Source organism: Saccostrea echinata, unplaced genomic scaffold (genome assembly GCF_033153115.1).
Source record: "Saccostrea echinata isolate AGI-Se365-2 ecotype Australia unplaced genomic scaffold, CSIRO_AGI_Sech_v1 ptg000041l, whole genome shotgun sequence".
Classification (NCBI taxonomy): domain Eukaryota; kingdom Metazoa; phylum Mollusca; class Bivalvia; order Ostreida; family Ostreidae; genus Saccostrea; species Saccostrea echinata.
This window is the reverse complement of record NW_026889790.1, coordinates 3,663,325-3,735,413: the sequence shown is the minus strand read 5'-3', so window position 1 is coordinate 3,735,413 and position 72,089 is coordinate 3,663,325. Positions and strand designations below refer to the sequence as shown.

At 33.5% G+C, this 72,089-nt stretch overlaps 3 protein-coding genes across 4 annotated transcripts; 2 read left to right on the top strand and 1 right to left on the bottom strand.

The window, feature by feature from the left end:
* Positions 1-12,629: 12,629 nt before the first annotated feature.
* On the bottom strand, positions 12,630-26,750 carry LOC133200943 (peptidyl-prolyl cis-trans isomerase E-like). Its single transcript, XM_061336758.1, has 12 exons — positions 26,701-26,750; positions 21,547-21,645; positions 21,196-21,239; positions 21,005-21,031; positions 18,439-18,520; positions 18,149-18,243; positions 17,753-17,882; positions 17,393-17,472; positions 16,455-16,560; positions 16,140-16,215; positions 14,883-14,949; positions 12,630-12,772 (listed from the first exon to the last, which is right to left on the bottom strand). The coding sequence occupies exons 1-12, from the start codon at positions 26,732-26,734 to the stop codon at positions 12,704-12,706; spliced, it is 909 nt and encodes a 302-aa protein (XP_061192742.1). The 5' UTR covers positions 26,735-26,750; the 3' UTR covers positions 12,630-12,703.
* Positions 26,751-29,265: 2,515 nt separating this feature from the next.
* LOC133200784 (structural maintenance of chromosomes protein 6-like) lies at positions 29,266-59,706 on the top strand. Of its 2 annotated transcripts, none has more exons than XM_061336581.1 (24): positions 29,266-29,424; positions 30,155-30,269; positions 30,416-30,664; positions 32,864-33,000; positions 34,309-34,410; positions 34,948-35,085; positions 36,149-36,229; positions 36,506-36,741; positions 38,266-38,430; positions 38,692-38,870; positions 39,812-39,987; positions 40,777-40,803; positions 41,460-41,543; positions 41,976-42,071; positions 43,691-43,960; positions 44,706-44,762; positions 45,152-45,322; positions 46,855-46,992; positions 48,022-48,140; positions 49,382-49,481; positions 51,085-51,243; positions 53,840-53,992; positions 55,214-55,311; positions 58,740-59,706. In XM_061336581.1, exons 1-24 carry the CDS (start codon positions 29,281-29,283, stop codon positions 58,858-58,860), a joined length of 3,315 nt encoding a protein of 1,104 aa, XP_061192565.1. In that variant the 5' UTR covers positions 29,266-29,280; the 3' UTR covers positions 58,861-59,706. The 2 variants fall into 2 exon arrangements, with proteins under 2 accessions (XP_061192565.1, XP_061192564.1); XM_061336580.1 differs by lacking the exon at positions 51,085-51,243 and adding an exon at positions 50,625-50,789.
* A 1,391-nt stretch (positions 59,707-61,097) lies between these two features.
* Positions 61,098-70,899, top strand: LOC133200942 (uncharacterized). Its single transcript, XM_061336757.1, has 4 exons — positions 61,098-62,415; positions 65,163-65,397; positions 68,368-68,538; positions 69,712-70,899. The coding sequence occupies exons 1-4, from the start codon at positions 61,315-61,317 to the stop codon at positions 70,233-70,235; spliced, it is 2,031 nt and encodes a 676-aa protein (XP_061192741.1). The 5' UTR covers positions 61,098-61,314; the 3' UTR covers positions 70,236-70,899.
* The last annotated feature ends 1,190 nt before the right edge of the window (positions 70,900-72,089 follow it).

The following is a 72,089-nucleotide window of genomic DNA, read 5'->3' as shown; positions in this document are numbered from 1 at the left end:
TCCTTGGAGTTTTAAGTATCCACATCTGATTTACACCACTTCTCGAATATACTGTTGTACAGTACTCCTTAAGTTTCTCCTTCACTGCTGTTCATATCTTAGTGAGGAGTAAAGAAAGAGACTTGGTGGAATATTTACTGGAACCCGATATGTATTTTTGATTGTAAGGATTTTTATGAAGTTTAGGAATCCAGTATAGGTATGATAATTCAAATTTCTTTTGATTGTTGGGAATATTAAAAATGATTAAAACTGACATATGATTTTGAAGAATTTCCTCCTTAGAAAGGGGGCTATGGGAATGAGATGGAATATCACTTGCAGAATTAAATCCTAGTTCCTCTAAAATACATTTAAAATAATGAGCATTATAAACAAAGACAATGTTACCTGCTTTTGTCAGCTGAGATCAGTACAAATTGATCGTATAATCTATCTATTTTTTTTTTTACTTCTTGAATTATTGAACACAGAAGGATAAATGGTTTTCAAATTGCCACTGAATCGCTTTATGCGAGATTTCAACATCTCCATCTAATACATATAATCCATTCTGACAAAGTGTCAATGTCTTTTTCATGTTTGACCCATCGCTTGGCGAAATCTTCCGCAGAATACATAATATTTATGAAATTATGACACCAGTTGAAAGTGAGGGGTTCCCTGAATTTTGTCACTTTTAAAATAAGTGATTTAATGTCCTCATTATTAACTGTATTATTAACTGTATTTACGCCCCCAGTAATGACGTGCCCTGCAGGACTGTAGTTGTGAAGAACATGAACACTTTGGACGATTATGTTTCAGATGTTCGATATCAAGACCCTGTAGAGTTTTCTTGTAATTAAAAAGTTTGGAAACAATTGTCAATGTATATTTATAAGAAATACAAGAAGTGGACTTCAGCTCGAAATATGGTGGAATACAAGACTGGATCCTTTTGTGATTAAGAATATTACTTATATTAACGGCATAAATTCCTTTGTTGGCATATTGAAATTTAAGGAAAAACGGGTTGTTTTAGCAGTATTTTCTACCGTAAAAGTGGTGGTTTAAAAAGCCTATGATTTACAATATCCATAATCACAGATATCCGAGATTGTATTCTGGTGTCGAAGAATCCAAATATGGACTTTCCTTGACTTTTTCAAATAGACTATTTAAAAGTTTCAAAGGGACAGGGTAAAGTTTGGTGCAAATGTGATGAAGACCTAACTGTTTATTTACATAAGGTAGTAGTGAATCAAAGGAGACTTCGTTTATAATAGTTTTATTGCAAGGCCGTTGTCCATAACTACGCTTACGTCTCTGTGTACTGTTAAAAAGTCCCATCACATTCACTTTTCTAAACTGTGGACTGAAAAGATTCCCAACACTATCAACATTGTCATTTCATCCATATGGAAAGGACGTGTCTAGTTTTCTAATCCAGTATTCTTCTCGCTGTCTACGGAAAGGTGTACTCAGTAATGGCCTGATGGGCTATTAGTATGATGCTAAATCTTTTCTAGAATTCTAATTTTCATTGATAAAATAGAATGATGAGGTAAATTGAAGTGTTGTATAAAAGCTGCTGTTAATTTGAAATCTATGACTTTTATGAATTCTATCATTATATGGGACAAATATTGTAAATATACTGTGAAAGTCCAGGAAAAAATAGAGGCAATTTTAACTTAAAATTAATACTTTTGTAGTAATATCTAAAAATTTACATCATAGACCCACACTTTTGGTTTTCTTTTCTGAATATATAAGATAACTTTGATCAATCTGCTTCAAATCAGCAAAAGTTTAAGACTTTAAAATATATTTTTTTTTTTTGCTTGTTAAAATTTTAATGCCAGAAAAATGATATTTTATAAGAACAGAAAGGTCAAACTATTGATTATGCTAAGTAATTTGAAACTTTTTCTTTGTCACAATTTTAATGTGTCTTTTTAAAGATAGAATAATAGTATATTTTGTCCAGTGATTTATTTGGATAAAAAAATATTTGAGGAAAAACTTCGATAATTCGGTAATTATTTTAAACGTGTAAATAAACTGTAAATCAAGGTATAGCTTAATAAGGTTAAATTGTGTAATAAATATTTTCCATTACTTTATGACTTAAAAATGCACGCACTAACGAATGAATGCATACATAATATTTCTCTTTCCCCGATTTTTTCTTTTTCAGATTTGCCTCATAGAGCTTTAATTCGCTTTATCCATCTCATGCTTGTCGTGTATATTTGAGGTCTTAAATATATAAAAGCAGCTAAAATGCCTGCATGCACTACAGAAGAATTGACACCCTTAATACAAATACAGCACCTCCTGAAGTGCGTGGCATTTCATTTACCAGTGCATGATGGGAGTCTTAATTCCATCTTAAATGCCATTTAGCCTAAGAGATTTCAACTAAAAATTGTCTATATCCTGATTAGTCACCTTACGATGAAATATAGGGAGAAATTGAACAGTATTCGAGCTCAAAAGTCCATCAAAACATTACAAAATAGGAGCAGAGCAAACACGGACCTCTAAGATATCAGAGATGGGATCAGGTGCCATGGAGGAGTGAGCATCCCCTGCCGACCAGTCACACAAGCCGTGTGCATTAAGCTTAATTTAAGTAGGTTGCAGAGAGACTGAATTCGCGGATTTCTGTTGATGATTGACCTTTGGCAGACAAATACCTCTATAGAATTGCTTTAAGTCTTACTTAGATAAATACGCTGTTCTTCTCACCGTCTCTCAAACCCTTCTAAATGTTCAATCGAGACCTGGTCATGATACCAAGAATAAACAAGAGGCCCATGGGCCACAACGCTCACCTGAGTCAATATGGCCCTGCTGTTCTTCGTCAGCAGATTTCTTCTATATATTCATATGTAAAGCTTTGATCGCCTGTTCTAGGCATACCCTACCCCCAGGTGCCATGATTTGAATGAAATTGAATCTAAACTTTCTGAGGATGCTTCTATATTCATATAACTAATCATGGCTTTGCTGTTCTTGAAAACAGAATTTTAAAGATGTCGGCCACCCTATCCAGGGGGGGGGGGGGGGGGTCATGATTTGAACAAACTTGAATCTACACTACCTGAGGGTGCTTCCATATCAATATGACTAATCATGGCTTTGTTGTTCTTGAGAAGAATATTATTTAAGATATTTCCTATATATATGTGTTCTTTTGTGAAACTTTGATCCCCCATTATGGCCCCACCCTACTACTGGAGGATGCCTGGAACAAACTTGAATCTACAATACTTGAGGATGCAATAAGACTAACCATGGCTTTGTTGTTCTTGAAAAGATTTTTAAAAAGATTTTTCCTATATATTCCTATGTAAAACTTTGAAAACCCATTGTGGCCGCACCCTACCCCCGGGGGTCATGATTTGAACAAACTTGAATCTACACTACCTGAGGATGATTCCATATCAAAATGACTAATAATGTCTTTGTTGTTCTTGATAATAAGATTTTTAAGATTTTTTCCTATATATTCCTATGTAAAACTTTGATAACCCATTGTGCCCCACCCCACCCCCTGAGGTCATGATTTGAACAAACTTGAATCTACACTACCTGAAGATGATTCCATATCAATATGACTAATTGTGGCATTGTTGCTCTTGAGGAGATTTTTAAAGATTTTTTTTCTATATATTTCTATGTAAAACTTTGATCCCCCATTGTGGCCCCACCCTACCCCCGGGTGTCATGATTTGTACAAACTTGAATCTACACTACCTGAGGATGATTCCACATCAATAAGACTAATTGTTGTTCTTGAGAAGAAGATTTTTAAAGATTTTTCCTATATATTAATATGTAAAACTTTGATCCCCCATTGTGGCCCCATCCTACCTCCGGAGGTCATGATTCGAACAAACTTCAATCTACACTACCTCAGGATGATTCCATATCAATATGATTAGTCATGACTTTGTTGTTCTTGAGAAGAAGATTTTTTCCCTATATATTCCTATGTTTCTTTGATCCCCCATTGTGGCTCCACCCTACCCTAAGGGGTCATGATTTGAACAAACTTGAATCTACACTATGTAATGAAGGTTTCACGAAGTTTCAACTTTTTCAGCCCAGTGGTTCTTGAGAAGAAGATTTTTAAAAGTTACCAACAAATTTTTACTAATTCTTAATTATCTCCCCTTGAAAGAGGGTGTGCACCTTCATTTGAATAAACTTGAATCCTCTTAACCCAAGGATGCTTTGCGGCAAGTTTGGTTGAAATTGGTCAAGTTGAAAATGTGAAAAGTTTACAGACGGACGGACAGACAGACAGACGGATGACGGACAAAATGTGATCAGAAAAGCTCTCTTGAGCTTTCAGCTCAGGTGAGCTAAAAACTAAATATCATCACCTGTAACAGACATTCAATATTGTTATACAGAATGGCCATTAAGATATGATAGATATTCTGTTTTGTATATATATATTTAACAACATACCGTCATTTATATATATATATATATATATATATATAAAACCATCCTTGGGTGCAAATGTTATGTTTGTTAATGTACTTCGCATCTTAAATCTTACATTCTACAACGAAGTCTAATGTGACTGAGGATCCCGTCTTATTTCGAGCAGCAAATAATGTTTTATCTGACTTTTTTCCTTACAATTTTGCTTTTTCTTATGCATTCTTTTATAATATTTTACCGAATCTGTGCAAAAACTTTGCATGAACGTTTTCTTTTTTTTAAATACAAACGTACATGTTGTATCTAAATCAATCCTAAATGACTATTTAAACATTCCTGAAACTCCAGTGTATTTAAGTCAACTAATTCAAAATGCCAGCTGCCCTTAACTGGTCCATTAGTAAAAATATAGATGCTGTTAAAGATCCATTAACTGAGATTAACTATGTAACTCTGGTAGTGTGGGGCATCCTTTACCGATACGTGAAAAAAACACACGAGAGGAAATAATAAATAATAACGGCTGCCATTCGTCCCGCTAGGTATCTCATAATACATATATTGTCATAGAGCAAATAGGTGATAATAGTGTTTTATGTGCTTCTATTTTAAAGCATTCGTATACATATAGCAGTCTTCTTCGGACTTTTTTCTTTATTGTCGATCCTCGGGGAATGCGAGCATTCCGATGATAAATGTACATCAGTTTTCCATGATTCAGCTACTAGATTTCTAAGATTGGACATGTCCAATATCTTTGCTGTTTCGTTATACAACGTTTTGACATTGTCTGAGACCTCCATTAGCAGAATGACCAGCAAACTTTCAAATAGTTTTAGTTTAGTAATTTTGAATGGATTAATTAAGAAAGCTAAGTTCATACTTGATTAAGGATGTTGCCCAGCATAGGCTCTTTAATAAGAAATAATAATAATCCCGTCGGTTCCTTAATCTGAAATTTGCCAACAAAGGAATAGATGCCGTGAACATTAGTAACATTCTTAATCATAAAAAAGTTAAGTCTTACATTCTATCTTATTTCAAGTTGAAGTCTACACCCTGCATTTCCTACAGATATTTCCAAACTGTTGCTTCCAAACTTTTCAATTATAAACAAATATTACAGTGTCTAGATATTGAACATCTAAAACATTAAGTGTCCGTGTTCTACCTTTTCTTTTTTTCTCTAAACTCGTGATTACCGGTGTTGTTAATATTGGGTAGTTTAAAATAACGACCTGAAAGCAATCATTTTAAAGAGTCCTTATGCAGGGATATCGATCTTTCAAATTGCGACAGAACTTCATTTCTATCATGAATTTCATCTAGAATTATGCCAGACGGTGGGCGAAATATGAAGAGAAACTTTGTCAGAATATATTAAGTGTTTCAGAAGTATATAAAAGATTCGTGTTAGAAAGTTAAAAGGCCAAATGCAAATCATCTGTTGTTCCATTTTCACTAAATCGGGAGTGATAAAAGAATTAGAAAGACTAAATGAACAATATGTTCTGGTTCCAGCTGACAAGGCTTGTAACAATATCGTCCTTGTTTGGAAAGCTCATTATTTCAACCGTACATTAGAGGAACTTGGTTTTAATTCTATTTCTGAAAATTCTGTTTATACTCCCAACTTCTCTTTGTAGGAATGAAATCCTTCAAAATCGTGTTTCAGTCTTTAATACTTTTAACATTCCTCTCAACAAACGTGAATTCGATTTACTCTATGTATACTGGATGTTTGAAATCGCGCATTAAGCGATTAAGGGGCAATATGATTGATTAATTGTTGTTTTACGTCCTATTCGAGAATTTTTCACTCACAGAGAGACGTCACCATATAGCGGTGGAGGCTTCAAATTTTGACTTTACTCGGCACTCAGGGCCATTGAGCAGCTAGGGATCTTTATCGTGCTAACGTCTGCCATGACATGGGACCTCCGTTTTTAAGGTCTCATCCGAAGGACCCGCAACTTTCACTTCAAATTGCCGAGCGCATGGCGAAGGAACAGTTGCTACCCATTTTTTATCGACTTAGGTCAGTCGCGGCCGAGATTCGAACTCACGACCTCCCGATCACGGAGCGAGCACTCTACCGACTAAGCTACCGTGAACGGTAAGGGGCAATATGAAAACAATTTATCCATCTGTCTTCGACAATGCAAAAGTGAAGCAAGAACTCTTAAATTACATGATCAGTATGTACTGGTCCCCGCTGACAAAGCAAGTAACAACATTGCCTTTGTTTGTAAGGCTCATTATTTTAATTGTATTTAAGAGGACCTAGGATTTAATTCTACTAGTGGTAATCCAACTTGTACCCATAGCTCCCTTTCTAAGGAGGAAATTCTTTAAAATCATATGTCAGTTTTAGATATTTTAATATTCCCAACAATCAAAATGAATTTGACTTAACATACCTATACTGGATTCCGAAACTTCATAAAAGTCCTTACAAACAAATATACATAGCGGGTTCCAATAAATGTTCTATCAAACTCTGTCTTTACTCCTCACTAAAATATTAACAGCAGTGAAGGAGAAACTTCAGGAGTACTGTACAACAGTATATTTGAGGAGTGGTGTAAATCAGATGTGGATACTGAAAAATTCCAAGGAACTTATATATAGAAAATTTGAAATCACAAAATTTTACCAAAATCAATAACATCAAAAAGTACGACTTTTCAACACTTTATACAACCATTCCCCACAATAAATTAAAATTCAGGCTTTTTGACATCATAGACAGCTGCTTTTTAAATGAAAATGGAACTCGTTAATATACTTATCTTGTCACTGGTCATTTGCAACATTACGTTGTTTAAAAAAAAAATTCTAATTGTACACACAAGTACTCTGAAGTTGATATTAAAAAGTTTCTGACTGACAATATCTATGTAGTTTTTTGGAGATCAGGTCTTCCAACAATCTGTTGGAATTTTCATGGGTACCCTTATTAGCAGATATTTTTGTATTTATGTGAATTTAGAATTTATTCAAAAATTCTACATGAGAACAAAAAAACACTTGCTGTGGCCTTCAACTTCAACATTTAGATATATCGACGACATTATCAATTTGCAATAGTTACTTCCATTCATATGTCGACTTAATATATCCCAGTGAGCTTGAAATAAAAGATACCATAGAGTCTGACACATCTGTTTCATATTTGGATATTTTACTAGAAAAAGACATTAATGGTAGCCTTTCAACAAAGCTTTATGATAAACGTGATGACTTCAACTTTTCAATCGTCAATCTCCCTTCCTTATGTAGCAATATACCCTTATCACTTGCATATGGGGGTTTTGTCTCCCAGTTGATTCGATACGCAAGAGCATGCTCTAAGTACCAACAATTTGTAAAACGAAGCAAGCTATTGACAAACTAGTTGATGAAACATGGATATCAACAGTTTCGTTTGAAGTTATTATTTCGCAAGTTTTATGGTCGATATACTGACCTTGTCAGCAAATACAACCTATCATTTAGCCAATGACTGACATTTTTCATACTAATTGTTAGGCCACTATTTACACACTGAATTGTCTACGGACTTTTCCGGGTTTTTTTTTTGTTTTTGGCGATCATGACAAGGAGCACACGACGGGTGTTACCGGTCGGCAGGGGATGCTCACTCCTCCGTGGCACCTGATCCCACTTCTGATGTTTTTGGAGGTCTGTGTTTGCTCTGCTCCTGATTTGTATTGTTTTAATGGACTTTGAGCTTGAATACTGTTCGTTATCTCCATATGTCTTACAACCATTCCTCACGATAAATTAAAAATTATGTTTTTTTTTTTGTTTTTTTTGTTTTTTTTTTTGTTTTTTTTTATATCATAGACAATTGCTTCTTCAATAAAAATGGAACTCGGAAATTTTTATATCTTGTGATTGGTCACCTACAAAATTACTTCGTTAAAAATCATTCTGATTCTACACACAAATACTCTGAGGTTGATATTAAAAAGATGCTTGAATTCCTCATTGACAATATCTATGTAGTCTTCGGAGACCAGGTCTTTCAACAATCTTTTCGAATCCTGTGTGGCATTAATTAGGCTCCTTATTATTATTAGCCGACCTGTCTTTTTTAAATATTCCTATGAAGCAGAATTTATTCAAAAACTGCTACATGAAAAGATAACAAATTCTTGCTGTGGCCTTCAACTCGGCATTTCGATACATCAACGACGTTTTATCAATTAATAATCGTTACTTTCATTCGTACTTTCAGGTGTCATCCTACCCTGGGGGTCTTGATTTGAACAAATTTGAATCCACACTACTTGAGGATGTTTTCATATAAATATAGCTAATCATGATTTTGCCGTTTTTGAGAAGAAGAATTTTAAAGATTTTCCCTGTGAATTCCTACATAAAACTTTGATCGTCTGTACTGGCCCCACCTTATCCCCGGGGGACATGATTTGAATAAACTTGAATCTATACTAGCGAAGAACGCTTTTACATGAATTTTATCTTTTCTGGCCCAGTAGTTCTTCAGAAGAAGGTTTTTCAAATTACCCCCACCCAATTTTTAATACTTCCTAATTATATCCCCTTAAAAAAGAGTGTAGCCCTTCATTTGAAGAAATTGAATCCCCTTTACCCAAAGATACCCTGTGCCAAGTTTGGTTGAAATTGACCCTGTGGTTCTGGAGGAGGAGATGAAAATGTGAAAAGTTGCGACAACGACGACAGATAACGGACACATACTCAGTATACGATCAGAGAAAAGCTCACTTGAGACTTTGGTTCAGGTGAGCTATAAAGTAACACTCAATCTTTCTCCAACTTGCTACAGAAATGCATGGATATCGTGAGAAGAAGTTATTGATTCCAAAGTCAAATAGACAAAAGGTCAGCATGTGATCATTCAACATTACAGTCTCAAACTTGCTACAGAGCTGTATGGAAGCCGACGGTAGGGGAAATTGAATACCGCGGAAATAAAAGTCAAGGACAGTGACAGGTATTACCTGAATTACGGACACCATTTAGCGTACCAATGAGCCTTTCTGTCTCAAGCATCCTACAGAGATGCAAGAATAGGTCAAAGGTCATGGAAAGTATTGGGAATTTACAATGTTGCGAATACTGTGCCAATTCAATGGCTTAATCTGTCTTATAAGAACCAAAGAAACTTTATTCGTTATAATTACAAATTGATGCAGATTTGGTTATCCAATATATCAAGTATTTATAGAGATCTTACCTAAACGATTAAGAACTAATTAACAGGATGATGTGAAACTGTTAACAGACAGAACTAAGGATGACGTGAAACTGTTAACAGACAGAACTAGCAGGATGACGTGAAACTGTTAACAGACAGAACTAAGGATGACGTGAAACTGTTAACAGACAGAACTAACAGGATGACGTGAAACTGTTAACAGACAGAACTAACAGGATGACGTGAAACTGTTAACAGACAGAATTAGCGTGCACTTTATCACGCTCGGATCATAGACTGTTTCAGGAACTAAGTAGATATAGGCCTAAAACTAAAAAATCCAGTTTCTGATAATAAGATTCAGATTCAGACATTTCTTGATTTCAAAAAACCATTGAGATTTGTGACTGTAAAGCATTGATTATGAAAATAATGATAAATGGGATATTACAGGGAATCAGATATTGATTTTTCAGATATAATTAAAAAAAAATATATAAAACTCTATCATCTACTAGGTGGCATTTTAGTAATTTTAGGATATTTTCTGATTTCAACAAGAATATTTTAAATCAAACTTTTATGTCGTTTCCGACGGAGAAAGAGATTGATAATATGAAATTTAAAAAAAAAAATCATCTGATGTCAAAAAATTAAGTATATGATATTAGAAAATAAATTTTGATGTAGCAACCAATGGAGGTTGACATCAAATGTTAAAGATGCATGGGATTATCTGATATCAAAATTTGAATTCTTGATGTCAAAAAAATCGATTTTCTCATATTAGAAAAGATTCAGCCTGAAACAGATGACACAATATTATTGCTGATGGCTGTTATATCAGTTTTTAAATAACTTCAAAAGGCCTTAGGATGATTCATTTGTAGTAACGTTGTACCCGTATGTCATTCTATTTCCTCTTCAGTCTGAGAATGCCGATCCCTGACTCTCAGATTTCTAATACAAGCTATAAAATATGTATTTTTTTTAAAATACAAAAAAAAAGTATTTTCATTGTTTAATACCTAACCGAGGTTGTGTAACTTCTATAACGTTTTTTTTTTTTTTTGCTTACTGTGTATTAGTGACGAGATTTGACAGATGTCATCAGATATTTTTTGCATCTCTAATTACCACTACATACGCCCTGAAACAAATCAATGCACGACGAGACTTCCTCATCAAGATCTTCAAAATACCAACTTATATAACAAATCTCTATTGTCCTGTATTGTTTAATCATCACACGATAAGAATCTTACTGAAGAGGCGTGTTAATTATAGTGCGGGACCATTCCTTGTCCGTCACCCTAGAAACTGACATTCATCAGGTGAATGACATGTAATCTAGTTCCCGATTCCAGTAAAAACATACTTTAATGTTTAAAAAAATTAATTGTCAGAACATGAAGTTAAGTGCATCACTGATAATTTGAAGAAGTTGGGGCTTTTGAACTGAATTTCATATATTCCTAAAACTTTGATTGCTACTTGGGTCCCACCCTATCCCCCAAGGTCATGATATGAACAAACTTAAATCTACATCACCTGAGATTGCTTTCAAAAAATATGACTAATTATGGCTTTGCCGTTCCTCACAAGAAGATTTTTCTATTTATTTTTTTGTAAAAACTCAGTGGGTTTTGCGACTCTGCCCTAACCCAACCCCCCCCCCCGGGGGGGGGGGGTTAATGATTTGAACAAACTTGAATCTACTCTATCTGAGGATGCTTCCATATAAATATGACCAATCATGGCTTTGATGTTCTTTATCAGGAGATATTTAAAGATTCTTACATATTACTAAAAAAAAAAAAACTCTGATTGCCCATTGTGGCCCCACCCTATCCCCGGGGGTAAGGATTTGAAAATAATTGAATCTACACTACCCGAGAATGCTTCCATATAAATATTATTCATAGTTTTGCTGTTCTTAAAGATATTTAAAAAAATCTTCCTATATATTACAATGTAAAACTTTGCACATTGTGGCCCTGCTCTAACCCCAAGGGTCATGATTTGTACAAATTTGAATCTACAATACCTGAGGATGGTTTCATATAAATATGACTAATCATAGCTTTGCTGTTCCTTACTAGCAGGTGTTTAAGACTCTTCCTATATATTCCAATGTAAAACTTGGATTGCCATTTCATAGCATTCATTATGTCTTTAACTACAGGTCATATCTATTGGTTTTGGTTTAATTTGTCTGTATGTACGTCTAGTACATGTCTCTGTATGTTACTGTCAATAAACCAAGGGTGCTCCACAGTACTGACAGGATTGGGGGGGGGGGGGTGTTACATCAACTCTAACAAATTTCAGTCTCAGAAATTTTTGGACAAGCAAAAAAAAACAAAAAACAAAAAAAAAAAAAAAAACAACCAAAAAAAAAAAACAAAAAACAAAAACAAACAAAGCCAAATTATAAACAACTTCCCTAAAGCTGAAAATCATATTTTCTGGGGGGTAGGGTGGGATGGTGTCAATTTTCTTCAGAAAAATTACTTACCGTTTTAAGAGGGGTTCATGTTTCCTAAATGGGGAAAAGTAAGTTTTTCCTTACCCTTACACAGAAATTTAATAACTGAAAATTCGAAGGGGGGGGGGGGGGGGGTGACCACCACACACACCCTCTAGATTAGCTGCAGAACTGAAGCGTTATGGTTTTATATAATAGTCTTTGACCATAATGCTACAGGTTCCGTAATGCAAATAAGGTTCAATTTACACCACAAGATTGTCTGCGCTTTTTGGGAGAATTTCTCCACTTTCCTCCATTGCTTTCACTCCCTAATTCTAGACAAGTTTTTTAATCAACCTGTATATTTTATCCACCTTCTAACCCTTTATAGTCGTCTCTGCAGACCAATAAACTCGCTTGTTTTGAATTTTTTGTCACCTGGAATGATAAGAGCAGCCTTTCATCTTCTGATGTACTTCACACATATACATGGTTGTTAAATACTTTTTATTTGCTATACAAGTTCACCACAATTTGTGATGGTGATTTTATCTTTTGATGAACTTCACACGTACCCATGGTTTTCTTATATTTTTTATTTGCTATACAAGTTCTCCACAATTTGTGATGGTGATTTTCTGTGTAGGTTTTCCTGATTTTGTTCCACATGCCTGAAATAGAACCATAAAAGTGTATTTCACTTCAAGAAGCATAAAAACTTGTGTTTTCTCCTAAATTTGTGATAACCTATCGGTGCAATGTCATTTGTTACTTGATTTTGTTAACATCAGCCACAACTATGTCTTCTTCAGTAAATTACATTATTTTGAAAGCATGTATTTTTCCTATGCTTTTATCTAGTTTCATCTGAATTTACATACAATATTAACACCATAAAAGTACCTCTATGAATAAACTTTTTTTTTCTTTTTTTTTTAACTAAAAAAAAATGCTAAAATGGTCGAAGATCATGCCAGATTGCTATTTCTCCTAGAACACAATTTTTCTATTTTCACATTTGTAATAACATACTTTAGATATTTGTAAAGTTTTATATTTCTTGCTGAATAACACAGCATCTTACAGCAGCAGTGGTAACAGTGTCTTATTTTAAGTTCATATCCTTATTTCCATGGTATATTGTTTGTCTGGAAATCTGTGCATAGATATTAAGTTTACAGGAACTTAAAGTGTGTACTCTTCTTTTGCCATTCCTTAGCAAATACTGTGGAATCATTGAAAATTTGTGGGGGATAATTTTTGTGGATTGCTTTAATTTTACATGTTCGGGGGGATGTAATTCTGTGCATTCTCTTATACCTACAAAAGGATATATGACTTTGTAACCATAGTTTATTAATTCCTGGAGAAGAGATACCCACAAATTCCAAGAAAATTGAGCCACCACGAAATCTAATGATTCCACAGTAGGATATCAATGCAAACCATCTATTTGAATATAGATAAGGTGAAACCTCCAGGAAACAATCATTCCTTTTTATTCATTTCAAAATTTTCCATGAATATTCTAATATTTTGATCATTCAAACCCTTATTATACAAGCCCATATTAAATGGGAAGCATCTTGAGGACCCAAATATACTACATCAAAAATGTTGATTTATGTTGAAAATTTTGGGGAAAAAAATTCCCTACTTTCCTTCCCAATTTTTTTATCCTGATCAAGGACAGGGCAAGCAAACATTCTTTTTAAAGATAGCCTTGCTGATTCCATCATGTACCAGCCCACATCTATATCCCAACAGATGTTTATACATTAAAACACAGATATAACGAAGTGCCAGCGACGAATGATATTGCTTCGTTATAAGCATAATTCGTTATATCTGTTAAGTTTACAATATATATTTTAAAGTCTTGGGGAATGCAAATCACTTTGCTGTAAGTGTCAATTCTTTATAAGTGTGTTCACTGTAAGCATGTTTTACTGTAAATGATATTTTACTACTTATTTTATGGTTATGTGACTGTATCTAATCATTGATGCATTTATATACCCATTCCTAAAATAGTGTTATACAAGTATAAGTGAAAACAATTGTAAATATTTTTAATAGGTATGGTAGATTCTGGTGTATTAGGTCATCTTTAAAAATTTGTTTGTTTGCCCTCTCCTGACCGACTGGCTAAAAATGGCCTGACTTAAAAAACTTTTTTAGCCTCCAGGACGCAATTATTTTTTTAAAGTATTCTGGAAAGTAGATTTTAAAAATTTAGCATTGAAATTATATGTTCATAAAAGTGCAGTATCGATGATATGATCCTTTTAAAAAGGTTTAATATTTAGGATTTTCAAATTCCAAACTGTTATTCAGACTATGTTATGAACTGACATAAAAGAAATGGATCCTGAACAAGTGTGCTTTTTTCTTATTTCAATTAACCATGGCTGTATTATATGGAAAATTAAAAAAAAAAAAAGAAAAGAAAAACATTAAAAAAAAAACTTTGAAAAATGCTAAAATTTTCCGAGAAAAAATTTCTCACCTACCTACCAACCCAATTTTTCCATCCTGAGTTGGGTGAGGGCAAACAAACATCACTTTAAAGTTAGTCTTATCTACCGGTATTTGATAGATTGCAGCATTTCAGTTTTAAATATGCCACCTAGGAGTTTTATTGTTTCAAAAAGTACACATACTGAAAAAAAAATCAAATCTTGTAATATTTTCTGATAGATAAGTCGGTTAACCAATTAATCACTGCTACTCCTAATTATTAATTAAGTTAAATCTTTAGGAATTGTAGACAATACAAACCTCCATTTTCCTGACCATGTCCATTCCATCTATCACTTTCCCAAAAACAACATGTTTATTGTCCAACCTGAGTGAAAGAAAGAAAAAACACCGATTAAAAACTTCATAACAACAGATTATCAGCTAATTTATTTTGGTTGTTAATAGAGTTTATTTCCAAAAAAAGCTGGATTCTGTAAGTCCTAATGAACATCTTCTACAATAAATCATACTGATTGCAGAGATGGCTAGATAGTTAAATTGCCTATACAAACTTATAAATTAGATAATCAATTGACGAGATATAGTGAGAAAGTCAGTTTATAATTTCAGATGTATACCACATTTTTACTTTAATATATTTGTACATTACATGAAAAGGACATACACATCTCTAACAGGAAGTGAATGAGTGACAGGCATGAGAATGCATACATGGTAAACTGAACAAGAACAAAGACAGGGTATGGTAACCACCAAACTTAGCTTCTCATCTAAGACAAAGGACATGGTACAATATTGATTGACTGATTGTATGTTGTTTTACGTCCCATTCGAGAATTTTTCACTCATATAGAGACGTCACCATATACCTGTGAAGGGCTTCAAATTTTGACCTTTACTCGGCACTCAGGGCCATTGAGCAGTGAGGGATCTTTATCGTGCCAAAGCCTGCCGTGACACGGGGCCTCAGTTTTTAAGGTCTCATCCAAAGGACCCGCAACTTTCACTTCAAAGTGCCGAGCGCATGGCGAAGGAACAGTTGCTACCCATTTTTTATCGACTTAGGTCTGTCGCGGCCGAGATTCAAACTCACAACCTCCCGATCACAGAGCGAGTGCTCTACCAACTGAGCTACCGTGAACGGTCTACAGGGTACAATAATGACCAAACTTAGCCCCTCATCTAAGATAAAGGACAGGGTATGGTAATGACCAAACTTAGCCCCTTATCTATTGAATATATGAGTGTAATAAATACTGCAAGATTTGAAAGCGAACATCAAACAACTATGAAATATGGGGCAAAAACTGTCAGTAGGTATTGTGTGTAATACTGGAGAAAGATGCGACCAAAACAAGTTTCAGAGAGAAGGACAGCATATAGTGCCCTCATTAGTGCATGTATTTGTGTGTGTTGTGGGAAAGGGGGGGGGGGGGGTAGTGATTAAGTAAAGTGTTAGCTTCAATTATTTAAATGAAAGTTTAATAATAAATGTAATGCTTGATTTTTGGACGAAATGATTAAAAAAACCTTAATTTCTATAAAGGATCTTACCAGTCTGTTTTTTCTGTGCAGATAAAAAACTGTGAACCATTTGTGTTAGAACCTGAATTGGCCATGGATAAGATACCTGTTACAAAAACAAGGATGATATTGTATCATTGTCATAAAAATCTTTTTTTTGACCAAAAACAAGCAGTTTCCATTTTGTATGTATTCTCTATAGGTAGTAACAGTAATATTGATCATAATGAAGTTAATGTAAAGTAATTCACACAAATTCTCAGATCTGACATATTCATTCAGCAATATGTATTAATTTGAACTGAGCTAGAGAAACAAGTTTTCTCAACTTTATCGAACACAGACCTGGTCCTGTGTGTTTTAATGTGAAGTTTTCATCCTCAAATTTACGTCCATAAATAGATTTCCCTCCCGTCCCATTGTGGTTGGTAAAGTCACCTCCCTGACACATCTTAAAATCTTAAGGAAACTTATATTACATGCTTCAATGTATCATTATGTTTGAATAAATCTGTCAATATACTGAAATTTACTGTGCAGCAAACAAGGTGACAGCAAAGTCTCCATATTTCAAAATTGTCCAATTTCTGTTCATCTCATCATGCAGTTTTGCACATTAAATAGATTTATGAGCACAGTGCCCACTAAATTTTTTTTTAATTGAATAAATTCAAAAAAAGTATGTATTTATCTGTTTTATTTTCAAGTTAGAAAACCATTTTAAGATGCATCATCTGTTGCTTCAGATAGACTTATATATATACTGTACACATAATAACTTGAGAATAGACTTGCTCCTAAAACTTATCCAGGTACCCATACTTAAAAATTGACACTTTCACCTGTTCATAGCTTAAAAATGATATTTTTTTAACAAGAAAGACTACTTAACCTCACAGACAAGACATGTGACAGTTGTACTAGTTACTGATTTGTGAATTGTACAAGGTATTGATTTGTAACAACTGTACAAGTTATTGATTTGTGACAACTGAAAAAGTTATCGATTTGTGACAACTGTACAACTTATCAATTTGTGACAATTGTACAAGTTATTGATTTGTGACAGTTGTACAAGTTATTGATTTGTGACAATTGTACAAGTTATTGATTTGTAACAACTGTACAAGTTATTAATTTGTAACAACTGTACAAGTTATCAATTTGTAACAATTGTACAAGTTATTGATTTGTGACAACTGTACAAGTTATTGATTTTTGACAATTGTACAAGTTTTCAGTTTTTAAAAATTGGAAGCTATAAGACTTGTAGTGAAGGATACAAATTGTGGTATCACTCTGTGAAATGTGCTTCCTTTGTAACCATAGCCCTTCTCATGGGTACACAAGCACCGGAAATTTTCTGGAAAAAAAGTCATTCATCAAGCATTATTACTAATAAGGTAGTAACAGTAATAAATGACCTTATCATTGAACTAACTCTATTGAAAAATCTCAATAAATTTAAAGTAACCATTACAACAAGAATCAAGAAATGCTAGTGTACAGATACATTTGAAGCTTACACCCAATCACTACATTTCAAACTTCTGTTAACTTCTTGATAAAAGACCATATCAAAAAAAGAAACATTGATATACGTGGAGGAAAATGAGGGAAGAGTTTTCTCTTTAATCCTTTACCTGCAGTTTTTGGTACAACATCAGCCCTGAGTTCTATAACTATCCTCCCTGTACTATTGCCCACCTTGATATCCAGGTACACCTGTGGATTACCTGTCCTCTGTTTTTTGGCGGGTGGGGCATCAGACTCCTAAGAAATATTTTAGAGAGTATGAAACAGATAAAATTATAAATGTACCAGATATTGATGTAATTCCCTTAGATGGTACTAGATTACATCACATAGATATTTATTTCACTATAAACTATTGCTGTGAAATACTTAAATATCTAAATTCTTTATTGGTTAGTAAATCCAATTAAATTATTTGCTAAAAGTTGTCAGTTTATTTAGTTTCTTTTGCTTTTTAACTCTGGTTTAACGTACATGATTTTATTTTGTGGTGTAATACTCACCTCAGATTTGTCTGTTTCCCCCTGCGGAGCCTCACTGGATTTTTTATCTGTTGTTTTCCCAGCATACTCTTGGAGCCAAGTATCCTCAGACCACACTAAAATTAAGCACAATATCTAGGTGATACTAATCAAATGAAAACGAATCAAAATTCAAATTATTCAAGTTCCATAACAAATTCTCTATATATTCTATCTCTGCTGTCAGTTTATATGGTGAGAGAGGTTTGTTTATACATATTAACAGATTTCTTCTTCCTGAGAGTTAGTCAACATGACGTATAAAGCGATACCTGCTCTGGAGCTGCCTTCCTTGATCCTCATTGGTTTGGCCATGTTTACTCTTAATGTGCGACCAAACATTTCTGAATCATTCTGAAACAAAACTTCATAAATTACTAATTTTTCTTTAATCAAGGATTTAGATGATATTTACTGTATAAAGGTGGAAAGGTTTCATGACTTTGCTATATTTACATGTATGTTTTACCATGCAGTCTCAGACCCACATGTAACATGTACAGAATTACAACACTTGTTTACCATGCTATTTTAGATATTTATCAGTCATACAGAGAGAGTTTACAATGTTATTTTAGTTACTGTAAACCAACTATTATTCGTGTCAACTTTTATTCGCGATTTGTCACTTTGAAATCAATCCGCGACGATTAATTTTCACGACTGAGGAAACATTGTCCACAATTACAAAGCAAAATAAATGGTTTGCGGCGATTAATATTCGCGAGTTAAAGTAGGTCGCGAAACTCGCGAATATTTCTCGCACGCGAATAAAAGTTGGTTTACAGTATTTATCAGTCATACAGACAGAGTTTACCATGCTATTTTAGTTATTTATCAGTCATATAGAGAGAGTTTACCATGTTATTTTAGTTATTTATCAGTCATACAGAGAGAGTTTATCATGTTATTTTAGATATTTATCAGTCATACAGACAGAGTTTACCATGCTATTTTAGTTATTTGTCAGTCATATAGAGAGAGTTTACCATGTTATTTTAGTTATTTATCAGTCATACAGAGAGAGTTTACCATGCTATTTTAGATATTTATCAGTCATACAGAGAGAGTTTACCATGCTATTTTAGATATTTATCAGTCATACAGAGAGAGTTTACCATATTATTTTAGAAATTTTTCAGTCATTCAGAGAGAGTTTACCATGTTATTTTAGTTATTTATCAGAAATACAGAGAGAGTTTACCATGCTCTTTTAGTTATTTATCAGTCATACAGAGAGTTTACCATGTTATTTTAGTTATTTATCAGCCATATAGAGAGAGTTTACCATGTTATTTTAGTTATTTATCAGTCATACAGAGAGAGTTTACCATGCTTTTTTAGTAATTTATCAGTCATACAGAGAGAGTTTACCATGCTATTTTATTTATTTATCAGCCATATAGAGAGAGTTTACCATGTTATTTTAGTAATTTATCAGTCAGACAGAGAGAGTTTACCATGCTATTTTAGATATTTATCAGTCATACAGAGAGAGTTTACCATGCTATTTTAGTTATTTATCAGTCATACAGACAGACTTCACCATGCTATTTTAGATATTTTTCAGCCATATAGAGAGAGTTTTCTATGTTATTTTTAAATTAGTTATTTATCAGTCAGACAGAGAGTTTACCATGCTATTTTAGATATTTATCAGTCATACAGAGAGAGTTTATCATGCTATTTTAGTTATTTATCAGTCATACAGAGAGGGTTTACCATATTATTTTAGAAATTTTTCAGTCATACAGAGAAAGTTTACCATGTTATTTTAGTTATTAATCAGTCATACATAGAGAGTTTTCCATGTTATTTTAGTTATTTATCAGTCATACAGAGAGAGTTTACAATGCTATTTTAAATATCTATCAGTCATACAGAGAGAGTTTACCATGTTATTTTAGTTATCTATCAGTCATACAGAGAGAGTTTTCGATGTTATTTTAGTTATTTATCAGTCATACAGAGAGAGAGTTTACAATGCTATTTTAAATATCTATCAGTCATACAGAGAGAGTTTACCATGTTATTTTAGTTATTTATCAGTCATACAGAGAGAGTTTATCAAGTTATTTTAGTTATTTATCAGTCATACAAAGAGAGTTTTCCTTGTTATTTTAGTTATTCATCAGTCATACAGAGAGAGTTTTCCATGTTATTTTAGTTATTCATCAGTCATACAGAGAGAGTTTACCATGTTATTTTAGTTATTTATCAGTCATACAGAGAGAGTTTACCATGCTGTTTTCAAAGATTTATCAGTCATACAGAGAGAGTTTACCATGTTATTTTAGTTATTTATCAGTCATACAGAGAGAGTTTACCATGCTATTTTACTTATTTATCAGTCATACAGAGAGAGTTTACCATGCTATTTTACTTATTTATCAGTCATACAGAGAGAGTTTACCATGCTATTTTAGTTATTTATCAGTCATACAGAGAGAGTTTACCATGTTATTTTAGTTATTTATCAGTCATACAGAGAGAGTTTATCAAGTTATTTTAGTTATTTATCAGTCATACAGAGAGAGTTTTCCATGTTATTTTAGTTATTCATCAGTCATACAGAGAGAGTTTTCCATGTTATTTTAGTTATTCATCAGTCATACAGAGAGAGTTTACCATGTTATTTTAGTTATTTATCAATCATACAGAGAGAGTTTACCATGCTGTTTTCAAAGATTTATCAGTCATACAGAGAGAGTTTACCATGTTATTTTAGTTATTTATCAGTCATACAGAGAGAGTTTACCATGCTATTTTACTTATTTATCAGTCATACAGAGAGAGTTTACCATGTTATTTTAGTTATTTCATACAGAGAGAGTTTACCATGTTATCTATGGCTGCAGCAGCATCCTACAAAACACAAAACATTGCCTTTAATCGCAGAAAAAAACTAGGTAGTATTTTAAAAAACCCACTGAATTATATACCGGTATTAGAAAACACATACTACATGTAATATAATGCACTTTAATTTCTAAATTTAAATTTACCCAGTAGATTGAAGGAAAATTTACCTCAGCTAATTCAAACTCAACAAAGGCAAACCCTCTGTGTTTCTCTAAGAAAAAAGAAAACATTCCATGCTAAAGATGGCATTTTTTCCATTTATATAAAGATGTATTCTTATCATGGACTGTGAGCCATGTTATATAAATATAATTCAATAGCAGTCTCTCAGTCTAAAGGAATGTCAATCTTTAAGATTTCATAACCTAACCATTTATCTTTATCAATGGAATCATAATCTTGTTAATTATACCTGTCTTGTCCTTCATGCATGTCTTAAAATGTTATCAAGCTAACATTTTAATTAATCAAATCCACACTTTAAGGGAAACATTAATGCCTAAGATGTCTACACTTACCTGTCTCATAGTCAAGGGGAATGTTTATGTCTAAAATGTCACCAAATGGAATAAAAGCTGCATGTAATGTCTTCTCATCTACCTCCTCTGCTAATCCTCCTACAAAATAAATCAGCTGTTTCTGAGTTTCCAGGGGGTAAAATCCTCAGGAATAGAACAGTAGTGGACAGAGGAAAACATAACACTTATTCAAATTATTGTCAGAAGAAAGTCATTTTTAATAGTAAATGCAGCAAGATTTAAGGACAAGATGCAGGAAAAGAGGAAATTTGGGTTGAAATCTACATATTGTTCAAAGAAAATATTATGAGTCCATGTGAAAAAATTCTAAAACTCCCAATCCTCTTTGTAGGCAGAGCAACATGGTGGCTAAAGCATAGCAACAACTTCCTTAAAAAGATGTACAAATTCTTATGGAATTTCTCCAGTAACAAACAGATGCATCCTCAAAAAACATGACTTTGTATGATTTGTATATGACATTTTTTCATCATAAAACATCCTCTATTTTCCCAATTCTGTGCAAGAAATTTGGAATCTCTATGCAAAGGTATGTGATGCCATGTTTAAAAAAATTGTCACTATAAAATATTTTATTAGTTATAAAAATCTTGTGATAAAAAAAATAATGTTTCCAGATGCAGTGAAGGCAGACTACATGTGTTTACTGAAAAATCATGGTATCATTTGCAGTATGCAAATGGAAATAGCAGATTCATCATTTGAGACATATAAAATTCAATAACTAGTATCGCGATTACCTCTCCGTTATCTAACTTAATGACACTCTTTTGCAATCTACATCTCACATCATTTTCAGGGCATAGCACATTGTTACGCTAGTGATAATTAAATTATTCGAACAAAGAGTATGCTGAATGTACAATGTATTGCCAATGGTGGCACTTCAGAAAGGAAGTAATCTTATTGGGAAAGTTTAGACTTCCAAAAGTAATGTTTATCAGAATGAAATAATTGAATTTATTATTAAAAGAGTCTGCATTGCTGATAAATCTACAAATAAAAATCTACAGTGATCTATTTTGTAGTGTATTCAACAGCACATTGCCCCCGGCTAATTTCATGTTTCCTACCTCCACCGCAAAAGAGTTCCATTAAGTTAAGTAATCGTGATATCAAGTATTATTATGTATCTCTCTGGTTGAGAAAATTCAGACAGACAAACTTGAGAGCTACAGATACAAACAAAACATTTTGAAAGGTTAACACTTGGTTCAGAAGCTTGTTGATTATGAGACACTGTTAATGCACTGGTTCTAATTTTTTGTAAATCTTTTGCTACATAGCAAACACATTAGAATTCTCCAAAATTACATGTAGTATACAGAAAAAATAATTCTCGTGTGGAGATATCTACTCAAATTGATCATCAGCTAATTAACTCTTGTCACGCTTCATGGCAATTTGCAAATCAACTATTGTGTTTATTTAGGACAATCTTTCTCTCTCTCAAGAGCAAGGTGCAAACCACACAAGCATACACGTAATTAACTACTTAAGTCATTAGAAAGTAGGTGTGAATACTGAAATGTAATAAAAATTTAATGATGGCTGTCACACATTTTTACCATGGCACAGCTCGTTTAACCATAGCAACATAAAGTAAACCATGGTGGACTGCCATGGCAAAACAAACCCCTTGTGGAGAACCCGGAAAATACAAGGCTGGACTGGGAATCGAACCCAGGACCCCTGTATCACCAGTCAGGTGCTTTAACCACTGAGCTATCCAGACCGATGTCCACGGCCCAAACTATTACAGCTCTGATATGTTGATGGTGCGACTGTTAGGGTGAGCGCAGATACCTATTCAGATTTAATTAAGTTCCATCTCTTCAAACCTCACATGACATTTGGTACGTCTAAACTCTGATGTCACATGATGTCATATGTAGGTTGCATTACCAAACAAAAGCCTGAACAGTGCTAATTTTCATGAAGAATGTTTAATCTACTGTTTTTCTGCAAAATCCATTAAATCAATGTGATTTTATTTTTTGTTGACTTATGTTGCTACAGCAAGAACGTAGTTTGTTGCGAGATGCAATTCACAAAGCATTATGGGACCACAGGAAATTCATTTGGATCAATGTGCAAAGTCTGAATTTTCTCTTTGCCCAAGCATTGCTTTAAGAGCTCCCAGTGACAAGCAGCACTTTGGGCCATCAAAACTCTGCTCACCAAGTGGCAAAGCTGAATTACACCATGAAATGGTATGTGCTAGGGCTGTCACGAGTACCCGAAATAACCGAGAACCGCGGTCCAAGTTCTTCGTTTCGGTTCCGGTTCCATTTTTCCGGATTTCGGTTCGGGTCTGGTTTATATATTAGAGTCTGTTCAATACAAAAATGGTGTCGAAATCAAAGGAATGATGACGATAACAGTGAAATAAACGTCACGACTGAAATTTACTTCATTCCATGACAAAACACTTGTCACGGAAGTGTTAGATAATTATCAAAACGAGCAGGAATGGTCAGGTTGTGACTAATAGTAGGCCAAGTCACGATGTCTAGACGTTTTCAATGTAAATTTAATGTAACAAATAAAGATTTTTCCAATTAAATTCATGAAATTAAGGTTTAAAATAGATGTAAATACCCGACCCGAAAAACCCGAAACCGAACCGAAAATTTACAGACCCGACCCGACCCGAAAAATTTTGGAATCGTGACAGCCCTAGTATGTGCTATTCCCAGGCAGAGAGCAAAATTTAAAAAATGAGTGGGTTTAAAAATTCAATTCCAGTCTTTAAATATTGCAGTGAATAAATAAATTTTTTTATGTCTCATTTTCCATAAAAACACTTGGATATTTTTTCCAATTGTCACAGGTGGTGAAAAATCAAGTCTCAACCGGGACTCGAACCCAGGACCTCTGGCGTACCGTGCCAGCGCTCTAACCACTGAGCTACTGAGACCCGATATATTGACTGACTTTCACGCACCTGTGAACCCAGTGACATATTCCCCCTCTTTGTAGAAATTCGTCCTCGAATTCTAGGAGTTAAGGAAATGCTGTAAGGCATGTTCCAAGGGAATAGTGGGTATTTGTATGTTGGGTGCCAAATGTCACAGGTGGTGAAAAATCAAGTCTCAACTGGGACTCAAACCCAGGGCCTCTGGCATACCGTGCCAGCGCTCTAACCACTAAGCTACTTAGACCCGATATATTGACTGACTTTCACGCACCTGTGAACCCAGTGACATAATGTAATTTTAGAAACAGATTTTTAGCCAATCAGAATCTCTTCCCAGGATTAGCAAATACCATTTCATGGTGTAATTCGACTTTACCACTCAGAGAATTTTGACACTGTTTAAGAAGAGAAAAGAAAATAAAGACAAGCATGCCATATATGGTTGTGTAGATAAATTATCATAAAAGACAATGGTGTTAGCGAGTGCAGCGAGCGCCACAAAGTGCCGCTCATCACTGCGAGCTCTTAAAGCAAAGCCTGGGCGAAGAGAAAATTCTGACTTTGCAAATTGATCCAACTGAATTTTTTTGGCAGTAACCAGTGGTCAAATAATGCTTTGCAAATTGCATCCCGCCACAAACAATGTTGTCACAGTAACAAGAAATTCTAAGAAATAAAAACTCAACTCGATTTGATGGATATATAGCAAATAAATGGTAGATTTAAACCTTCTTTATTAAAATTAGCAATGTTCAGACTTCGTTTTGGTAATGCAACTTACAAGCGACGTCATGTGACGCCAGAGTCTAGACGTACTAAATGTCACGTGCGATTTGAAGAGCCCGATCTCAATTAAAACTGATCTGCGCTCGCCCCAACGGTCATGCCAGTGCATTTCCTCTGAAAGTGTAAATGAGTGCGATTCTGGGGAAGGGGGTACTCTATGGTATTCGGAGCTACATTAAACTATTTTGAATAGCTAAATCAAAGCTACATAGTTTAGATATGGCAAGAAATTAGTGCTGACTTTCACCTATGTTCAATTGTAACCCTGTTACAAGACTATTTAATCCAGTAACAAAGGTTACATATATCTCTCAATTAAAGGATGGTGGTCATTTAAATCCAAAAGGGGTCTCAAAATTTTTAGGTTACACTGGTTACAACTATATTCCTTTGGTGACAATCAGTTACAATGGTTACAGATCATCTGAAACTGAAAGGGGTCTTTATTTTTAGGTTACACTGGTTACAACTATATTCCTTTGGTGACAATCGGTTACAATGGTTACAGATCATCTGAAACTGAAAGGGGTCTTTATTTTTAGGTTACACTGGTTACAACTATTTTCTTTTGGTGACAAATCATCTTAAACACAATTGGGAATTTGTATATACAGATGTAACCATTGTAACCAGTGTAACCAATTAATAACTGAATAAATGAAAAATGCTGACCTGTTCATCAGAAGCTGTGTTACTGGTTACAAATGAAGATAAGAACTAATCACTTTGTAACAAGTGTAACCACTCACTGTAACCTTTGTAACCAGTGTAACCAATGAAAAACTGAATAAATGAAAAAATGCTCCCCAGTGAAAAGGCTATGTAACCTGTGTTACCGGTTACAATTTAGATAGAACGTTCTATCGTTAAAATGATATTGTCCTACGGACCCGGTTTAACGATAGAATTCGTTCCGTGTATTGGCAATGTAGCAAAATAAACACGGGCGATAACTCGTACTCTGTGCATCTTCTATAAACAATCTAGAGAGTTCCGAATGTCAATATGGCGTTAAATTTGAAGTGAGGAAAAAACGTTGAGAAAATGAGTTGATTTTTTCGTATTTATATGGATTATTTTTTAGGTTAAAAGACATATACCATCTCAAAAAGGTTTGTTATGATTAATTTGGTAGTTATTTTCAGTGCAACTCCTTTTGAATTCTTCAAAATCATTTCGGAGTGGATCCACTCCGATTTGCTACATTGCAAGTATATGGGACGTATTCTAACTGTGGTGAGGGCTTGTCCCGAGACACAGTTAGATTATTCTAACTAGTTACAATTGAGCATAGGTGAAAGTCAGCACTAAATTCTTGCCATATATGACATAGTTAAATCAAGAGATTGCACTGGACCTGGTGTCTCCTAGATTTAAATAACAATTTTTGTCTCTGGTTTTGCACCTGAATAAAAAAAAACTCTCACCAACATATACAATACGTTTGTTTTGGGCCGCCATGCTGAAAAATTATCAACGTGAATAAAATGCATGGTACACTACCATTAAGACCCATTTGAATTAAGCGTTTAAATGATTAAAATTTGTTAGAGGCTTCTTGGCAATTTGTACATGTTTTACCGTACGTTCTTCTTACTAAAAATAATTATTTCCTTAAACTTTTATAATTACACTGCATGTGCTGAATCATTTTGTTACACATTGACATAAAATGCCATATATATGTTTCAAATAACACTTTTCAACTATGAAGTGAAAACCCAACGAATTGTTCAACGAACGACTGAAGAGTTATTTTTCGGGTTTTCGTGGATTGAGTCTGAGAATTTGGCCCAAGAAGTCCATGGTAAATTTGTTTATATGTGTTTTAATCCAGACGACTTTTAACAGGAAAAGCCTTATTCTTTAAACTTTTGATCCATCTTCAAATTCTCCACAGCACATCCTTTGCTAAAATTCTACCTAATACTTAGCATTTAATGTTAAATTTTGGCGGTTTTTTCCTAATCAATTTTGTACTAATTAGAATTACAAATGTATATATGTATATTGCTTTATGATTAAAACATTCTTATCCCATTGATTAGAATAAAAGTTCTAGATAGTTAGTACAATCACTAAATTTACTTACATGTATGGCTAGAATTAGTTATTAGGTTGAGTACAATCAGTACATTAGCTATGTAGGTTGAGTTACCTACGTAGCTTCCTTATTTAGCTTCTCAAAGTAGCTTTATTTAGCTACTAAATCGTACTTATTTTTTAAGTGATCTTTTTTTTCAGCATATGCAAAGAATCGCACTTTGATGCAGTGATAGTTTTCAACTTTGAACTGATGTGAAAACAATTCATGAAAAAAAACACTTTTCAAGATGTGTGAACTTCAGCGCAATTGCAATTAAAGTTCTTAAAGTTTTGGGGCTATATACAACAGTTAATTTGTGACCAAACAGTTACTTCTTGAATGAAATAACAAAGAAGACCAGTACTGTTTAACATAATTATTGATTGGTAATTTACTTAATAAAAGTGAAAGTGTTAAAAACAGGAATAAATGACAGAAAGGTTTAAACTATCTTTGCTCTGGGTTGCTTTTTACAATTCCCTAGTATAAATTTTAGTAGTCACATACTTGTTATTTTTCATTTAAATTGCAAAACTGTGAAATTTTGCATTGAAATAGCTAAATAAAACTATGTCAAGTAGCTAGTAACCCAAATTAAAGATAATTCAAACATTGCTGCTTTTGAACACTTTTTTTTTGTTTTAGCAAAACATATATTTCTATTGTTTGACTAAGTAACTGAAACTGTGCACCACCTTGCGTGCAATGAGGCATGAACTTTTACTTACATTGTGCTTACTGTATATACTCGCGTATAAGTCGGTTTTTTGGGGAGTAAAATTTTGGTCCAAAACTCTATGTCTGACTCCTAAAAAATTGGAATTTTTATGGACTGCAAAATGTAGTATTTTATAAACATTTCTGATGATTATCGTTTAACAAAATCTGGATATATTATATCATTGTGTATTCTAACATACATAAAGTACAAGTATTTAATAATTTATTTTTATCTTTAGTGTGTTTTACTAATTTGTTTAATGATTAAAATTAAATGTCGTCATAATTTTTAAAAATATGAATTGAAACCAGCTTTAAACATCTGAGCTTTGATTTGAAATTGTCAACTGATTCTGGCAAAAAGTTGTACCGACTTAAAGGTGGGTCAATGGCAAATCCATCCAAAATAACCTCAAAAAAAATACAACCGACTTATAGGCGCACCGACCTATAGGGGAGTATATACAGTAATTATTATCAATCAACGTTTACCAAAATTTTCCTTCTTATAATTTCAGTCAACAATTAACCCATTGGTCATAAATCAAATGTTTTATACATCCCCAAAACTAAGAAATTTGATTGCAAATAATTTGAAGGATACTCGTCTTGAAAAGCTATTTTTTCAAGCATTGCATTCAAAACACTTTAAAGTTGAAAACTATTACTGCACCAAAGTCACTCTCTACCATTGGCTCATACATTCACCTCTGTCCTTGGCTCGCGTATATCACAGTGATAAGCACGAGAAATAGTGCATTTGTTTTAATTCATTATAATTAAATTCCTGCAGTAATGTTTGTCTTTTAAGGTAGATATTTACTAAGTAGATCTAAAAATATTAGTTTTAATTTGAAATGATTATAGGAACATAATGTTTTTAACCTTGTGTCAAAAATCTTGACGCTAGCCCATTGCAGAGGTGTCTGAGAGAGGACAAACGACAACTCTGCATAGGAGATTGCACCAAAGTCAGACTTCTTTTGCATGCTGAAAAAATGCTCAATTAAAAAAAAGTATTATGAAATAGCTAAATCAAGCTACTTTGCTATGTAACGAAGTAAATCTACATAGGTAAATCAAGCTATGTAGCTAAAGTGATTTTAGCAGGACTGATTAATTGTCACATTATATCATTGGTTACCCTTGCAGAAGTACAGATCAGTAATGACTCAGAGTTAACCATGTCCAAGAGTTGACCATGTCCAAGCGCAAAGGAAGTGAGTTAGCTGGACCAAGTCGTAAGAAACCCTCTAGCCATGCTGACACCAGCAGCAGGGCATCTGAAGATGAGGGAGAGGAACAAATGGACCTCACCCAGAGGCAGAACTACGATGTCAACACGGTAAGACTGATAATCTTTACACAGCTTACAATCAATAATCTTGTAATTGATAGTGAAAGGATGGTAGTGCTTTCTGATGAGTTTGGAAAAACTATGAAAACTATTTCAGTATTACTGTATTTGGTGGAATGTCATTAGTAGTCCAGTGTGACTACAGTCTGTCCCACATGAGGGCTTCCACCACATTTTTAATGATATCAAATAAACTTTGACTTGTTTTAAAAGAAAATATCTTTAAACATTTTTAAAAGTTTATTCATTTCCAAACCAGTTTCAGCCAGATTGAGTACTTCAACTTGAAACAAACATCCCACCCACTTTTTCTCTATTTTAATCTCATAATCATTGGATATCACAAAGTTTGTTCTTGGTCCCATTGAATACTAGAGAACCAGGTTTGCCTGTATATCTTTCAAACTAATGTTGGAAAATAATTTCTACAAATTAGCATTCTGCTGTATTACAGCACCTATAGCATCTATAGACATATTCTATTTTAATAATAGGGAGGGCCTATTCTGAGACACATTTAGTTTATTCTAACTGGGGAAATAAGAAGGGATACATGTATTATAATTTATTCAAGTGGGGGATGACCGCTGGGGATGAGTAGTGGTGGGCGGTGATGACGTGATTTTGCTAGTGTGACCCATAAATTGGGGGTTAATTGGCAGGTATGTATATAAATGAACAGAGAATAATCTTACAATTATTTTATTTTTCATTTCAGAGAGAAGCAGATATTGGCATTGTGGAAAAAATATCTCTAAAAAATTTCATGTGTCACAGCCGTCTTGATGTATCATTGGGGCCACATGTCAACTTTATTGTTGGAAGAAATGGAAGTAAGTCATCAAAATAAAGTTTTGCTTTCCATGGAGTGCTCTCTGAAAGAAATGAGATATTAATGAAGTTTTGTTTTTAATTGACAAGTGCTAAGGGTGCCTTGGTAACAGTTTGGTGCTAATGAATTTTTGTTTTTGATTGACAGGTGGTAAGAGTGCCGTGGTAACAGCGTTGGTGGTGGGGCTGGGAGGAAAAGCGTCAGTAACCAGTAGAGGAAGCACTATTAAAAGTTTTATCAAGTCTGGCAAAAACACGGCAGAGACGGAAATCCATCTCCGAAACAGAGGGCCCGATGCGTACAAATCTCAAATTTATGGAGATAAGATCATTGTTGAGAGGAAATTCACATGCGACGGATCATCATCTTATAAAATCAAATCCAAAGAAGGCAAGTGTCTGTGGTTTAAGTAGGGTATATATATGTATTGGAAAAAAATCTTGTAGGAGAGATTATGCATTTTCAGAATTAAACTTGATATAGATGTTTCAAACAGATTGAAATTTATTAGCCTTGCAGATATCAAGAAAATATATTGTGTGGATTAGTTCTATCTTCTTCTTTTTGAGAATTTTTCTTCTTTGTTTATGCAGTGATAAGGATGCTCTTCAATAAAATGCAAACTAAGTAATATTTGTAAGAACTTTCCCTAAATTTTGATGTGTCAATTCCTCACTTCCTTAAACTGATTAATATTTGTAAGAACTTTTCCTAAATTTTGATGTGTCAATTCCTCACTTCCTTAAACTGTAGGAGTGAAACGGTTCACCGCGGTATCGATGCACCGCGGTATTTTTTCTCGGTTTGATACGCGGTGCAAAATCTCTAATTTTCGGTTCGGTTCATTTTTCGGTCGGGATCGTTATACGGTTGGGTTTGGCATAAGGTATAATACGTTACTCAGTATAAATAAGTATAGAAAACGTAAATTTTTGATGACTGATAGCTTGTAAAATAATTTTTGACAGTCAAATAATTTTAATCAATTTCTTCTAGTCAATTTGCAAATAAAATTCGTAAAATATATGACTAGATTTAGAAAAAGAAAGCATAAAACAACGTAGAATTTGTTTCCTTCTATCAAAATGTATCGTATCGAAAATAACCGAACCGAGACAAAATTATACAATACGTATCGAACCGTGAAGGAGGTGTATCGTTTCACCCCTATTAAACTGATTAATATTTGTAAGAACTTTCCCTGAATTTTGATGTGTCAATTCCTCACTTCCTTAAACTGATTAATATTTGTAAGAACTCCCCCAGAATTTTGATGTGTCAATTCCTCACTTCCTTAAACTGATTAATATTTGTAAGAACTTTCCCTGAATTTTGATGTGTCAATTCCTCACTTCCTTAAACTGATTAATATTTGTAAGAACTTTTCCTAAATTTTGATGTGTCAATTCCTCACTTCCTTAAACTGATTAATATTTGTAAGAACTTTCCCAGAATTTTGATGTGTCAATTCCTCACTTCCTTAAACTGATTAATATTTGTAAGAACTTTCCCTGAATTTTGATGTGTCAATTCCTCACTTCCTTAAACTGATTAATATTTGTAAGAACTTTTCCTAAATTTTGATGTGTCAATTCCTCACTTCCTTAAACTGATTAATATTTGTAAGAACTTTCCCAGAATTTTGATGTGTCAATTCCTCACTTCCTTAAACTGATTAATATTTGTAAGAACTTTCCCTAAATTTTGATGTGTCAATTCCTCACTTCCTTAAACTGATTAATATTTGTAAGAACTTTCCCTAAATTTTGATGTGTCAATTCCTCAGTAAGATCAACACCTAACATTTGTTGATGTTCCTTACCCTCTTTTTTTTTAACACTGTGGAGGATACCTTTAAACATACATTTATAAGCACCTCTTGATAAGAACACATTACACATGCCAATATTTTCTGATCTGGATACTTTTTCACAACTTCAAATTTTTTTGTTTGGTATTATACCAAAGACAGTTTTCTCAAACATTTTAAACATGTTTAATCATTTTAATCATGAGTGAAGGCATCAGGGAACAAGAAAAGGGCACATTAAGATGAAAATTGCATCCATGATTCTATTTCTTGAAATTTCTTTAAAAAATTGCACACTGGAGTGATTGCTATATACCAAGACCTGTTTACTCTTACGATTTCGCCGTATTTTGTACGGATTTTGAGTCCAAAATACGTCTCACATTTTGCTATTATGAAAATACAGAAATTGGAAATCCATTCGTTTGGATTTTAACAGTTAGTTTTCGTTATGATCTCTCTCAGTTTGACGCTTTTTAATCGCTAAAAAAGTGAAAAATTTCAAAAACTTTGGTAATGTCGGGTTGCTAAAACGCGGTGGTTTAAAAAATGACCAAAACCCTCGAAAGAAAGCATGATGTTTTTCTTTGTTATTAAACCATGTTTTGATAATCGGAAATGTAGTTGTTATCTAGTAAAATCGATGGAAAGTGAAATCTTACGGGCAAATGCCAAATCTCACTGACAAATGTAATAAAAAATACTGAGAGACAACAATATGGGTAAACAGGTCTGTATACCCTGCCAAAGCTTTATGTGAAATGTAGAACATTTTACAGGTAAAGTGATTTCTATGAAGCGAGAGGAATTAACGGCTATCCTGGACCAATTCAACATCCAAGTGGACAACCCGGTGGCGATTTTGAACCAGGATACCAGCCGGAACTTCCTCAACTCAAAATCACCGCAAGATAGATACAAGGTAACATACACAGACAACTCAAAATCACCACAAGATAGATACAAGGTGACATAGACAACTCAAAATCACACCAAGATAGATACAAGGTAATACCTGAACATACACAAACAACTCAAAATCACCACAAGATAGATACAAGGTAATATACACAGACAACTCAAAATCACCGCAAGATAGATACAAGTAACATACACAGACAACTCAAAATCACCACAAGATAGATACAAGGTAACATACACAGACAACTCAAAATCATCACAAGATAGATACAAGGTAACATACACAGACAACTCAAAATCACCACAAGATAGATACAAAGTAAAATACACAGACAACTCAAAATCACCACAAGATAGATACAAGGTAACATACACAGACAACTCAAAATCACCACAAGATAGATACAAGGTAACATACACAGACAACTCAAAATCACAACAAGATAGATACAAGGTAACATACACAGACAACTCAGAATCACCACAAGATAGATACAAGGTAACATACACAGACAACTCAAAATCACCACAAGATAGATACAAGGTAACATACACAGACAACTCAAAATCACCACAAGATAGATACAAGGTAACATACACAGACAACTCAAAATCACAACAAGATAGATACAAGGTAACATACACAGACAACTCAGAATCACCACAAGATAGATACAAGGTAACATACACAGACAACTCAAAATCACCACAAGATAGATACAAGGTAATACCTGAACACAGACAAAGTTTACCAAGTTATTGAACTGGAACTGTATTTCTAACATCAAATACATGTACAAAATAAGCTGTTATATATGAGATGCAAGGTTACATCATAATGTAACATGGGTTTTAATTTAACAATGTAACATTGTGTTATTTCATATAATGTAAATTCTTACTGTAACTTTCCCTGGAGATATATTCAAAGTAACCTCTAAATGTTACAGATTTGATTATATGGGTAGCAGAGACAAGATACCATCTTATGTAACTTCAGCATGTAACATGAGATGTAAGATTAATTTTTCGTCTTGTCAGACACAAAGTAAACTCAAATGTTTTATGCCAGCTACACCAGATACAAGCTACCCTCTGAATTACAATTATTAGACAAGTACCGTACCTTCTTATATCGCATCAAAATATGTAGCTTCAGGTATACTCGTAACATCAAATGTTGTCATTGTGACATCAGGTCTGTTGGTCATAGAGGTTATAAGGAAATGAGGGAGGTTACCTTTCTGAGTGTGAGAGTATAACCAGAAATTGTCTTCTACTTATTACATCCCTGATTCCTTTCTTACAGTTCTTCCTGAAAGCGACCCAGTTAGAACAGATGATGCTGGATTACACTAGAGCCAATGAACAAAGGGAAATAACCAAGGAAATCATAGAGAAAAAACAACAGGTTCTAATTATTCAATCTTACTGTATTCCATGTAAATAGGCCCTGCCTGGTTCCATTATTTCAATGTTACTGTTTTATATCTAAATATAAACAGGCACTGACTGAAGTTAAACAGTAGCATTTCAGTATTATTCCAAAGTAAAATGATTGTCATTTCAGGAGTATCCATAGTCAGTGATCGAAATTCAACTGTATATAGGTCACTGCATGTCACAACATAGTGATATGGTGGGCCGTTCATGTAATACATGTATTTTTATTCGAATATATATCTCAAATATAAGTAATAAATAACAAGGTTAAAATGTTGGAAAATAAACTTCGTTGGTATGTGATCAAATCTGAGAAGCCCTTTGGGCTTCACTGGATTTGATTATATGACCAACCAATTCATTTCCCAGAGAAATTGTAAACTTTTTAACTATGTTATTTATTTTTAAATTGAATTATCTGAGTCATTACATTCTATCATATGCTCCACTATAAGTCAGTGATTCACTTTTCATTTGGCTATAATTGCTGTTTCTTTTTATGTAGACTTTACCAACCTTAGAGAAAGAGGTTTTAGAGTGGGAGCAGAAATTTAAATCTCTGACAGCCCTCGATGAACTGAAATCCAAAATGAAGAAACGAAAGCAAGAATTAGCATGGGCATTTGTCATCTCCAGAGAAAGGGTAGGAAATTCTGCCTACTTAGATGTTGAAAAAGCAGATATTTGGGATGGGAGGGGGGATTCTGTGGCAAATTCTGAAAAGATCTCTGATGATGTTCTAATAATGAATGCAGTTAAGGGGAATCTCAGGGCAATCATGGAACATTTAAGCTAATTAGTTGAAAAATAATGAAGATTTTCAAATAAATATTGGTATGCAGTCTTTGTGGGATGAATTTTGCTTTGATTTAATCATGTGTTTATTTTATGTGGATATATTATGAACGTATTTTTTAATGTTAATTTACCTAAAAAGAATAACCTTGTTAATTATTAATTCATGTAGTTCTTAGTTCTTGGCCATATATGAAGAGGCAGTATTTGTTTAGGATTAACAGCTAAGAATATAAGGGGAATTTTTTTTTTAGAATTTACAAATGTACAAAAGTATATATATATTTGCATGTGATTTAAGGCTGACTGTATTGAAAGTAACTGTTTTTATTTAGGATTTACAGTTGACCTTATATTATGGAACTGTTTTTGATTAGAATTTACAGCTGACTATTTAAGGGAAGTGTTTTTGTTTAGGATTTACAGCTGACTGTTTTTAAGGGAACCGTTTTTTAAGGATTTACAGCTGACTTTTTAAGGGAACTGTTTTTGTTTAGGATTTACAGCTGACTGTTTTTAAGGGAACTGTTTTGTTTAGGATTTACAGCTGACTGTTTTCAAGGGAACTGGGGGTTTTTTTTATTTACAGCTGTTTTTAAGGGAACTGCTTTTGTTTAGGATTTACAGTTGACTGTTTTTTTAGGGAACTGCTTTTGTTTAGGATTTACAGCTGACTGTTTTTAAGGGAACTGCTTTTGTTTAGGATTTACAGCTGACTGTTTTTTAGGGAACTGTTTTTGTTTAGGATTTACAGCTGACTGTTTTTAAGGGAACTCTTTTTGTTTAGGATTTACAGCTGACTTTTTAAGGGAACTCTTTTTGTTTAGGATTTACAGCTGACTGTTTTTAAGGGAACTCTTTTTGTTTAGGATTTACAGCTGACTGTTTTTAAGGGAACTCTTTTTGTTTAGGATTTACAGCAAATGCAAAAGAATCTCCAGCAGGAGGAATCTAGGATTCCAAAGTTTAAACAGAAAGTAGAGGAAGCCAAGGTATGAAACAGACACAAACTGTTCATTATCTGTCAATTTCTACCTTTTTGAGAATCATCTACATTTTTAAAGGAATCTTCCACAATTCATTTTGAGAATGTAACTTCAAAAAATAAAAACATTTTGCATAGTTAATGTGTCACAAGACAAATGTATTGTAGAGAGTGTATAATATATATTGAATAAACATGATAAATAAGAACTGTCTCTGATTAATGTATTACACATGTAGCAAATGAATGATCACAGTCTTGACCTGTTAACATTTATAAGTAGGTCAAAGTAGAGAGCTGTATTAAGAAACACAATGATCTGAAGGAGCTCCTGAAATCAACCAATGATGAGGTCAAACAGCTCCGCCCTCAGTTTGATGCTGCGAAAGAAACATTGAAGGAGGCTAAGGCAGTCCTCCGCACGCAGCAGAATGAATTCCGCAAAAAAGAGTCGGAACTTCGTAAACTGGGAAGAGAAAGAGAGGATATTAATGCTCGCATAAAGGAATTACAAAGGAGGTACACATGCTATTCTATATTTTTGCAGATCTCTCAACTTTGGGATAAGGATTTCTTCAGTTTTCTGATTTTAGTATCATACTTTAATTTTAGGATTTCCTTTCCATATAAAATAAGCATGTACATCTCTGATTAATCTTGTATATTGGAGAGAGACCTACATACAATGTTAATGTTTATAAAGATTTAAATACCCTGTATCTTGCAGGGAAAAGTTTATTTTTAGCTTTATTGGTCAAAGACCAGAAAAAACATGCACTGTTGTCCATCTGTTTGTCTGGAAACAATGGTGTTTGATTCCGATAGACTTATACAGTGTTGTCCATCTGTCTTTCTGATTGTCTGTAAACAACAATTTTTGATCTGTTGAACATTATTGCCAGGCCAATGAAAACTAAAATTTCTGGGAAATTCTTTTAGAACATTATTTTTCCTACAGTTTTGGTTCTACTTCAATAAATCTTCCAATGGCAGGCTTGTAGACTACACAAGGATGCACAATTCTGTATAATGGTTGACACGTCGCAGTGTGCCAAAGTTATTAAAAACTACTCCTCTTAAACTCTTAAGATATCAGTAAAAATTGGTACTAGTATACTACAAAATACACAATTCTGTATACAGTTAAACATTGTTGTCTTGAGCTCGACAGAACCAAGATTAACTTTCAAGATATCTGAGGATTCAAGATAATGAATCTGTCCACACAATTGTGTTGGGATCATAACTTGTAATATTTACATTTGCAAATTTTCCCCTTATATAACAATATGTGTGCAAGGTGTATTTAATTTTGTGTATAAACAGGTTCTTCACCTGACCATAAATTTATTGTTTAGTCATAAACAATCGACATAATTTCAAAGTGAAGTCATAAGTGGTCGACATGTTCAACACATTCATGGCGACTAAATTAGTTGCTAATTAGAGCCCTGTGAGGGTGTTATTATCTTGACCAAAGGTCATTTTAGAAACTTCAAGGTCATTGGGAGAAAAAAATGTTTAAAAAAAAAAATCCAGTTCATAAATTTGTAATAAACATTAGAAGTTCCAACTTCACGCAAATATTACTAATGACCTAAATATGTGTCATTACTTTGTTTGAAGGTCATTTTGACAAGTACAAGGTCATTAGCAAATGTTCATAATTCTGTAAATTACATGTATGTGTCTGTACAAAAAGTTCATATGCAATTTTTTCCTTCCATTATTAATAACAAATCAGCAGAGTCTCATCAGAGATTTTAGATTACTATTAAGATTCATGTTTTACAATAGATGTATACAAAGACATGTACATGTATATGAGAATAAAATTCTACAAAAATGTACATGTAATACAGTATTTGTATACATGTATAGTGGGAGAGGTTTATATGTATGTGTACTGTACTGTATAGATTTACAGTAGAGGTCTGTAAATTTTAGTGCCGAACATGATTACGAAGCAGAGATTATGGTAGAGGTTTATATATACATGTATGTGTACAGTATAGATATACAGTAGAGGTCTGTAAATTGTAGTGCCAAACATGATTACGAAGCAGAGAGGAGGAAAAGAGAGGAGAAGATAGCAAACCTGGAGGAGCAGATGAAGGCCCTCAAAGCTCAGCAAACAACAACGGAACACGACCGAGAAAACTTCCGAGGGGCTGTCAACAAACTTGTAGGAGAAGAGAGGCAGATGCAGTAAGCAAATGAAGCAAAGCTTGTATTATACATTAATGGAAACTACAGATAAAGTTTGTCAAAAAGTTGACCAGAACCTTTTGTGTGTTTGTATTGTTTGGAGGGAGGATAAAGTTTCATATTGAGGTTTAATTGTAGAACTTGAGGGGAGCAACCAAATTAAATGGTGAAAAAATAAGCAAATATATGTATTTGGATAAATTATTGAATTCATTCTTCTGCATTTCATGGTAATTGGCATAAAATTTTCGTACTTTTCAGGGCAGATGTCAACGGTATGAAAGCACATGAAGACAAGAAAAAGAAAAGGCTAAATGACCTGCTGGGTGCTAAAAATGATCGACTGGCAAGATTTGGTCCATACATGCCAACATTACTACAGCACATAGAGGAAAGATACAGACGCAAGGAATTTCATCAAAAACCAAGGGGACCTCTAGGTAAAACAAATAATTGCATAAATCAGTATCTTTTATATCCTTTATTTGCCACAATAATTGTCATACCCCTGTAAGCCCTGGCCCTACTACAGTTTGAGGTCATCTCTACTCTGGGACATTGTTGTGATGTTGATGCGTTCTCCACTTTTTTGAACATTGTATATGCAGTGGATATAATACCGTGATGGACAATAGGGGAGAGAGATTTTCAAATCTTTAGAATTTGTTTTGTTAGAGAGTGTTGGTAATGTGAATAGAATGATACCAAAAGAAATTTAATTTTATTTCTTTTTCACAATGAAATTTGGAAATTACAAATTTTGTTATTAAAACAATACAGTCAAACCTCAAACTTGATAGGACCAAGAAAAAACTTCCAGATATCCAAGGATTCAAGATATCGAGGGTAAAATACTTAAAAAATAAGTAGTTGGGACTTCCAAATCACTTTGACATATCCATGATATTCGAGTTACAGTGTTCGAGATCCCAAAGTTCAACTGTATGTAGAAATACATGAATAAACAATCGCTCATATACAAAAAGATATTTTGCTCTGAACATCAGACTATATTTCAATATCTGCAACCCAAAGATTCTTTTACAGTTCAAGACAGATTTAATGATTTTGAAAATTTTAGTAACCAGATAGTGCTGGGTTATGGAATTAGATATTTCCCCACGTTGTCATCGTCAATTCTCAAAGGAATATTGTAAACAAAGATAAACTGTATCATTGTTTAATGCATGTACAATAAAACTTGTGTAGTATGAACACAAATAATGCAAATGCATGGACGAAGTTTTTGCGGAACTCCAGCTATATACATATTATGAATGCCTTATAAGGATATAATGAATTACAGATGTAGCGAAGTACATGTAACTTCACAGATCTCAGTGACTTCATTATAACCAAGTTTTATTGTATTTTAATTTAGGAGCTTGTTTCAAACTTCGGGACCCTAAATGGGCTCTGGCAGTGGAGCGGTGTCTTAGCGGTTTGTTACATTCCTTCTGTTGCCACGACCACCACGATGAGAAGGTTTTGGAGAGTATATTTGACCGTGTGTGTAACGACAGACAGAGGCCTTCCATTATTGTGGCAGCCTTCAAGGTCAGGGTTTAACAAAACTGGGTTAAAAGTTAAGGCCTGATGATACACTTTTAACTATACATATATTTTTTCCCAAGATTTGTGATTAAAGTATTGGTACTTTAACAAGTTTCCTCACAAATAATTGAGATACATTACCAGGCATTTGTTCAAGATGATAGTAGAAGCGGTTTATAAAAAAGCATAAACTGTTCCAACCCAGGTTATATCATATAACTGGGTAGCTATTAAATTCATTCCTTATAATTTAATTTTCTATCATTAAGTGTAGGGAAAAAAAGACAATTTCACCTCAAATGTGACATTAAATTGTACAAAATTTAAATGTAACGTCAAGCAGATTGATATGTTTTTGACACAAGTCAGTGTGACGAAGGCAACCCAGGTTATACTGTATAAGCTAATTTTTCAGCCAATCAAAAAGTGTGGTACAACCAGAATTAAATTTTATAATAATACATGTAATTTTGGTAAATTACTTGGAGATACAAAAAATTGTTAGAAGAGGAATGTGTCATCAGATCTTAAGAATTATTTAAACCTCAGAAAGTAACTGTCAGCCTTTATGGACAGTATGTTATAGATTATCTTCCATAGATTTAAATAAAACACTGAACTTTGGCAACTTTATTGCTTCAGGATATATTTTGGTTTACATGCACTTGATTATTACAGTGTGAGACTGTTTTACACATCCTTTACATTGTAATCATCCATGCGTATGATAATGTTTATAATGTTTTGTCATGTACTAGTATGCTGAAAGCACTGTTAAACTTTCTTTTTCAGAATGCTGTTTACAATGTTTCGGCCTTTGTGAGTAAAATTTTATATTATTTAAAGTTGATTAATTAAAAAATAAATTTTGTGACAGAGAAAAAAGACAAAATGCACATGAATTTCCACACTTATTGTCAGTATGATAAGCAGAGATCTAAATAGGGGTGTAATGATACAACTAGAGATTATTGTGAAGTATCATGATACACTGGGACTGTATCATGATACTTAGCACAATATTTCCCCTTTCATACATGTAGTTTTTATAGAATTTGTATGTCTCGGTTCTTAAATGAGAAACTCTTTATTATATAAAATGTGAAACAAGAAGTTGTAGCTTATTTCACTGTGTAACATTTAATAAGTTCTGAACACAATAAAAACAGCTAAACTGAAGAAAGAAAATCACTTTTATTAGGTTAATTTTAATGAAAAGAAATAATATTTATATTACATTGTAATTCACAGGTAAATTGTTTTTGTACCACAGTACAGTACAATTTTATTGTGCATTGCTGAATATTGGTATATCTTTACACCCCTATAGTTTTAAAACATATCATGCACTTAGATATAATGAATGAAGTTTATAGCAAATCAAAATTATTTGTCCACATCACTTCACAATGTGTTTCACTGCACATGCTATGATAGTTCCTGAAGAATTCCTGTAACCTGTTTGTCATTTACAGAGAGCTCAGAGTGATAAATTTCCAGCTATATTTGACGTGGTGGAATCCCAGGACCCAGTAGTCATTAACACTTTGATAGATCAGGTACAACCCTTCATAAACTCTAACATACAGTCAAAACTCGTTATCTTGAACTCGATGGGACCAAGAAAAAACTTTGAAATATCCAAGGATTCGAGATATTTTAAAACATAAGTGGTTGGGACCACCAAATCACTTCGACATATCCATGATATTCGAGTTATCAGTGTTCGAGATATCGAAGTTCAACTGTATATTGATGTACCAGGTACAATCCTGCATAAACTGTAACTCACATGTATATCGATAGATCGGGTACAATTCTGCATAAACTCTAACATACATGTATGTTGATAGGTCATGTACAACCCTGCATAAACTCTAACATATATTGATAGATCATGTACAACCCTGCAAAATGTGAAGCATAGTAACTCCTTCCTAATGTAAAAATTTTACAATGTTTGTATTTGGGTTCATATTTTTTTTTCCCAGAGGGGGATAGAAAACATCCTGCTTATTGAAGACAAAACAGAGGCTCGCACAGTTATGGACCCTGATGTTCAAGCACAACCAGTCAATTGTCATGAGGTTTGTGTTAAGTATTAATGTAAAATTATTATACAAGATACATGTATATGTTATAAAAAGAAGATTCACAGTATAAAGTATTCATGTACATGATTTAAAAATTCCCCTATAGGTCATTTGGGGACGTGACTGACACACTGTATGTGTAGTGGTTTTCTTTGATTAGTGTGGAAATACAATCTATGTTGGACTTTTAAAGATCATTGACTAAAGAATCTGGGGAATAAGATGAGCCATATGCCCTTGCCCATTTTTCGGCTATGCAAGAACATTTATTGGAAAAAATATCTCATGTTCGAATTTACTTAAGCATTTTAATGTTTACAGTAGTTTTCAAAATGATATTTATATTCTAAACAAGCTAAACAGTTGACTTTCATTTACTGTCACAAGTGTCTAACATGGGTAGGGACTTCTATTAATTAATCTGCCAATTGAGTGTTAACACTTATTGCGGAGATATTATAAAAATGTTAACATTGTATATAACGATAGTGGTGATCTAGAAGTGCTTGTAGTAAAAATAAATAAAAACGGGAATAAAAGTATTCAAATATCTACATGTATTATACAGTAATTTTTATCCGGCATTTTAAATAATTTACTGTAAATGAGTTCATTACTACATACATATATTTTATTTCCAGTGAAAAATATGTTATTCCTATAGACATATTTTATAAAGTAAAACAAAATTAAAACCAAGAAAAATAATTAAAAAAATCAGAGCTTGACTCGAACACTTTCCTCAACAAACGTCCCTTTAAAGAGCTCCTCGCTAGCCACTAGACCATGGAGTCACACTTACATGCCCATTTAATTAGCATACAGTTCTCTATATTTAGCAAGCGTATTTGGACTTAGAATGTTTTAAGACCACGGTGAAAATTTAAGTAAGTTAACTTAATTTTTTATGCAGAGTGGGTCTTCATACCAAATTTTTGCAAGTGTAAAAAGCAACGTCTTTCCATTGCCTTTCATTAATCGTTCTCAAAAAAAATGGTACGATGACCCACTCTATTTAAAAAATGTAGTTATATCATCCAATTTATTTCAGTTTTTGTGAAAATTGAGCGTGGTGCCATTTTGATGTGTTTATCAGAATCATTTTCGCTGTTACAGTATTCAGGTTTTGTCAAATTTGTATGCAAATGGTAATAACCATTACATTAATTCAACAAAAAGTGAAATTTTTGTAAAATGAATTTATTGATTTTTTTATCGATCGTTATGTAGGCATATGGCTCAGCTTATCGCCCCAGTTTCTTTGAATTTTATTTTTAATATGTGTATACAGCAGCAATGAAACTTCATAATTGCTCTGATAAGTTTAAGAAATAGATATGTTCAAATTTTTTTTATTAAATTTAAGTATTTATGAACAGTGTTCCTAGAGGATTAACAAAGGCTTGTCCAAAGTTTAACAAATGTATGGTGTAGTGAAAAGAGTTGTTGGAAGGATAAAAAGATTTAAGAATGTGGAGATGATTTGAATTAAATTCAATATTCGTTTTTTTAATTTAGGAAGATAATAAATTATTTTCAGCACAGCATTTAAGTCAGAAAATAGAAGTTATACTACGGCCATTGCTATGTAAGGGTAATACTTGTGATTGTAGGCTTTCACAGTTGAGGGTGATCAGGTTCACAGTGTGCCATGTCTGAGGTATTACTCCAACACCAACACACATGTTAAGGTACTCACGTCTAATACGGAGGAGGACATCCACCGTCTACAAGGGGAAGTAACTCAACTGAGACAGGAAATACAGAAAAAGGAACAGACCCGAGTTAGTCTCCGTGACAACCTACGACAAAATCAGAACGAGGAGAAGAAGTGTGAGACACAGCTGATGAAGATCGAACAGAAGCTCAGTAAAGTCAACAATGTAAGTCACAACTTATAAGTCAACAATGTAAGTCACAACTTATAAGTCAACAATGTAAGTCACAACTTATAAGTCAGCAAAAGTGAACAGTGCAAGTCGCAGCTAATAAGTCATCTAGTCAACAATGTAAGCCACAGCTAATAAGTCATTAAGTCAACAATGTAAGTCACACCTTATAAGTCAGTAAAGTCAACAATGTAAGTTTCAACTAATATGTCAGTTAAGTCAACAATGAAAAGTCACAACTAATAAGTCAATAAAGTCAACAATATAAGTTAAAACTGATAAGTCAACTAAGTCAACAGTGTAAGTTACAACTAATATAAGTCAATTAAGTCAACAATGTAAGTTAAAACTAATTACTCAGCTAAGTCAACAATGCAAGTTACAACTAATATAAGTCAATTAAGTCAACAATGTAAGTTAAAACTAATTACTCAGCTAAGTCAACAATGCAAGTTACAACTAATATAAGTCAATTAAGTCAACAATGTAAGTTAAAACTAATAAGCCAGCTAAGTCAACAAAACCAGAAACATGCTTGTTCAGTTTAAATGAAAAAAAAATCTGTAATAAAGATTCTTCTGTATATATCATCTTGATATTGTCGAGGTTGTTAATTAAGCAATATGTATCCTTTTACTGTGCTTACTTGGCATTTAAAGAAATTAATGGACATGATCTAAGTATACATGTACTATGTAATGTTGATGTTTCTCTGTTGATGGGTTTTTTTTTTGTATAGGAAATCTATGAGCTGAAGAGTATAGAGGACCCAGCCCCCATAGATGTCACAACACTGGTATGTATCACTGAAAATTAATCATTAAAAAAATCATCGACAAGAAAAGTACATTCTACATTGTCTAAAATTTCAACAATCATATAATTGTAAGTTATACATCATGGGAACTCCCTTTGTTTAGATTAACCAAACTACAGAGATCATTTACAATGATTTATGTTGTCTAATGTTTATACTGTAGATTCAGTGAATCAATATATTTACAAAATACATGTAAACATTCGTGAGGATGTAAATTCATGGGTAAGGGTGACCCACAAAATCCACAGACATTGGTCCTCCATGAACAATAATGATTTCACAGTAATTTCTGAAAGTTTTCTAATTGTTTTGATATTAATTTGAATGTATGGAGGTCATCTTGTGCTCTCTTTGTTGGTTTGTAGGAGGAAGAAGTAAATAACTTGGATACTCAGATCAACGAGATGAGTGTGGTGCGAGACGAGCTGCATGCTCAATATCAGGACTCGCTGACAAAATGCAATGCTGAGGAACAAAAGTTTAAAGAAGTGGAGAGCAAAATGAGGGAGAAGGCAGAAGTCGGGGAACCTCTGAAGGTAGAGTCCCGGGGGGAGGGCTCAAGAGAGAGAGAGAGAGAGAGTTTTAAAAGAATGCAGAGGAAACAAAGCTAAATAAGGTAAACTATAAAGTGGTGTAGAGCATGACAAAATAGAGATGCATCGATAATAGAAAATGTAGTGTAAAATGAAAGAAGGGAACCTTTGAGAAAAGAGAAAGTAAAAGTAGAAAACAGTACATGTATATCCAGATATGGAGATAGGAAACATTCAAGGTGAAACAAAACTCAGCCAACACTGCAGTCTTATGGAGACCAGTCATGGTAGCCTAGTGGTAGGGCATCTTATGGAGACCAGTCATGGTAGCCTAGTGGTAGGACATTCACTTTGTGATTGTGAGGCACTGGGTTCTATTCTCGTACCCGGCACTGTATTAAATCTAAGATGTTAACATAGGTAGTGATTGTTCCTTCGCCAAGCAGCCAGCATTAGAAGAGAAATTCACAGTTTTTTTTTTATATGACCTTAAAAAATGTAGGTCTCGTGTCATGGTAGATAAAGAATCTTCATTGCTCAGTGGTTGTAAATGCAGAGTAACTTACAGAGTATATAAATTTAAAGCCTTTCCCAGTAAATGATGTCTATTCTCGCAAGGGACATAGAACAACAAACAATCAATCGATCAATCTTAATGGATAAATATTGGAAGTTTATATTTCATACAAAGATTGATTATGACCTGAAGGTGTGTCATGACCTAGAACCAAGGTCATTTGGTCAAGATCACTTATAGAAAAATGTTTCATTCCTGTCCGGATCACATCTTGCAATGAAGAACATACTTACCACAAATATTGCATATGATCTGAGGGTACGTACCACAGTATTGACCATGACCTAGTGTCATTCAGCAAGTTTAAGGTCACTGGTAAAAAATGTTTCATTCATGCTTTGTTTATAACTCTCAAATGGAGGCAAATTGAAAAAAATGATACTTGGCACAAAGATTGCTTATGACTTGAGGGTATGTCAAGATCTATCCCTAGGTCATTTTGGCAAGTTCAAGGTCACTGGCAGAAAAATTATGTCTGGTTTATAACTTTCTAATGGAAAAACATGGAAGTTCATACAAATATAACTTGTCTTGAAGATGCCATGACCTTGACCCTAGGTCATTCTGCATGTTCAAGGTTACTAGGAAAAAAAACATTAAATTTTTGCATATTTAACTTTCATACTTTGAATAAAAATTATTCCTGAGCTAAAAGTATGTAATAACTTTGACCCAAGATTATTGTGGCAAGTTCAAGGTCACTGGTAGAATAGTGTAAAATTCATGCCAGATATTTAATTTTCTAATGAAGAAACATTGGAAGTCCATATTGCACTCAAAGATTACTTATGACCAGGGGATGTGTCTTTTATTTTTTAACCAAGGTCATTTTGGCAAGTTCAATGTCAAATTTATAAAATTGTGAATAAATTGCAGGTGGGGGTATTAATTTGTTGAGCTTTCTCATGGTACTTTTACTATTGAATTTGAGGTAAAATAGATTATTTTCTTTTGTTAGGACGAGTTTGGACTCGCCCAGGTTGAGATAGAACAGGCAAAATCTCACCGGAAACATTACGAGCAGAAGCTGAGTGAGCAAGAAGCCAAGATCTCAGAGGAAAAGACAAAAGTGGAGGAGGAAACAAAAGTACTGGAGGTAAGGATATCAGGTGGTGGATCCAAACAAAAGTACTGGAGGTAAGGAAATCAGGTGGTGGATCCAAACAAAAGTACTGGAGGTAAGGAAATCAGGTGGTGGATCCAAACAAAAGTACTGGAGGTAAGGAAATCAGGTGGTGGATCCAATTTCTTATAAAGTTAGATTGACATGGACTCAAAAGGTTGAGGATGAAACCAAACTTAAGAGTAGCTTTTGAGGGAATCAAACATGAAAAGTACTGGAGGTAAGGAAATCAGGTGGTGGATCCAATCTCTTATAAAGTTAGTTCACATGGACTCAAAAGGTCTAGGATGAATCCAAACTTAAGAGAAGCTCTTGAGGGAATTAAGCTCGAAAATACTGACAGTAAGATATGTATAGGATTGACCTGAATTTATAGTATTTTACTGATAATGTAAGAAGATGATATCAAAATGATGACAGTTAGGCCAGCAAAAATTAATTAATAGTTTCTCAGGCCAAAAATTTTGAAATTCAATGCGGCAGGCAGGTTCTTTTTTTTTCTTTTTCTTTTTTTTTTGAAGCAGGTCTTACACCCTCTTTTATGCTAATTGTTCAATAAAATGATGATATCAACTGTTCTATTTTTTTTTTGTTCTCTTATATTAATTGTAATATACGTTCAACTTTAAATAATGCTATTCCAAACATTGGTTTAAAAGTTAATTGGTAAAATACCATTTTAACAAGAAATGTATTGTTTATCTAATAAAAATGTTTATCCATTACTATTATGAAAAGGAGAATTTCAACTTGGAATAATAGAAAATTGAGTTATTTCCCTTTTCAATATGTCGATAAAATTGATCAATGCGGCAGTTTTTGACCTGATGCGGCGGTGCCTTAGAAACTATTGATTAATTTTTTTTGGCTTTGGTAAAAAAGAGGAATGGATAGAGACATTTAATTCCAAAAAGCAGGTTTCTTATGATAATGTGCCACCATAGAAATCAGTAACTTTTGAAGGGCATTGTGTTTTCAACATGCATTTCTTTTTAAATTCAGAGTGATGTTAAGAAAGCAGAGCAGATCTGTGCAGAGAGAATAAACACAAGGCGAACAATTCAGAATCTAGAGAGTGAGATAACACAGATCCTCAAACAGATCAAGGCAGAGGAGAAGAGGTGAGTAGATACATTACAAAGGATTCGAGATAACACAGATCCTCAAACAGATCAAGGCAGAGGAGAAGAGGTGAGTAGATACATCACAAAGGATTAGAGATAACACAGATCCTCAAACAGATCAAGACAGAGGAGAAGAGGTGAGTAGATACATCACAAAGGATTAGAGATAACACAGATCCTCAAACAGATCAAGGCAGAGGAGAAGAGGTGAGTAGATACATCACAAAGGATTAGAGATAACACAGATCCTCAAACAGATCAAGACAGAGGAGAAGGGGTGAGTAGATACATCACAAAGGATTAGAGATAACACAGATCCTCAAACAGATCAAGACAGAGGAGAAGAGGTGAGTAGATACATCACAAAGGATTAGAGATAACACAGATCCTCAAACAGATCAAGGCAGAGGAGAAGAGGTGAGTAGATACATTACAAAGGATTAGATATAACAAAGATCCTCAAACAGATCAAGACAGAGGAGAAGGGTTGAGTAGATACATCATAAAGGATTAGAGATAACACAGATCCTCAAACAGATCAAGGCAGAGGAGAAGAGGTATGTAGATACATCACAAAGGATTGGAGATAACACAGATCCTCAAACAGATCAAGGCAGAGGAGAAGGGTTGAGTAGATACATCACAAAGGATTAGAGATAACACAGATCCTCAAACAGATCAAGGCAGAAGAGAAGAGGTGAGTAGATACATCACAAAGGATTAGAGATTCTACACAGACTGAGGAGTGGTGAGTAGATACATTACAAAGGATTAGAGATTCTACACAAACTAAGGAGTGGTGAGTAGATACATTACAAAGGATTAGAGATTCTACACAGACTGAGGAGTGGTGAGTAGATACATCACAAAGGATTAGAGATTCTACACAGACTGAGGAGTGGTGAGTAGATACATTACAAAGGATTAGAGATTCTACACAGACTGAGGAGTGGTGAGTAGATACATCACAAAGGATTAGAGATTCTACACAGACTGAGGAGTGGTGAGTAGATACATTACAAAGGATTAGAGATTCTACATGGTCTGAGGAGAAGAGTTGAGTAGATACATCACAAAGGATTAGAGATTCTACACAGACTGAGGAGTGGTGAGTAGATACATTACAAAGGATTAGAGATTCTACATGGTCTGAGGAGAAGAGGTGAGTAGATACATCACAAAGGATTAAAGATTCTGTATTTGCTATTAATAAGTTCCTCTTCATCTTCTGTTTACAGCCGTGGTAATGTTGAGGAGATCACAAGGGCATTTTATGAGAAGAGAGATATGTACAGGAAGATTCAATCAGAGGTCCGGGAGTGTAAGAGATTTATACAGGTAAATAAACCATACACAGCCAATCCAGCATTATACGGATAGATAAATGAATTTGCCACTCTTAGAGGAAAATTCTGCCATTTAAAGATAAAACACCTTGCCATTCTTACATTTAATTATCAAATTATGAATTGAAGTTCCTTCATTACAATATTTTGTCACATTTCCTAATTGAATTTTAAATTTTGGATCATTTTAAAAACACATGAAGGCCTTGTGAAAAATTGGCTGTAAGAGTCAGAGTGCTAACTTTTCATTCGAGTTAATGTTTAGTGATCTACAACATGGGGTGGTTGATTATTTTAGTATTCTTTCCCAATGCCTCTAAGCTTGCAGATCAATTTAGCAACTTGTCAGTTTTTGTATTTTCAGACTTGTTTGGAACAAATCATTGAGTTGTTGAAAGATAATTTGAAAAAAAATATATGTTGAAAGGCCTAAGCATCTATACTCGTGTTAGGAAGGAATGGACTCCTCACTTCAAACATGTACAGTACATGTATACCCTTAAGAATCATTAATACTTTGGCTTTGTTCATTTTGAAAATATTGGTGGCTAAAACTTGGTGATTTTTCCAGAAACCATTCTTTTTGTCTCTGCCAACAAAGTTGGGGGATTTCAAAATTCACATATGTATGTCTGTCTTTCCACAAAATGTCTAGAAAAATTAAGAATGGACAACAAGAAATTTAGTTAAAATAATGATCAGCACAAGTGATCAATACCTGACTCAGCTCATTTTGGATCCTAACTGAGGGAAATTTTTAACATTTTGTTGAGAAGTTTCTCATAGGCAGGTTAGCCGGGCACGGACCCCTTTAAGGTCCCTCCAGTTTGTGATGTAAATTCCATAAAAGCTGAATTCTGACTCGCTAGGAATTTTAATTTCTAGCATTATATATTTCGTTATTTTACCAACATTTTGCAGTAATTGATCTATTTGATTTAAAAACCCCTTCCAATAAAAACATTCTTTGTGCATTTGTTATTGACACTTCTTCTATTAAGAAAAAAAAAAGATATAAAATCTAATATGGTTTATATGCATGAACTGGTACTTCAAATTTCAATTGTTTAAATACTTCAGATTTTTTTCTTTTCAAATTAATTTTTATCCTCATAGAATGTTTGTTTAATTTCAGGCTCTGTTAGAGGCTTTAGAACGGAGAAAGTTAAATTCTCGTAAAATGCGAAGCTTTATTTCGCTTAGGATTAAGCTCAATTTTATAAATCACGTAGCCATCACAAAGCCAACTTGGAATTGCAAAATGGAAATCTCGCATAAAAAAGAGGCCATCTCAATTCTAGTATGTTTTTTTATTCCTTGTAATAAAAGGGGAATGATGGAAGAAAGAAGAAGTTCTTAAAACACTCAGAGGACAAGATTTTCTTGTCATTTTGCATTATTAAAGATTTATTCATCTTCAGGAATTTCCCAATATTCGATAAGAAATTTGAAAATAAAGCCATAATGAGCTAAAAACAACTATGTTGACCTCTCACTAAAGTGTAGGAAGATATTGTAGTATTCAGAATTCTTCTCTCTTTCATCTCGCCCATTTGTTAACTGTTGTAAGGGACTTTGTATTTTATTGTTTTCAGCACCTAGAAAAAGTAATGAACCAACGTCAACAGCAGTACTCTGAATTCAGAAAGCTTATTGCCATGAGGGCCAAATATTTCTTCATAGTACTGCTTAGCAATAGGAATTACACAGGAAAAATGAGCTTTAATCACTCAAAGGAAACGCTAGAAATGAATGTAAGTTACATGTAAAATAATCATCCAATCACATCTATCTACAGGTCGAGCACAGACATCTGTATCAGGGCAGCATTCTTGTTCATCAGCAAAACTAAGCTTTATTCACACTTTTTGTCCCAGATTCCATACTTGGAGCATGTGTGCTATTTAATTCTTAGCTGTGAAAGAAACTGTATCAACCAGTAAAGATGTGAGCTCATCATTAATCAAGGACAAATTCAGTGAGAGCATTTTATGTCCATTTCAAATTTAAAGTATGAAATTTCATTCTTTAAAATTCCTTAACCTCACACTCAGTGAAGAGGAACCTCCCTCTGTAAAGAGGAACTTCACCTTCTGTGAAGAGGAACCTCACCCTCTGATGAGCCTCCACAGTGATATGCTTATCATTATTAACTAAACTGTAACAGAATATGTATCCCCCCCCCCCCCTTCCAAAAATTTGTTTGTGGTGTGCATATATTTTGTATTCCTTGATAGATAAGTACAGTCTAACCTTGTTATCTTAAAATCTCGAGAGGACCGAGAAAAAAGAAACAAACATCAGAGAATTTGAGATAATGAGGTTAAAATAAAGAAAAAATTTGTTGGGACTTCCTACTCCCCTCTACACATCCATGGTATATTTGAGATACCAAAGTTTGAGATATTTGAAGTTCTAATGTGCAGCAGTAAAACAAAGTGAAAATTTTTTCAATAAATTGCTGATGGGTTTAGCATTAGTTTGCTACAGTAAAACAAAGTGAAAATTTTTTCAATAAATTGCTGATGGGTTTAGCATTAGTTTGCTACAGTAAAACAAAGTGAAAATTTTTTCAATAAATTGCTGATGGGTTTAGCATTAGTTTGCTACAGTAAAACAAAGTGACAATTTTTTCAATAAATTGCTGATGGGTTTAGCATTTGTTTGCTACAAGTACAGAATCCATCAAATTAATGTCTGATAATTTTGTGGAATTTCTTTACAATAGACTGCTGACATTGTTACAGAATCGGTGTTTGTGCGAGACCTATAGAATCTCTTCACTTGAAAGTGTTACATTCAATCAGTTAATGTCCTTGAATATTGAAATGTTAAGAAAGTTTGTAACCAAATTAACTTTTATTTGTTACATAATATACAAAGTTTTCTAGAATTTTGGACTGACTTGTTCTTTTTTGGAAATATTTATAAGCATTATCCACAAATGTACATTGAACAATTGTACATGTACTTACATTTTTTACTCCGTTTCATGGGGTATGGTCATGTATATTTATCAGAGATTCATCCTTGCTTCCTAAATGATTTTTCTCTTTAATGATAATTATTTTCCAAGGCCAAAAGAAAAGTCGGGCACTGCCACTTTAGGCTGAATGCTACCACATTGTTCAATTTTATTTACATATTGTAAAAGGAAAGAACTTGTTCTTCTTTTTGAAGCTGTAAAAGAACATCCCCTTTTCAAAAAAACCCTATTTGTCACATTTAATTGAAAACTTTTGGCACAAGAATTTTTTTGGGGGGGAGGGGGGGGGGATTGAAAGTTATAGGTACAATTTAAATTTAGACAATTCTAATTTTTGTACTTTGAAGATAAAATTTTTAATAATGTAGCAATATTTTTGAGTTATCTTCCTTATTAAAGAGTTATTCCCCTTTAGTAATGTGAGCTCATTTAAATAAAAGCAGATACAGTTACAGGAAGTTACTTAAGACACAAACAGACCACAGGTGGCTTGGAAAATCACTGTGATGACTGCAGGATGACCATGCTTTTGTTGCTATAAAATCCCAATTTCATTGAATTTATCCCTTTTCACTGCTGTTTTGTGCATGCTTGCATTTTTTTTTCCTTATGCAGTTATTTTTCACTTCAAAAACTGTTTGGGATACTTTTCCCTATTCAGTGTTAATTATTGTCTTGAGATTTTGTAATTTAGACCTTTGCTTTATATATTTAAAAAAAAAGGAAAAATCATGGTCCATGATAAGTTTATGTTTCTATGTATGACATAATTTAAAATTTTCACCTAGTAGATGTTTTTAATTGACATTTTTTATGCTCTTATAAGTAATTGTAAGCTTGATTTTAATACATTTAAATTAAAAAATAATAATAATACAATAGGCATTAGAACAACATTAAGTTTACATCTTGATTTTGTAAAATGTGTAGCTTTTGTGTTTTCTGTTGTAACAATGCACCAAAAAGTGTATATCTTGTTTTTGTAAGACTGTTCTATTTTCTGTTTTTGCTGTTTATGTTTATATTTTGTAAGACTGTTCTATTTTCTTTTTGCTGTTTATATTTTGTAAGACTGCTCTATTTTCTGTTTATGTTTATATTTTGTAAGACTGTTCTATTTTCTGTTTATGTTTATATTTTGTAAGACTGTTCTATTTTCTGTTTATGTTTATATTTTGTAAGACTGTTCTATTTTCTGTTTATGTTTATATTTTGTAAGACTGTTCTATTTTCTATTTTCTGTTTATGTTTATATTTTGTAAGACTGTTCTATTTTCTGTTTATGTTTATATTATGTAAAACTGCTCTATTTTCTGTTTATGTTTATATTTTGTAAGACTGTTCTATTTTCTGTTAACGTACAGGTCCAACCAACAGTATCAGAAGGTGAGGGAGCCAAGGATATGCGATCCCTGTCAGGTGGTGAGCGGTCCTTCTCCACCGTTTGTTTTATCCTGGCATTATGGGACGCTATGGAATCTCCATTTAGATGTCTAGATGAGTTTGACGTATTCATGGTAAATTTGAAATGTCCTCCTACACTCTCCTAATAGAAATTTTAGAAATAAACATGTACTTGCTTTTTTTTTTTTAGTGTATTTGCTGTCATGAGAGTTCTGTATTTATGCCCCATCATATATATCAGAACCATGTTTTATGATCCAAATTTTTTTTGTTCATAAAATATTTTAAAGTAAATAGTTTCTTGTAAGAAATAATATGATATGCGTCAAGAGGTCGGACGAAATCCAGTATAAAGTTCATAATTGCATATGGCACCATTGAAGAAGTGGAATTTCTACTGTATACAGGGTTATTTTCACCCTGTCACACTTGCAAACAATTTGCCCCATTTTAAATTTACCCAGTCACAGTTCTGTTTAAGAAATTATGCTGTCTTCTTTGAATTCGCCCCGTCTTAAATTCGCCCACTAGTGTGTTGGGCGAAGGGGGTGAAAATAAAACGCAGGCGAAAATTTTCCTGTATACAGTATTATTTCATTCAATACTGAAACAGATAATGAATATAAAGAATTGATTGGAATATATTTCATTCAAATACCAATAAAGGGGAACTTAAATCAGTTATAACTTAAAATAATTACGAATTCAAAATGTAAAAAATTGTTTTATTCATTCGAAGTCTCAAGTTGTCATTTAGCTTTCCTTGCCACTTTTCAGCAGAGGACTATACTCGGTAATGACCAATATTTGCCCCCAAAATCAAACTTTGATGGAGAAATATATAATTATGTTCTAAAACAGGGGGATATCTGCAGACTTCAAAGCACTGAATATTTTTATAAGCCATGACGCCATATGTTTGATATGACATCAGGAAAATGACGTAAATTCAAAATTTCTATGATTTCTACAGAAAAAGATGTATATTATGTTGATATTTTGAGTAAAAGTCACCGAGCGCAGGTCTGCTCAAGCCCAATATTTTGATATAATGTGTAGAATAATAATATCAATGAAGTATGTAAATATTGTTCTGGAGCAGGCCTGCGCTCTACAAATTTTATAGTAAAAATTGAGACAATTTTGTCCATTTTTTCCTCTTTCTGAAAAATAATACAAAATCCAAATAGTTTGTGACATGATATGTAAAAATACTGTTGTGTTAAATATTAAGACATTTAGAAGCATGATAAAAAAAAATGCTTGAATATTATTTCATTAAATTACTCAAATACTCATTAGTGTGCTGAAGGTCATTACTCATGTTTTCTCAGGACATGGTCAACAGGAGAATCTCAATGGACATGATGATGGCTGTGGCCAAGAACCAGAGGCACAAGCAGTTTATCTTCCTCACTCCTCAAAACATGAGGTAAAATATTACACAGTTTATCTTCCTCACTCCTCAAAACATGAGGTACAATATTACACAAATAGTTTATCTTCCTTACTCCTCAAAACATGAGGTACAATTTTACACAAATAGTTTATCTTCCTTACTCCTCAAAACATGAGGTACAATATTACACAAATAGTTTATCTTCCTTACTCCTCAAAACATGAGGTACAATTTTACACAAATAGTTTATCTTCCTTACTCCTCAAAACATGAGGTACAATATTACACAAATAGTTTATCTTCCTCGCTCCTCAAAACATGAGGTACAATATTACACAAATAGTTATCTTCCTTACTCCTCAAAACATGAGGTACAATTTTACACAAATAGTTTATCTTCCTTACCACTCAAAACATGAGGTACAATATTACACAAATAGTTTATCTTCCTCACTCCTCAAAACATGAGGTACAATATTACACAAATAGTTTATCTTCCTCACCACTCAAAACATGAGGTACAATATTACACAAATAGTTTATCTTCCTTACTCCTCAAAACATGAGGTACAATATTACACAAATAGTTTATCTTCCTTACTCCTCAAAACATGAGGTACAATTTTACACAAACAGTTTATCTTCCTCACTCCTCAAAACATGAGGTACAATATTACACAAATAGTTTATGTGTGAATTCAAAAAAAATGACCAAACGCATATTTATCTACCCAGAATAAAAATACAAGCAATGAAAATAGATTTCTATGTCGCAGCATATGTCTTTAGATAGTGTCTAAATACCTACCAAATATCTCGTTGATATCTCAATTAACAAAAAAGTTATGCCCAAAAATGATGCTAAAATTGTCAGGAGTGCAACACCTTTTTGTTACATTTAGAAATTTCAATATTTTTTGGAGATCTGTGAAATAAATAATAATGCTTTATGTTGAAAATAAAGACTTTCCTGATAATATTCAAAGTATTGAGCTTTAAATGTGCGCTGTAGTAACTTTTGTTTAATCAAGTTGTGGTCATGGCTGATGTTTAAAAAAATGTTATACCATGTCAGGAGTGCAACAGAAAAAATGTAGTGTTGTGAAAAAAACATCAATTGTAAAATTCTGAAAGAAAATTAAGACAAAAAAGAATTTTCGAAGTGTAAAACAATAACTGATATACATTTTAAAACTTAAAAATGTTATATAAATCACAAGCAACATTAATTAGAGTCAAGTATATGTGCATACCCAATAATGTCAGGAGTGCAACATTTGATGTTTTGCTCTCAAGAATGAAAAAACTATTATCATTATATGATTTTCTGATTTTTATTTTGGAAAAGAAAGACACAAAGAACATTTTTACCAAATAGATTTATCAATTACAGGATGTGTCTGTGCTTCAGATCTATATTTCTATGGTCAGGAGTGCAACACATTTTTTTAAAGATTCAAGTTGTGTGATGAAAACACTTCTATTCATGCTTAGACATATTCATTAATTAATAATGATCTTTTTGTATAATTGAATACTAAATTATTGACAGTTTTATCATTAAAATCCTTCCTTTTTCAATTATATCAATTCAGATGTGTTTTTATCTTTTTTGTGATTTTTTTAATGAATGTTAAAAATAAACACACTAAAAAATTGTCATAAAATTCAAGTAATTCCTCCTCAACTTCATTGATACAACAGAACAAGTTTTTATGTAATTTTCACTTCACAATTCTACTTTAAAGGCCCCAATGCTTTTGCTCAGGAGTGCAACAAATATGTTAGAATTATAAATCATCCAATAAGAATAAAAATAAAGAAAAAATGATGAGTAGAATTTTTCTGGTGGGTTACTGTGTTTGTCCTCTAAAGGAAAATATGCTATAAAATATATTTTATCTTCTAAATATACATTTAAGCTAGTTTTTTGGCATAAATTGGGAATAATTCCAGATAAAATGCGAATTTTAAAAATACTTTCATCTGTTTTAATTATGAAGTATTGGACTATAACATTGCACAGTTTCAATACCACTTGATGTTGCCAACACTTTATGAATTTTTGTGTTCTACAGTTTTACTTTTAAATTTTACTGCAGTCAGGAGTGCAACAAAACTGCTTTTTAATTACCAATGCTTTTCAACTATCTTTACTAAAAAATGAGTTTTAAAAAATGTTTGATACTATTTGATGTTCAAAACACTATGTCTATCAACAAATTACAGAAATTTTCTAGTCAATTCAGGGAATAGCTTTCATCATTTCACATATAGTTTTATATACAATTTATATATATTATACTTTGCAAATAATCATGTCTCAAGGTCATCAATATATGAAAAACCTGCCGTAAACGATCAAAAATATCAAAACGACAAATTAATTCACAAAGTAAGAATGGGTTATTGTGTGTTACAATTTTTAAAACAATGTTAAATAAAATACATATCAGATGTCAGGAGTGCAACACAATAATGTAACATAGGATCACTTTAAAATCTAGTATTTTTTGTAAGAGAACTCATATATAAAAATTCTTTTTTGACTTAGATTTAAAGAATTGGCTTGAACGGACAAAAAAGTGAAATTTGGTGAATTTTATTACTTCATATTTTTTTCATATTAAAACTTTTCAAACCAGAATTGAAAAAATAATGTAAAATAACACTCAAAAAGCCAATTTTTTGTCACACATACAAGAGAAGATACTTAATCAAGGTCTAGATTTAATCATTTATACCCCTTTTACCATTTTGAAGCATAAAAAACTATGATTTCTTGTAATTATGTATTTTAGAAAGTCTTTTAAGGTGTAATGATATTTTCTTTTTTCAAAAGAAATTTTACTAATAAAAATTCTGAAACTTTTTAATCCAATTGTCTATTCTATTGCCACTTCAGGATTTTAAACTAGAATGCATGTGCAATATGATGATATAAGTGAAAAATATGTTAGAAGTAGCTGAATTTTTCCAAAATTTTTCAGTTTGGTGGTCATTTTTTTTAAATTCACCCTTATCTTCCTCACTCCTAAAAATATGAGGTAGAGTATTACACAAATAGTTTATCTTCCTCACTCCTCAAAACATGAGGTACAATATTACACAAATAGTTTATCTTCCTTACTCCTCAAAACATTGTGGTAGGGTGGGCCACAATGGACATGCAAAGTTTTACATAGGAGTGTATAGGAAAAATCTTCTTCTCAAGAACAGCAAAGCCATGATTGGTTATCCTCAGGTAGTGTAGAATCAAGTTTGTTCAAATCATGACCCTATAGGGTAGGATGGAGCCACAATGAACGAGCAATGTTATACATAGGAATACATAGGAAAATGGATGTGGATGGTGCCCATGGGCCTCTTGTTTACTTTAACTGTTCAGTTTTTGATTGAACAATAAAGGTTTTCTGGACATTTAAATAGGTAATTAATCCTTCTCTCCTTTCTAATTACAGCAAACTTGGAATTGAGATCCCAAGTCGTAAGATTTTTTGGATGCCTGATCCAGACCGAGGCCAAGGTGTGCTGCCATATGAACCAGTGCGCAACGAAGAGCAGGAAGAAGTCGAGGACTGAGTGATATAAATAGTAACAGCATGTGAATTGCGTCTCTAGTCAGAATCACCAGATGTGTTCAGTCAGATAATTGAGGAATACTTTCAGTAAACAATAAGATTATTTGAAGTTTTTATTTCTTTTGATGATTTTGTTCAGTTTATTGAATGGATGACTTCTGTGAAATGTGAGTGAAGTTATCCAAGTGCTTGTCATTTTGTCAGACAGATTGTTTCCAAGTTGGAGTGAGTGAATTCAAGCCATTTTTTTTTACCAAGACAGATTGTTTTTCAGTTGGAGTGAGTGAATTCCAGCCATTTTTTTTTCTCAGACAGATTGTTTCCAAGTTGGAGTCAGTGAGTTCAAGCCAAGTGTTTTCTTTTTTTTTTATCTCAGACAGATTGTTTTTCAGTTGGAGTGAGAGAGTTCAAACCAGACTGATAGTTTTCCAGTAGAGTGAGTGAATTCATGAGTGAGTGGTAACTTAAAAATTTTTCAAATGATCTGTTAGTATGTAAGATTCCCGAGTGAAGAATTTGATAGTCATTGGAGCTCTCTACTAAAGAGTGACTTTACATAAAACATTTGTTACCTCCATTTTTGCAACCAAAACTTGCCTTGTGAAAACAGATTAATTTCTTCTCAGTGTCTTTTGTGTTGTATGGTTTTCTCATTCAGGCCTAAAGCCATTTATGTTGAACATTGAATATTATTTCTGTTTAAATGTGTGACATGATTTCTGTTTACAATTGATCGTCTTCTCACTAGTTCTGTCTGTAAATTTTATTTCCTTTAAAAATCTAGTGCTGATTCTGTCCACAGTTTTGTACCCTCATGTTGCATTTAACTTTTACAATAAAATATTCTGAAGTTTTTAGAGAATAAGTCTTCCTTCCTTCCTGTTCAAATATACACAGACTGGTGGATACCTGTAGTTTTAAGAGAATAATGTGTCCATGTACATACATGTATTAATTATATGTATGATTAGTCATCTTGATAGAAGTCCAGATTCTAATTTGTTCAAAACATCCTCCCCCAGGTGTACGGTTAAGCCACAAAAGAGGATAAAAGCTCGTGTTACAAGCTACATAGGAAATGATTAACTTTATTCAAATCATGACCAGGGGTAGGGGTGGGCACTATGGGCAATCAAAGGTTTACATAGAAATAGATAGGAAAAATCTGTAAATATCTTCTCACGAACATAGTTTCAGGTTTAATGAAACGTATCTGAAACCTGAACCAATATTTGATGTTTCTACCACTGGCTACACGTACTTATTAAGAAGCATCCCCAGATAGTGTAGATTCAATTTGTTCAAATCATGACGCCTGGGGATAGGGTGGGACTACAAAGGGTGATCAAGTTTTACATGGAAATATATAGGAAAAAGAATCTGTTCATGAAGAACAAGGGTCATAGTTCCTCAGGTGAATGATGTGACCCATGGGCCTCTTAAATTATGGTCCTAAAAGTTTCGGATCCAACATTGTAAAAATCAGGCAAGGCTTCATTATTGCAACCAAGTATACATGCATGTAATTCAGTATGGGCAACGTGTTCAGAATTCATAAAAATATGTAACTAATAGTACCCTTTATTTATTTCATAACTTTAAAAATGTTCAATGTCACCGTTCAAATGGCAACTAGGCCTATGGATGTCTTAAAAGTTTGCAAAAAAAAAAATCATAGTTTCGATGAAGGGAAAAATATGCCCAATAAAGCAAACCCAAATAATTATATATATATTTTAATTTTCTTGAATGATAAAATCGTGCGATTTGTATTTATTTTTCGCTTTTTTTCTCTCGAGGTGGGCCTCAAACACACACCCCTCCCCTCTTAAATGAAGGGAGTGACCTGACCTACGCTTTGTGTCTCAGATGAAGTCTGGCTAGCCGCTTCACACCTACACAGAACAGAACAGAACATTTATTTTCTAATTTAGAGCCCATAACAGACATGTACGCCACTGAAAGCACGTCATATTGATTAACATTGAAAGTCGTGACATGCTTTAAATTCACCCCTTGAGATCCGCCTCCCATTTAGTTTTATGATCTTTTTATCGAAGCTTTTATTTTTTTTTTTTATCTAAGGCCAAGTTCAACAATACCTATCGCTATGATAAAGAAAAAAGTTTAATCGTTTGACCGATGATGATAAATTTACAAATTTGCCCTCGACTAGTATAAAGTGCCAATATTTATTTGATCTAGGCGATCGCGTTATGCGTCAGTGCGTAAGCGGCCTTGATATAAACAATGTTTGGTTTCTATGCGTAAAGCAGGTGCTTGATTTTACTAAATCGCTTGATGTATATGCGGAACAGAAAGTGTAATGATCGTTTAACATTTTTAGTGCTAGAGCGTTAAATCATTTATTCATGGGAGACAATTTTCAGGATAAGCTTCGAAGTGTTGTGTTAAAAATGGTACAGGCCCGTTAAGCGCATGCTTTGACGAACTGATGGTGAAAAGACCGGCCATGGACGCAGACGAGATGAGGGGCAGGATAAACCATGATGCGGACGACATAAACCAATTTGACTCCGTGTCTAATATACGATCCCAGCCAGAAAGGGTCAGAGACGCTCCCAAGGCAGTCCAGCGGGAGGGGTCGAATCTACAGAACGACAACAGAAAAGACCAGTTAAACCCACCAAACCAAACTAAAACCAAGAAACTCAAGAAAACCATCTTTATTTCCTACTCTCCCGATGCTGGCTTCATGGAAAGAAAATTTGTAGTAGAAACAGTTCGTCAACTGAAGGAAAATAATCTCGCTGAAGACATTTGGTTTGATAAAGATGAGAAAAATACAGACAGTCCATGCTGGTTTTCATTACGGATGGAAGCTGTTGAAAAGTGTAGAGCTGCAATTCTTATAATGTCTGACAGTTACTTCTCTTGTCCTGTGTCAGTCTATGAAGGAAAAACCCTTGTGGAAAGACTTAAGATGGATCCAAACTCAGTTGCAATATTCCCTATTATGTTTTCATCTTTAGAAAAAAGTGAAATGCCAAAGGAGTTTAGCTTATTAGTGAAGGATGTTGTAGAATTGACTTCTGCTGACCATCATAAGTTAAGTTTAGCCGAGAAGACTTCAGTTGTGATTGGAGCCATAATGGAAGAACTCGAGAGGTATGCTTCAATTCATTCCCCACCTGCCCCCACCACCCCACCAGACACTGATTTCACAGGGGAATATAAACGTAAAAAGATTTGTCAGTGGAATGCAAATGATTTGCAAGAATGGCTTTTTAAACTTGGAATAAAGGAATTTTATCGGCAGAGTCTGGCAGAGAGCATGGTGGATGGTTTCCTAATGATGTCTTTAACAGACCAAGATATGATCCACCAACTTGGAATCGATAGCCGTGTGGTCAGAAAAAAGATCATGCAGCAGATTTTGCAGACATTGGATCGTGAGCACAGACAGGCTGACAATTGGCATCTCAGGGCAAGGACTCAGCGCTCTAAACCTGATGTTATCTATCTTATTTACGACCCCACAGACGTCAGACTCGCACAGAATATTAAAGCTGATCTCAAGAAGAAGAATTTACAGGTGAGAAAAACAGGTGTACAAAGACTGTATGTGTACTAACTATAGTAGAATTCATATATACCAGGTAATACTTACAGGTGAGAAAAACAGGTGTATAAAGAGAGTATGTGTACTAACTATAGTAGAATTCATATATACCAGGTAATACTTACAGGTGAGAAAAACAGGTGTATAAAGAGAGTATGTGTACTAACTATAGTAGAATTCATATACCGGGTAATACTTACAGGTGAGAAAAACAGGTTTACAAAGAGAGTATGTGTACTATCATCATCAGGGATCTGTTTGGTTCCAGATGGAACATAGGAACCTCATTAATATTTGTACTAATTGTAGTATAATTTATATTTTGTTTACTCTTTGTTTTGTGGTATTTCATGTTCATTGTCAAAATGTGTGATGAATGTATAAAGCAAAGAGGGGGTCTAATTTATGTATGGGTTAATTAGTCAATGTCCTATTATTAACTTAATTCAGTATGCCTCAATATGGACAGAACACAAACAGTTATGAATAACCATCAAAGAATAACTTGGAGATCAGATAACATTGTTCGGAAACTCACAGTCAATCTCACTTATTGAGCATATTTGCGAGATTGACCATGGGTTTCTGAAGATGGTAACACAACAGATATTAGAATAACTTTCAGGTTAGACATTAATATAAGTTGCAGAATAGCAAACAAAAATGTAACACTTTTTTCAGTCTTTCATTTTTACATTGTGAGGAAATCAGTTATCTAGCTCATGCTACACATTATGTACTGTATGATTGTATAGTTTATGTAGAAAACATTGTCCATAATAAAGCTTTTCAAGCAATTTAATGAATTAAGACAAAACACTGTATATTATTGGCACACTGTATCAGGCATTGATAGATTTAATAAGTTGAATTCTCAAGGTAAAATCTTTTTATATATATAAATGTGAATTACAAATATTCAATTTAAAAAATCTACTTTCATCCAGATTAGGAAGGGATTGCAAACATATTTGTCTGGTGGGTTTCTTTAGGAAATATTGATTACCGAGGGTGACAATGGATTGTAAATTACATTTCACTTTGTATATATGTGAAGTGGTCATGATTGAGGGAACTGGTCGTGATTTATGACCAGTGTTTTATTAACTACTCCTCCATGTATCACAATGTATATGGGTCAAATATGCTCAATAGTTTCCAAGTTGATTTATATTTCAGAGCAGGGTTGAAACCAATGGGTTTTTGTGTGTTTATCAAAATACATATACTCCATGTTCAAGACAGTGCATTATTTAAATCTCCTTGCATGATCATAAAAAAGATCGGAATTCATTTTCCAATTTTGATCAAAGTGCATGGGGTTCAAGTCCAACATATTTAAATGCTTTCCTGTTAGATATCAAGTTTTAAATTTGTTCTATTTCTTACTTTACTACAATTGATTTCGGGATTGATCCCTTTAAATCCCATAATGATCACTTTAAATCCGTAATGATCTGTTAAAACATTGTGATGAGCGCTGACAGAAATGTAAGAAGTATTGTCATTAAATCAAGATAATCTGGGTGTCTTCTACACAAAATACCAAACCAAAAATAAATGTTTTTAGATTTAAATATCCGTAAGAATTTTTAAAAGAGTGTCATTACAAGGCCAAAGAGAAGTTGTAATTTAAAATGAGCTGCACAAATTACAGAACAACTCTCTAAGAAACAATGGCTGATCTGTGAAAACACTCAGTTGTTAGTTAATTTAAAAGAACATTTGATTATGATAATTTGTTTTTGGACCTCACCTAATCTCTTTGTATTTAGTCTCCGAAAGAAAAAAAATCTCGACAATTAAGCTGAAACAAAGCGCAAAATTAATCTGGAAACCTTTGTGTTGTACAGAATCCAATAAGAGTATATATATAAAACAGGAGACATGTTGTCTGCTGAGTCTACTTTATAATTTCTAAATGGAAAGTTGTAAAAAAAAAAAATTAATTTAAAAGGAAGAATAAAACCCAGATAAGGGAGACAACCTAGTCAGTTATAAAACACATTTTCTAATCCTCCTGTGTATTTGAGGTAATAAAATATATTTAAAAGAAGTCAAGGGGAACAAGATAATTCAGGAAATTTCTGTCCCCTGCTTAAGGAAAAAAGAAAGTGGAAGACCTATAAAAAAAAATATGCAGATGGAGAAAGAAAAAAAGATTGACCTTGTCCTTTCAATTTTTGGCCATAAAGTTAGATGAATTCCTGACCTCTAGTTTCATCGCAAAGGCTTACAGAGAACTAAATGTATCATCTGAATACTATGTATGCAAGATATGAATTTCTGACCTTGACTTTTTGACCTCAAATTCAATAGAGGCCTTCTTGTATTCATATTGACTCATGGTATAAAACTTCATCTATTAAAAAAAATTGAAGTTATCATCTGGAAGCATTTTTTGCAATGAATAAATTTCTGACCTTGACCTTTGCCCTAAAAATCGATACGGATCTTCTGTTATTACAATACGAAATTTCATTGAAAAAGCTCAGAGAGAACTTCATTTGTCACCTGAAAACCATTTTTTGCAATATATGTTTTGTCCTTCTACAGGAACAGTCTCTGAAAACAGTAAAAGTAACCAAGTGTGTTTGATCTGACATGGGTTTTTTTTTTGTTTTAATTGTGTACATTGAAGCTACCAGTATATGTTTGATTAAAATTCATAGGTTCTAAAACTGAATTGGCTAAATTAGTATGTATACTTATATATTTAGGTGATTCACCATGATAGTGTGAAGCTAGGGAGATCTAAAGAAGAATTCCTGCAGATAAATGGACCCCAGATTGCCATGGCAACACAGGTCATTGTCCTACTGACAGAGGCAGCAACTGGGTCACCATTTGTTTTTCATGAAGTGCTGTTTGCAGATTGGTTGGGGAAGAAACTGGTGTCGGCCATGTTTAAAAATGTCTGGATGAATTTAAGAGCTTCTCTGAAAGCAGTTTTAGGTAAACCTACATGTATTTATTTGATTTAATGTATTAAATTGAATAGTAATACCTCAGTGTGTTCAAGATCTTGGCAGCTACTAGCTATATGTACCTGATGTAGAGCTACGTACAGTTTGGTTCAGCTGCTAGGTGGAGATAGCATGAATACTTAATGCTAGCTATCAAATAAATGTTAGCAACCTTAGTTACTGATTCATATACAATGTATACCTACATACTTTTAAGGGAATTGAAGGTTTACTTAAACAAAAATTTTAACTTGACTTCACCTAATTTTGATCCAAAAATTAATTACTGTATTACTGGGATATTTGTATCCAATATCTGTCACCTAAAGGCAAGTTGAGCAGTCACTTCAAGAGAGATAAATACATGTATATAGCATCTTGTGGTTAGATAAGTTGCTTTGATTTTGGAATGCAGTTTTGGTTCGGATAATACTGAGTAAAATCATATTCTCTTACTGACTGTTCTATATTGTACATATACAGATATATTGTGTATGCCAAAACCCAGTTGTGGAAATGTAGTGGGCATTATTTCAATCATAAAGCATGTTTGATTATTGTATCTAAAAAAAACTTTATCTGTCATAATTATAACAGTAAAGAAAAAAAAACATTCTGTCATCAAAATAAATAAAACATGATGATCTGTCCTCAAAGTATAGAAAAAAACATTATGATCTGTCATCAATGTATAAAAAAAAAAAACCATGATGATCTGTCCTCAAGTATAGAAAAAAACATGATCTGTCCTCAAAGTATAGGAAAAAACCATGATGATCTGTCATCAAAGTATAGAAAAAAACATGATCTGTCATCAAAGTATAAAAAAAAAACATTATGATCTGTCATCAAAGTATAGAAAAAAAACATTATGATCTGTCCTCAAGTATAGAAAAAAACATGATCTGTCCTCAAAGTATAGAAAAAAACATCATGATCTGTCATCAAAGTATAAAAAAAAACATTATGATCTGTCATCAAAGTATAGAAAAAAATATGATGAGCTGTCCTCAAAGTATAGAAAAAAAAACATGATGATCTGTCCTCAAAGTATAGAAAACATTATGTTCTAGCTGTCTATAAAGAAAACATTCTGATTTGTTCTCAAAGCATAGAAAACATAACCGGTCCTAAATGTAAAGAAAATATGATCTGTCCTCAAAAATAAGAAAACACTCTGATCTGTCCACATGAGAAAAAAACATGATCTGTCCTAAAAGTAAAGAAATCATAATGATCTGTCCTCAAAGTAAAGAAAATGTTATGACCTGACCTTAAAATAAAGAAAGCATGATCTGTCCTCAAAAGAAAATACATGATCTGTCCTATAAGTGAAGAGAACATTATGATCTGTCCTAAAAGTAAAGAAATCATTGCTGATATGTCGTCAAAGTAAACACATGTAAAACACGATGTCTGTCCTCAGTAAAGAAAACATGCTGATCTACCTTAGAGTAACGAAAACGCCAAACCAAGGGACAAGATGCTCAATAATCTTGGTATAGACACTGGTACATTCAGTTGTGAAAAAGTGGGCTTATATAATAGAAAAGGTTTAGTATAATCATATGCGCATTGTGAAAGTTCACAAACATTTGTGTATGAATTTTTTTGGTACATGTGTATATAACCAGAAGAATTTATCACATAGGGATAGACTTTTACTTTATATCAATATAGCCCCTTATACAGACTTTGTAAAACATTCATGTAGCTTACAAATTTCCAAGATAAGGCATGCTATCAAGTCTCAGTCATTGAGAGGAAAATTATTACAAACAAAATCAGTTGGTTGACATGGACGTGGAGTACAGACAAGTGTTTCATAAAGTGAAAAGATTGAAAACATGTGTAATAAAGGTTTTGGACAGTTTCTATAAATATGTTAATAATTTCTGTAGAACAAATTTCGATGTCCAAGATTAAGGCTTCTTGCTAAGTCTCGCAGTGTATTTCGCGAGAGTTTGGCCCAATAATGAGGAAGTTTTGAGGATTTTTTTTCTCTCCCCCGAAATTGATCTGTCAAAATAGAGGCAATACTTAACTTATATTCCAGTGCATGTGATGGCAAAACACAGTAAAATAGAGTTACTCTGGTACTAATAGTTTGACACTTGTAAATACACTGTGTATGCCTTCTGATTTGTTCTCCCTAGCTGGACAACTATTTTCTTTCTTCGTTTAAATGTTTCAATAAACTTTTACTTTAAATAATAAGTACTTAAATTTGCGTAATATTTGATATACTCCGATTTTACAGATGATTAAAACTTACGTCATGAGACTAGATCTACATGTATGTGACAAAGTGTCATTCCGTATCTGTGTTCAGTTGGAGATTGTAAATGTGAAAATTATTGCGTTTGAAAAATATCTGCGATGATTAAAGTTGTGCAAAATTGATCACCATGATAGAATCGCAGAGATCCATCAGTTACAAACAAACAAATTTGTGAATTCAACTTCTACGAAAATAACCCCTATACGAACATTTTCTAGGATGGAAATCACAAAATTTTACCCTGTAAAAATATCAACGTTTGCAACAAGCTAATTATTACAATGTTCTATACTAACATCTATTTGTTATATTAGCTATATTAGTTATGTAGTGTGCACAGAAGATGCTTCCATGTTAAGTTTGGGCCAAGGTAGTGCTTTCAGTAAATTGGATATAAACTTCTTAAAAAGGACGGCATTGCTGAGGGGTGTACCATAATTTCTTGAGTAGAACAAAAAATGATTCAAAACTTCTCAATCTTTTTTTTTCTTTTACAGTGCTCATCTGGCCATGTGCTATCGTAACAGAAGATAATATGCATACACAAATTACATTATTTTCTCAACGTTATATTAGTTAATTACCCTTTTAAAATACCTTTTTTTAGTTAATTACCCTTATAAAATACCTTCTTTTTTTTTAGTTAATTACCCTTTTAAAATACCTTTTTCTCACCAGGTGAGTGTCCGGCCGTGGACTTTGAGACCAAAATGTATAACGAGAGTCTGGACGTACTGGAGCACCACATCAAACCCCTCAGGCGTGTCCCGGGGGTGGTGCTAGAACAGTCCTACCTCAACAAGATGGCGGAGGGTCTCAAGCCGTTGGAGATGCTAGCCTACTCCAGAAGTCAGTATATTTCTTAACTTCAATTGATAAAGTGTTTCCTGTAGATAACAACATATAGCATGCAAGGCCAAATATTAAAAGTAAATGTACATATATATATATTGTAGTATGTAGTGGCCAGCGATGATAAACACAAAATTATTGCACATGGCCACAGTCCAGTGCTCAAAATAATTATTTTCATAAAACTTTCACACAGTAGAGTTGGCATGAAAACAAGATGATTTACATAAAAATTGCAATAAAAAATGAGGGATGGATAAATTACTACATAAATGAATCCCCCCCCCCCCACACACTATTGCCATTACTGGTACATATATTGATTAAATGTAATGTAGCGATATCTCGCCATACATTGTCGCTGGCGACTTTCATATGGAGAGTAAAGAAATGCTTATTCGTATTGTTGCTGGTGACAGTTCATACAAGGCGAAACTTATACCATATCTTATCATTATCTGAGTAGGTAGGAAAAGTATATCTTAATACATTCTTGATTTTTAGGCAGATTAGAAAGAAAAAGATCTATAGATTGATTTAATGCTCCTTTTAATTTCGTTGGCGATACATGTATATTCAAAATTTTATCCTCAGTTCTTACACATATGTAAAGCAAACCTTACACGTATAAGTAAATCAGGATAAGACATGTCAAACACCATCAGGGTCGATCTCTTGTAAGGACTGTGGTAAATGAATAGTGAATCTTCTCTCCTGATCAACATCTAGCTTCACAAGCAGATATACAAGGACACCATGCTTTATTGACTAAGCTTGGTAATGACATTTTTCTCCGTTTGAAGACGACCTTCTAGTTTTCAGATTATCGTCTATTAACTTAAGGGGAGTTGACCTTGACCTTTGACCGAATTACGAATAAACCACATTTCAGATTAGGTTATAGAATGCATTAGAATGATTAAGTTGAATACCACGTATGTTGACTTGGACCTAACCTCAGAATTGGTAAATGCTCCTGTTTCACTTCCTGGTTTTATATGTTGACAGTTTGGGACAAAGGGGTTCAGATTTTAACATTTTGTGAACGCTTCACAAACCTGTCATCATTAGCATTTTTATTTTTGACTGGTTAGACTCTGTAGAGTTAATTATTCATTCGTTCAGAGTAATGTTATAAAAGATTCACATCTGATTTATTTATTTCCCTAGATGGCGTGGTGACCCGGTCCCCCACCGAGGGTGACCCTCAGGTGTTTATCAGCTACCAATGGGATATGCAGGGGAAAGTGGAGGATATTAAGCAGCTGTTAGAAAACAATAACCTACAATGTTGGGCTGACGTGTCCATGACCCAGCCTCCCAGGGGTCACAGCAGCAAGTCCAGTCGCAGCAGTGTGGGGATCCACGACGGGAGTTCGGAGACATTACAGAGTCAGATCCAACGGAACATGAAAGCTGCTTCAGTGGTTCTAAGCTGCATCACCCCCAAGTATCTCCAGAGCGACAACTGTAAGAAGGACCTTACCTTGGCGGAAACCTTCAACAAACCTGTCATACCTGTCCTTCTCAGGTTCTCACCGCAGGAAAACGCACCTGAACAGGTGCGAAAAATCCTGGCCAAATTCTCGTATATCGACATAAGTAACGAGAGACTGTATAAACAGAACATTCCGCTGGTATTAGATAAAATCAAAAAAGCTGTCAATCAGAGAGGTAGTTACCGTGACTACTGAGGTCATCTCCTTGACGACAGAATCTGTCAGCATTTTTACCGTCAGTATTTCAAGACATGCTCTCATTGTGCTTCCAGTGTATTGTAACCTGTAGATATGTCCGTGCTACCTGTGGATATTTCTCCAGTACCTTCAGATTTCTCCTCCTTACCTCTGGACACCTTTTACCTGTGGATATTTCTCCAGTACCTTCAGATATCTCCTCCTTACCTCTGGACACCTCGTTACCTGCACTCAATTCCCTCTACCTATCCCTTATATACAGGCATCATCTTGTCACCTGATACCCCCCCTTCCCAGTTACCTGCAGATGCCTCTGTATTACGTATGATATTTCGTGTTTCGTTCCCCCATCCCGTCTCCCTCGGGTAAACACCTATTGATCCTCCTCTAGTAACCACTCGATGTTTGATTTGTGTCAGTATGATACCTGCACAACTTTTACTCCCCCCTTCATTAAGTTGACCTTCAACCTATATAAATAAATTTATTTTCTTATGGGTATCTGTCCGATCAAATATTCTTATTTTGATAGGGTTGACTGCCATCTTTTTAGACCTGCAAGTTAAACTCTTTATCCACGATTTATATTGCATCCTTATATATTATTGTATCATTGATTGTTGCCATGGTTCGTTCTGTTCCTTGTTCATTAAAATAAAGAATGTGTAATGTTGAAACAAGGTGTTTGACTGTAACACAGCATGTATGCATTTAAAAAAATATCATGTATAGACGAAACACTACAGCAATTTTTTTTAGATGGAGTTTATAAACTTGGTGTATCCGTACACAAAATATCCTACCAATATATGGTTGAGAGAACAGAATGTGATCAAATTTCACAAAGTGAAAGGAGGCAGAATGTCAAGAAATGAGCCTTGCTTTTTGCAGGGTTGCCTGTCCAAAAAAAATTTGCCTCGGACTAGGAAATGTTCTGTAACGGACCTGCCTTCAGTATTTCTTTGAATGGTAACATGGCGGATAAAACGATGTCATCCAAAGATAACGAAAAAATGGTGCCAATGCTATTTTCGCTTATGAAAGATACAGAAAAATTCATTATGCCCTTACCAATTTGGCAGATTTAGAGTATTACTTCTGTTCACAGGCGTATAATGTTTTAACAACATGACGAGTGAAGGAGATTTGCACTGACATAATAGTAATTGATCTTGGTAGGTTTCTTAAAGGTGCTTGGACACAGATTTGAAGTTAATATTTTCTCAAATTTTCGGTATAATATATGACTTATATGTTTTTATAGCATTTCACATGGAAATAAAATAAAAAACATTTTATCTGGAAATTATTGAAAAGTTCTACAAATTTCGGGACGCGTTTGATTGACACATCTATGCACTTTCACAAAGTAAACTTTATCCTTAATACTTAAGAAAAAAAAAATGTTGTTGTGCATTAATGAAAAATATTAAACTATAATCCAGAAAATAAAGAGTAGAAATGTGAGAAAGCAAAACCAACTCACCAGTATTGTCGGTCCATGCTCAGTGATGTGTGCAGAGTTTAACAAATTGAACACACCCGTGAAACGTAAACTGTTTTTGTAAACAGGGCACGAGCTCTGTTATTGTTAATGTTTACGTTTCACCGGGTGTGTTCAGTTTGTTAAACTCTGCACACATTACTGAGCACGGACTGACAATACTGGTGAGTTGGTTTTGCTTTCTTACATTTCTACTCTGAATTTTCTGGATTATAGTTTGAATATATTTCGTTAATACACAACAAAAATTTTACTTTTCTTAAGTATTCAAGATAAAGTTTGCTTTATGAAAGTGCTAGGATGTATCAATCAAACGCGTCCCGAAATTTGTAGTTTACGGCAATAAT

Excerpts from the sequence above, each read along its gene's own strand:
- LOC133200942 (XM_061336757.1), top strand. The coding sequence starts at position 61,315 with ATGGTGAAAAGACCGGCCATGGACGCAGACGAGATGAGGGGCAGGATA. Across the intron at positions 62,416-65,162 it reads TCAAGAAGAAGAATTTACAG|GTGATTCACCATGATAGTGT; the intron begins GTGAGAAAAACA and ends TTATATATTTAG. Across the intron at positions 65,398-68,367 it reads TTCTCTGAAAGCAGTTTTAG|GTGAGTGTCCGGCCGTGGAC; the intron begins GTAAACCTACAT and ends TTTTCTCACCAG.
- LOC133200943 (XM_061336758.1), bottom strand. The coding sequence starts at position 26,734 with ATGGCGGCCCAAAACAAACGTATTGTATATGTTG. Across the intron at positions 18,521-21,004 it reads CTGCAGCCATAGATAACATG|AATGATTCAGAAATGTTTGG; the intron begins GTAAACTCTCTC and ends GTTTTGTTTCAG. Across the intron at positions 14,950-16,139 it reads TGCACAGAAAAAACAGACTG|GTTGGACAATAAACATGTTG; the intron begins GTAAGATCCTTT and ends TCTTTCACTCAG.
- LOC133200784 (XM_061336580.1), top strand. The coding sequence starts at position 29,281 with ATGTCCAAGCGCAAAGGAAGTGAGTTAGCTGGACCAAGTCGTAAGAAA. Across the intron at positions 30,270-30,415 it reads TATTGTTGGAAGAAATGGAA|GTGGTAAGAGTGCCGTGGTA; the intron begins GTAAGTCATCAA and ends TTTGATTGACAG. Across the intron at positions 44,763-45,151 it reads CCATAGATGTCACAACACTG|GAGGAAGAAGTAAATAACTT; the intron begins GTATGTATCACT and ends GTTGGTTTGTAG.